Source organism: Temnothorax longispinosus, chromosome 8, assembly GCF_030848805.1.
Source record: "Temnothorax longispinosus isolate EJ_2023e chromosome 8, Tlon_JGU_v1, whole genome shotgun sequence".
NCBI classification, from domain to species: Eukaryota; Metazoa; Arthropoda; class Insecta; order Hymenoptera; family Formicidae; genus Temnothorax; species Temnothorax longispinosus.
Window position 1 is genome coordinate 16,218,182 of NC_092365.1, and position 72,089 is coordinate 16,290,270.

General features: G+C 44.4%; 1 protein-coding gene across 4 annotated transcripts; it reads left to right on the forward strand.

The window, feature by feature from the left end:
• The first annotated feature begins 5,288 nt into the window (after positions 1-5,288).
• Positions 5,289-53,391, forward strand: Optix (optix). Of its 4 annotated transcripts, none has more exons than XM_071785974.1 (3): positions 5,289-6,698; positions 49,894-50,289; positions 50,493-53,391. In XM_071785974.1, the coding sequence occupies exons 1-3, from the start codon at positions 6,070-6,072 to the stop codon at positions 50,905-50,907; spliced, it is 1,440 nt and encodes a 479-aa protein (XP_071642075.1). In that variant the 5' UTR covers positions 5,289-6,069; the 3' UTR covers positions 50,908-53,391. The 4 variants fall into 4 exon arrangements, with proteins under 4 accessions (XP_071642075.1, XP_071642076.1, XP_071642077.1 ...); XM_071785975.1 differs by having other exon boundaries at positions 49,897-50,289; XM_071785976.1 differs by having other exon boundaries at positions 5,290-6,698; positions 50,526-53,391.
• Positions 53,392-72,089: the final 18,698 nt, after the last annotated feature.

Below are 72,089 nucleotides of genomic sequence, written 5' to 3' on the forward strand. Positions count from 1 at the left end.
ATAGCAGAGGTAGTGGAACACTTATTTTTCGAGCGTAAATTATACATAAGGATCTTAGATTTCAGATACTAGTGCTAACATAAGAGAAGTCAATAGAGTCAAAAGAAAATTTCAAACATTTAATAGAATTTTAGTCTTTTCGAAACAAGAAGAAATATATGTACAACTTGCAGGATAGTTGAAGGTCCACCTCTTCGGAGAGCAACGCCAACATCCGGCTAAGCGATCCAGAAATTAACAAATCGAATAAAAAAATGGATAACAATTTAAAATAAAACGGTAGTAGTGCATAACTAAATAAAAATATTATATTAAAACATTTTATTAATGCGACAAATAAGTTAACATGAATATGTAAAAGCACAAAGCGGTAATAAACGACGGCTCGAGCTTCAATAGCATGAGAAATCGAATAATAAAGAAAAAACGAAAATGTTGAAATGTTGAAATAAGTTGTGAAGTGCGGCAAGCTAGAGCAATACACGAGTATTAGTTTCTTTCGCGATAAGATCGACGCTTGGCGTATATGAATCCATTATATTTACACTATTATTATTTTGAAAGATTTCGATGAATGACCCCGCGCTTTCCACGTCAAACTTGATCACAATTTACAAGGTATTTACACAAATTCCTTCATCCTGCTTAGCCGTTAAGTGCGCGTGTGACGAGCAATTATATGCTTCTTTCTAACTTTTGAATAACTCGACGCGCAATTACCGCACGGTTCGCTACGTAAAGTCGCAGTCGCGGTGTGGATTGGTTGCGTTATTTAGAGACATTCATCGCTTTCATGCGGCGAATCGCGCTTCTAATCCGCCGGGAGAGTCAAGAATGCGCAGTTGCATTCCGCCGTGCAGTCGATCCGACGTAATCGGCTGGATGACAGCGGCGATAACGTTCAGCGACGATAGCGCGAAGCCATGTAAAACGCGCGTTCACGAACCCAAGCGCGCCATGGAACGAGCAGGAACAAGGGTTCGCGACCGCCTCTCCTCGGTTTCCCGGCGGCGATTAATCTACCGGCGTGTAACGATTCCCTCTTGACAGTTCTCATCGCGGAAAGTAATAGCCGCCGCCAGATGAGGAATTCAATGGAAGGCACAACCTCGCCCGGTCTCGCCACAATACCCACCCACGGTACCCCGTCTCTCTCTTCCTCTCTCGCATCCCGTAAGGCCGACAAATGTTTCCGCTTAGAACCACTGGCGAACCCCATGCGCCATGTGAAAATCGGTGGTGCTACGATGCTACCGGCGAAGAGGAAAAACGGTCGCGGGTACGATGGAGGAAGGGAAGGCAAGGTAGAATGAACGAAAGAACGCGGCGAGAAAGTAAAATGGCTGCCATGCGACGGAATCATTTGTTTTGGGGAGAAGACCTCCGCGGGGTCGGCAAACAAACGACCCCTGCACGCGATAGATCGATCCGCGTAATCGAGGGTGGGATGGATGATGGAGCGGTGTAATACCCGCGGCCTACCTGTCGTTATCGCGACATTTATCTGTGAGCTATTCCGCGCCCGATATTCTATTATATCCCGCGCGAGACCGTAATCCATTATCGACGAGAGTCCGTATCCCGTAGGCATGTGCACGCCACGACCTTCGGTATCTGTCCATTGCGCGTTTATTAATCGCACCGGGCGCGAGCGCCGAGAGATCATTAAAGACTCGACGGTGTGACACCATTAAAGCGCCGGAGTTGTCCGTCGCTGCTGCTGCCGTTGCTGCTTACTGCTGCTGCTGTTGCAGCTCGGCCACTTTCACGATCGCATTTATGCATTATGCATCGTTTCACGGGCCTTGACATCTGGCAATTGCACACGGATTTTTATATAGATCCTATCTCTCTGGCGCTATTCACAACTAATACTAATACAAAATTAACTATATATCGTTAGAAACAATATTGTAAAACGTCACACTTTTGTCTGCGCTGCACTTTCGTCTGAGAACTCTGAGATAAAAATGCAAAAGGTTGCGAGAGATAAATGGAAGAAATTTCAGGTGTCAATTGTCTGTGCAATAATATGCAGATATAGAACGAAACCATCAGTTGACGGATAATAGCTACCCACAATGTTCCATTTTATCGGTACGATTACTCGTCACGATAATCTGCTATATAACTTGCCATTTCCTATGCTTTTTTATTGTGCCTATTTATAATATTCTTCGAAAATATTTTGACTGGATTATCTTCGCACTATTTGACTGGAAAATTTTTGACTGGATTATCTTCGTTCTCTTTTTCTTTTCACTCACGTAGCAGATATTCCAGCAGATATTCTTTCCCAATATTTTTGGGTTAATAGGGACGACATAATAACTAAGCAAATAAAGCATATGGCACCTAACACCAAAAAACCTGTATCTGCACCGTTATTCAGATAAAAAGTATTACTTGCCGTAAAACCACTATCATATATAACTGCAGATACGGCAGTTCTATGATGAGTACACACAAGTATATATCTAAGCAAAAACGCAGTATTTGCTTTTCCTATATTTTACAATATCAATATTGTAATTTTAGTTTCACAAAATGCTTAGTTTTACAAAATGATTTCTAGAGGTAATTTACTTCAGAAAAAGTTAAACAATTGATAAAATAGACATAGAGATTGCGACGACTGCATTAAAGCTGTTTCTCTTAGTTTGAGGTTTTTACAGATACTATACTCTTCCTTAGCAATATGAACATCGATAAGAGCCTTTTTTAAAGATAAATTTCGAGATGGACAAAAGTAACGAAAGTAACACAGATTCGTGAGCAGTGAATCGTAACTTTTGTGCAACTTTTAAGCAATTTCAAATTTTCAAAATTTTTATTTATATTTAATTTTTATCCATTAAACGTGTCACTTTTTACAGCAATTATATTAGAAAGAAAATATATACATATAAAAAAAATACTGATTTAAATTGTGGACATCAAACAATATAGCAACATTTCCGGATTAAGTTCTACATCCGCTTTGGTTCAGGCTTGCTCGAAATGTCATATCTGATCCTTCGCAGCGTTGCAATTTTCGACACTTCGAATATTGTTGATAAATCTCCACTGAAACGCGACACCGTACTGATGACTCGCGATATAGATCCACCAATATGTAGTTATGACCGTGCAAATAAACTGCACTCTCTAAATATAGAATAAGTGTAACACGTGGGTTAAAAAAAAGCCGCGTGGTTGACACACGTAATAAAATGATTTCTATCACATCCGTGTTTGCAATAGAGGTATGTTAAAGTAGGAAAAATAATATTTTGTCTATTCAGAATATTTAATTTAAAAGGTAATAAACCTTTTAATTTAAAAGGTAATAAACCTTTTCGTCAAGCGTTTAAAGGTAATAAACCTTTTCGTCAAGCGTGCAAAAATAGAACAAAAAATATATATAACAAAAAATAAAACAAATCTATCGACTACATAGACACAGGTACGGTATTATCTGTGAACTCAATGAATATTCATGGCAGGTAGAATAGATCATAGCGGAATGTTTTACTGTAACTATCAAAATATTAATTTTGGGGGTACAACACTACCAGGTATAGAAACAACATATGTCGGATGTCACGTAGACGGATGAATGACGGATCGCATCAGGAGAAAAAATAGGAGCGCATCCCATGAACTACCATAGTCGCTGGTATAGGATGGTGTCTTTCGAAAAACTCGAGGTAATCCCGCTCGCCCCGTAATCCGATTTAACCCTGACCAATCGCAGCCGCTGTCGGTTGCCGGTCGTGTAACGGAACGACCGTCGAGGTAACGTAAACGAGAGCAATCGGAAGGAGTCATCCACCACGGTGAAACCACGTTTACTTTTTCATTACTGCGAATCGATCAAAAGATTTAACGGTCGCGCTCGTTGCTTACCTGGAGTGATTATTCGCACGTACAACAGAATCATGAAAATACAGGTTTATATCTGTATAGATTTACAACTAGTTTTTAACATGGATGAAGTCATTACGCTTCTAACAGTTGCGCTTCTAAAATTCAAACTTTTTGCAAAAGAGTTTTCGAGCGAATCTTTAAACTACTTTCGGATGATCTTCTCATTTGTGACAGTTGGATCCTCCACGCGAGTTCGTATATGTAACAAATTATTAGGATTCGCGTGTATAGGTTGCAAGTTTAAAATGAAATTTGCTGGGCTACATTGAGACGACCAAAGTAGAGTAAAATCAGAATATCTACCGCGAGACTAAAGCTTCTACGGTGGCTGCGCGTTCGATAAAACGGAGACGTCTTCGGCGCCGTCGCGCGCCCTCGATTCTTCAATACGCTAACTTCTGTCGCCGCTCTGTCTGAGGTATGAGAGCTACTCGATTATAAATATATAAGGCTTCTTCCATACGGAAGTTGAATGTTATACTTTAGCAATGACAATCTTGACGCTTTTTAATAGGGTTGAATATTCTCGCTGATCAATACTAGCGAAAACGCTAAACTCTAATTTCTGAAATAATAAAAATATACCTAACAAGTGATTGTTTCTTATAATTGAATTTGTTAGTTTAATGAAATATCCTCCGTGAAATAAATCGTCGTACAAAGAATAACGATATTAGATAAAATATCTGCCAACCGAATAAATGTAATAAAGAAGCAAAATCAGCGAACAAAATCAGTGAACGAAACATTGAGAAATTTGCCCGCGACAGAAGAATGAACTAAAAGTAAGTGAAATACGTAAACGTCCTAGTCTGAGAGTGGATGGCTGGCAGCCTATCAATCTTATCCAGCTATCACTCGGGTACCGAGTCCAACGTCGAAAACAGTTCGTCGCAAGATCACAGCAACAGAAGCAACAGCAGCAGTGGCGTCACGGCGGCAGGAACAGCAGCAACTCATGGGATCATGTCGTTCTACCCCTCTACGCGAACAGCTAGCAACCTCTCCGTCCCACATTCTGCAGGATACATCGATCGCTCTCTCTCTCCTCGTCTCGCTTCCTTTCCGCCTGTCAGTGAGGGGAGGCGTGAGAGGTGCCGCGGGCGCCGATGGTGGTGGAAGAACGTTCGCAGTGGGGATCGCATAACCGGCCCGGCTATACGTGGAAGGGATAATTAACCGACACAACTGTAGCTCCCTATGCTGCCTAACGGAAGGACGAAGAAAGGTTACCATGGCTACATGGATAGGATCCGGCCAATCCCGGTGTACCTCGTAGGCGTGGTCTGTGCATTGGACCCCCCGATGCCGTCTATCGCCGTCTCTTTTCCTCGCCCATTCCCCTACACGAAGATTGGACGGTGGTAGAAGTAGCGAGACAGAGAGGTAGAGGTAGGTCTAGAGCGCCAGCGAGACAGCCCGGTTGCAACGGGCGCGTACAAACGTATCATGCTGGGTAGGGCCGGTGCCGAGATGCCGGCTTGTAAACGAAACCAGTTTGCTATCCGATACGATCCAGGCAACAGCGGCCTCGCGTGATATCCCCACGACGTGGAAGAGCGTCAGCGCGCCTGGCCTAGTGGGTGTTACCTGAGCGACCTGGAGAACGGTTGCGCGAACCCACCTGACAGCGATCTTCAATGGGTATCGGAGCTCTTCACAACGCGATCCTGCTCCAATTCAGACGTTGCCACGTGCCGCCTTTCGGGGATTGTTTCAAAATTAATTAGTGACGTGTCGCGACGCGCGCGAGAGAGAAACAAAAAGGAAGGGAGGGAGAGAATCGCTAATGTAGGCTTTCAGAATTTAGCTGCGGAAACAGAGGCGATTTTTTTCGGGCAATTCTCTCATCTCGTAAGAGATTACAACTTGTCGCGTCTCTCTTCAAATGTCATAACACCTGATCCGTTTGTACTTTTGAACTTTAGAATTCTGTGGTGTCGATAGTGAAGTGGATAATCATCCAGTGACCGTCACGTACGTTTGTAATGAGCGAGCGTACCGCGCGTGACTCCAACGAATCATGAGAAGGTCTAAGAGCAAGCATAAATCGGAGCGGCGTGCTTCCTGAACCGCGACAAGACCGGGTGACATCGATACTCCAAGAAGACAGGCAGAGCCAAAATTGGTGTATCGCGAGAGGATCACCGTTTCGGGAAGATGTCCGCCGCTGGGACCACACCGCCAAACGCGAACGGTCCGCTTGTACCTTGTCCGTACCTTGCCCTGCCAACCTTATCTTTCTCCGTCAGTCAGGTGGCAACGGTTTGCGAGACCCTAGAAGAAAGCGGCGACATCGAGAGGCTGGCCAGGTTCCTATGGAGCCTTCCGGTCGCTCATCCCAACATTCAGGAATTGAATCAAAGCGAGGCTGTTCTTAGAGCGCGTGCCATCGTGGCGTTCCACTCGGGACATTATCGGGAGCTCTACGCTATACTGGAGAGGCATAAGTTCACCAAGGACTCTCACGGTAAACTGCAGGCGATGTGGCTGGAGGCACATTATCAGGAGGCCGAGAAACTCCGCGGCCGACCGCTGGGTCCGGTGGATAAATATCGCGTAAGGAAGAAATTTCCATTACCACGGACAATCTGGGATGGCGAGCAGAAGACGCATTGCTTCAAAGAGAGAACGAGATCGCTGCTCCGAGAATGGTACCTCCAGGACCCTTATCCAAATCCAGGAAAGAAGAGAGAGCTGGCCGCAGCGACGGGACTCACGCCGACGCAAGTTGGAAATTGGTTCAAGAATAGAAGGCAAAGGGATCGCGCTGCTGCAGCGAAAAACAGGTGTGTCGTAAATCTAAGCCCATTTCCCCCCGTCCTCTTCCTTAGCCGGAAAGGTCAAACTTCTGAGAAAATTGATAAACGCCCGAACGACAAAAATCACGCTTCCGTTGCAATTCTATCAAGCAACTTGTCAAATTCCGATTGGTTAAACTCGTTCAAATCGCGATATCCTCTTTTCGCGAAAATAAATAGATCGACACATATACACGATTCTAACGAAGTACATACTTTATATAAATGGTGGAATGTTATACGTATTTATCCAGTCTTTAATGGGCCAGTAGAATATATTTACTTTTCGGGACAATGAAATATTTCGTATACGCTGCTCAATGTCTGGTATTCGCCCACGTTGAAATCTCCTTCAATGTCGTTAAATATCCACTAAATCAACAAACAGTTCTCGCGAATGGTTGTACATACACGCGTACTCTTACGAGAGCGCCGATTCATTAATAACAGCGTAAATTATTGAGTTCACGATACCGAAAGTGCTAGATAATCATTACGGTGATATATGATAACCATTTAATGTTAAAGATATGCACGTGTGAATTCTTGAATGATACGAACAAAGACCATCGGTTGCAGTTAATCTTTAAAAAATATGGACTTAAAAAATCTTCTGAAAGAAAGGACATATCCTCCATTTCATTAACACGTGGCTAAACAATGAATCCATATGGGAGACATGTTTCGAATATAATTTGCCGGAAAATCGTTGTGTACTCTACACCATTCGTTTCGCAACACAATACTTCTAGAATTATATAATACTAATAATTGATTACGTTAGACTGTAAAAACAATTTGTCAATTATCGTAATTCTTCTTATCGAAGCGATCAGCAATGTTTTGCAAAATGTCACTCGAACAGAATACTAAGATGAACAGAATACCGTAAGATGAAAACGAAGAATTTGATTCACACATAAGAACATCTTGAAGAGCGTCTGCGGTTGGTCACGACATAGAAGGAAAGTTTTGTTCATTAAGTAGCGTTTAATGGAAGTTAATCGCGAAACGATTAGTGGTTTAGGTCCCTTTAGACAGATTGTTGTACTGTGTCCTCGGCAAACGAGCCTTTGTGCCTGCCCCAAGGTCCCCGTTGTGGAGGGTCGCATAATTTCATTTTGACGTCCGACGGAGGGTCGCTGCCGTCGGGCGAACGACGATTTTCGAATTACGTCTTTCAAATTGTGTTTTGACATAGCGCTCTCGCTCTCGCTCTCTCGCTCTCGTTTTCTCTCTTCCCCTCCCCCTCTCTCTTTCTATCCCTCTATACAGTGATATACTCGAAGTCCAGGATAGCTTTAAAATAACATTTGAATCTGTCTCAGATTCTTGCTCTCTCCGTCTTTATGCAAGAAAATGAAGGGGATATCATGGATATATGTATATATATTTTTGTCTCTCGTTATCGCGAATACCGTATTCTTTGATTAATTATATTTCTAAAATAAGTCTCGAGATGAAACAAACTTGTTATATATTGTCATTTATGGCAAAAATGAATAGAACTTGTAAAAAAAGTAACCATCTCGAAACAATTTATGTGATCGTTACTATGCTAATATATTGTGTACATAGTAATATCTATTCTAATCTAAATACCCGAGTAGAAATAAACCAAAATGTAGCGAGTAACTCTGGCCAACAACTGGTCAGGAATTTGGTTACTGACCTGTTAAAAATCTGGCTATATATTCTGATTTATTTTCTATATTCGGGTATTTTTTCTTTGATTCTGCGATCGATTTCAATTCTATGGTGAAAGATGATGTTTAATGAGGACATTTAACGTTCGACGGATCGTGTTACAAAATGTCGTTAATGTCACAAAAAAGAAAAAATGATGCGTCCGAATAATATAAGGGTTATGAAAGGAATGAATTCCTTCACCGTCGAATCACGGCTGGGTCGTTATTAGGGGATCATCGACAAAATGCAGACGGAAAGAAAAACGGAAGTAGAGTTTTCGTTGGGAATTACCACCTGTCATTTCAATTCGATTCGACACGAGCGGCTCCGTCGCGGGCAGGTAACGGTCTGCCGGCCGTATTGTTCGGCTATTTATCGCCCAACGCCGCCATTATTTGCCTATAAAAGGGAAACTCGAGGTGGGTTTTCTATGCCATGAGCTTGCTCCTCTTCCTTCCCTCTCGTTAGGAAACCTCGAGTGGTCTCGACGCGCGAACCGGATGTTACTCCCAGTGTGATTTATGAGTTCTGGGTAGACCTACCCGAACATTTTCGCTATTGCTTCCCCGGGAATCCCGGGCAACTTTCCACATCTCGAACACGCGACCTTGCATGCGCGACGTTACCGAACGCACATCGCACCTTTGATTCTACCTCGGGAAAAAGGTATTTATCTAATGTACCGCATCTAAATGACGCTGAAAGTTGATTAGATGGCTTTTAGGTCAAAGAAGCAAAACACCTGTGCTTTTCTATATGGAATTAAGAACCGATGTAATATGCAAAAAGCATTTAGATATATGTAACGAACGAAATGATTTAAAAATTCTCGATATATCCATAACTAAAAATAATTAAAGCCGCTACTTTTGATACTTTTTTGTTACACAAGAATCAATTTGTATCCTTCGACTGCTCAGCAGTGAAGAATCGTGTTTGACGCGTTAAGTATACGCATCGAGTCCCTCATATCGATAACGGAGCACGGTCCTGCAAGTGACACGCAACATTCTGGCGGATTAAAGTGCTAATTCATTTCGCGCTGGTGCGTTATTTCAATCGTAAATCAGGATGAATGTTTCGATATACATATATAACCCAAGCATGATAAAACTGCCATTCTCCCGTGGAAAATAGCGTCGACCTAGATCTGTCCCCATGCGTACGGACATATATCGTATAATTATTGCGCTCTGAATGAAGTCATTAATAGTCATTATCTACGTCTAACGCTGTAATTGATATATCGTTAACGGTCGACGATGGCTCGACCATACTGCTCTAATTGATCTTGATGAGCTCGCGCAGCGGGTAAGATTATACGTTTGGAACGTGTATTGTCTCTAAATCGTCGTACGGCGATCACGCGTTCATAAAAAATACAAGAAAAATGTTTATATAACTCTGCCACATAATCGCCGTATACAGCCGCATGTTGCGTCACTGACGGTAAAACAGATCGTGTTCTCGTGTTCGGTTGTTGCTTTGCCGTCGCGAGAAAATATGCGTAACACAAGATTTATTAAGCGGAACATAATATTGCATAATTCTTTCAAATTATGCAATGCGATAAGATCGAATGAAAACTGTGCCAGAATTTCTTTGTGCGTGATGATGAATCGCGTCGCTAGAAATGCTGCTATACGCATATTTCACACATATATACATAGCGTGATCGAAAGGCAACGTTATTTTACGCAAATTTGTGAAATAATTCCCCAGAACATTTACGTGTACAATCAAGCGATTACGAAATGTAAACAGCAATTTTCTTAAAAACGTCATAGGGATGTTAATTTGATTCGATCAACCAAAGGAACGATGTTCGAATACTCAGAAAATTATTACTTAAGTATCGTTAGAACAACGAAGCAAAAGGCGTTTTGCTCAAGGAAGCTGAACTTTACGTGACGGCAATATTCAGCGTGCTATTCTACCGTCGTTACTTAAACAATACAAAGCGGTTCAAAAAAAAGAAAAAAAGGAAAAAATCGCTTATGTCAGTCTCACGATCTCGCGGCTCTATATTCCACTGAAGCTATCCAACAATGGCTGCGACGTACCTATCGTTACCCGACGTAATGACATTCCGCGTCTGGCCCCGAGCCACATTTTCCTGCACGTAATCCATCGAATCTCGGGACGGAGAGTCCTCGGTTGTGTACATCTAGATAGACATAGGGAGATAGAAAGCCTTTCGAGGATCCCGCATCTCCTTTCAGAAACATCGACCTGCGTGCGGAATTCGACGCGGAATCCGCCTATATGCGCGGAATATGCCATTGTTTCACAATATTTGAGAAATGGAGATTATCGTTGTTATAACACTGGTGTCACTTTGCTCGAAACGTCGCATTATTCTTGGTTCGCATTTATACCATTATTTGTTACTGCAGACAATACCGTATTTACAATTACTAATTACTAACCATATCATGGAGAAATATCGTAAATAGGTAATTACGCAAATATAGCATAATTACTTATTTATAATATTTCTATTATGCAGAATTAATATCGTGTCCGCGCGCAGACGCGCGAAAACCGAACTGTGATAATTTTTATTTTGGATAATTTTTCGACAAATTTATACGCTTTATTCAATTATATCCGGCATTATATGGAGGACTTTTCCCCGTAATTTTTCTCCGCGTCCAATTCATATTTATATCGAAAATGGCTTTTTGCCCTTTTTGTTACGTGCTTCCAATATTTAATAACTCGGTCACCGAGTACAGGTAGCGTTCATTAGCCGCGACGCGGAAAAAAAGCATACCATTAAAAAATTCATAAGAGATATTTTGCATCACTGGATAACGCAGTTTGTTACAATCGTTGTTAGTTCCGAAACGCTGAATAATGTAATCCACAAAAAAATAGTGGCTTTTTTTATCATTTTTCCATCTATCAGCCGTACTTTCCACTCTTTTAGGCAATTCCCTTTTTATTCGCGAATTATGAATTCTGAACAACATCGACGAGAGGAAGGCATCCTGCGCGCATTGTAAAGAGCTTAATTCCCGATTGATAAAATCCGCCAACGATCAGACTGTAAAATCCCAGTAAATAAGTACATTCCATACTAAAAATTTCACGCAATTTCCATGCCGTTTTTATATTTCAATTGGCATATATGGTAAAACAAAAATTGGTATGTAAAATATTTCCGATCGTTTCAGCGTTTTACCTTACGTCAATTTACGTCAAAGTAATCGGCAATTTAGACGCGCTTCCGGGATTATTACCATCCAAGTCATTTGTGCCGCGTGTCGGGGCGAGAGAGCGCGATGCAAGGGCGTCCTCAAGATGCGCGTCCCAAATGTTTCATTTTCGTCACGTGTCGGCGCCCGCGAAGAACGTAGCAGCTCCCGTCATAACGAAATTCCCTCCGTGGTGCATTTTCAGTTCTGACACATGAGGGTAAAGCCGGGGCGAATCTACTATGCCGCGTATTTGTCGTCATCGTCGTCGCCGTCGTCGTTGTCGTCCTGACCTGGGGTGGGTTAGGTAGACACGTAGACAGGATACGGTGCCCGCCCCGAGGATCCTGGAAGGTCCTTTCAGAAACGTCGATCCGCATACTGCCAGCCTCGCGGTATATTTTCGCGGTCCAGCGAGCGAGTTATTCAATATGCTCAACCCCGAAAGCCCCGGAGCAATCTCCGCGCTCGCACGTAGCTACTCGGGCGTCTGTGTGGATGCCAGGCCGGCACGATTACGTGTGTGAAAGTATTCGTGTGTGGGTGTATGTAAGAGCTATATATTACGGGGACGAGAGAGAGAGAGAGAGAGAGAGAGAGAGAGAGAGAGAGAGAGAGAATGGAACGGGTACGTTCCCGCTGGTGCCGCTCCACCCGGCGCGGCAGGGTGAGCACGTTCGTCGCGTTTTGCGGTAAAACACGGATAGTGAAGGTAGAGGTCGGAGGAGACAGCGGCACATCCGGTACAATCAATTACCCAACTGACGCTGATTGAGGAATAATCGCCGTTTGAAGGATGCGTTTTCGCGTCAACGTCTTGGAAGTGTGACTCTTTCAATTGTTCAGCTATCCTTTATCAGGCTCACGTTGCAAATCTCATTATCCATTTCGGTACATTCGCGGTAGAACCGCGTTGCTATTAATTATGTAAACGCGGGGATTTACGCAGGAACTTGTAAACACGTTCGAAATCGGGAATTCGTATTATACGCGCAGAAATCCTCGCGCGAATACAGACGTACCGGTTCGCGTTACGTCCAAGGGAACTCGGAGCGCAGCCTGAGCGCGAAACTCGAGGCTTCCTAAGGGGCGTCTACGGCCAGGCGGGGTACGAGAGGGGAGAGCGAAGGAATATAACCACCTCGGCAACCCTCCGCGTTGCCGGCTTTTCGGGGGTGGCTTAGCTCGAGCGTGTTCCCGGCTCTTCTCTTTCGCCGTTGCCTTCGCCTCTGAAGTTATCAGATTTTGATAAAGTCCCCGGTGTATTAGAGACCCGCGCTGTTTGCGTTTCCACGCAGAATCCCGTCTGCGTTGCCACCTCCCGTCGCTACACCACTATCACTCCCTCCCTCCCTTCACCCCAACCCCTCTGGACCTGTTCTCTTCCATCAGGATTCGCGATGCCGGTTACTTCCATCCTTTGTGAACGGCGAGACCCCGACTGCGCTCTTTTTTTTTTTTTGTTCTTTTTTATTCGAATGACTACGAACGGTGGAAGGGATACGCTTCCATACACGCGCGTTCTTTTGTTTAACGAGATTTCTACTCTGTAGCGATGCGATGCCATGAATCACATCATTATTCGCTTTCTCTTGCTGCTTGCACGATTCGCTTTTAAAATAAAATATTATTTACATCTACGCATATCCTTCTTTCAGAGAGCTCGGAAAATTAAGTATGCATCTCTCTCTTTCTCTCGAGAAAGAAAATATTACCGTAAAGATTTATCCATTCGTTCTATCATGGGGATTTATGTTTGGTTAAACAACGTGTCGCCTCGGGAAATAATTTCTTGTAGACACCTGATGGAGGAAGAGCGAGGATTTTTGCATAAAACTTAAATCAGCGTCCAGAAAAGATGGCGGCAGGATTTATGGTCGCGTGAAGTCTCCCCAGTATGCGAGATGCACGTCCTTTCGAATCATTACTACATGCCTTCCGGTACCTTCTTCTTCGAGTCACGGTCAAGTGTCACTCAGTGACGGTACCGCCGTTATCTTGATGACCTTAAACGAGAAAGGAATATGGAGGAAGACGCGGATGTCATCGCGTTGCGCAATCTTCCACCGCGAAAAATGTCCCGCGGCCGCGCGGGTCTTCGGGAATGTCCGCCCGCAGATGGACGACAGATGTACGACGACGAATCAGGCGGAACTCCCGTTTCGGGAAGCGCCGGCGCGGCGTGAGAAAATTGCAGCGCGGAATATTTTCGCGGGAGAGAAAAATTGTAATCCCCCCACACAACTCACAAGCGCGCGCGGTCGCCTCTCGCGGACCGTTCGACTTCCCGTGGTCGCTGCGGCAAAAGGCGAACCTATAAATAATGCTGCCTCCGCCATTCGAGACTCTTATTAAATCAACTTAACCTTTGGATCTCAGACGGGGAACATTAAGGCCACCAACACTGTCTATTAGGTCGCTGTCAGTTTCGAAGTTACGTTACGCATAAATTTAATATTACCACGATTCGACGCGGAGTGGATACGGAACGTATTAAAGAATTAACACGCGTCAGAGTGCGAGCCGCGTTACGGGGGCGGACGAACATTAAAAAATGATTTCGTGTAATCAATTAATTATCCTGACGGCGCGGTCGCTCTGTGGGTGTCGTTAGCGATCGAATCGATGACGATCCTCCCGAAAAGCAACGTTCGTCATTGAGAAGCGTCGGAGCCGAGGAGCATTGGTTGGCGAATTAACGACGATAATGACCGAAGAGCGGCGAGCACGCGATTCGTCGAGAGAGAACCGCCAAAAAGCCGCGGCAAGCGGGCCGCGTAGCGGGCAAAAAGCAGTAGAGACAAAGGCAATGATTAATTCCACGTTGGATGTCCAGGATCATTAGCGGCCAGACTGCCATGACACCTGCTCGCACGAGCCCTTCGTGATAGATTGCTGGGGCAGAGAGCGGGGCCGGCTCGAGGAGGAATGGTGGCGAGGAGCGAGACGGCGCGCCGAGCGGAATCGCGGCACAGGATCGGCGGTTACTAATGATTCCGTATTTCGACATTCTGAGCGATATTCAGGAAGCGATGAAAAAGAACTCGGGTATTACTACCACGTATCGCCCCTCGGGGTGGCCGCGCAATTCGCGTGGCAGCTTTTTGTCAAGGGGTTGTTACGAGGTAACGTGATTGATGGCGGCTGGCGGCCGGGCGCGACGGCACCGGGGCATTCCGCGTTCGCGATCTCGCGAATACGATCGCAGAAAAGTGCGAGGTGAAGGAGGAGGAAGAGGGGACGTGGGGGAGAGGAAACGCGGATTTAATAAGGACACGGAGAGTGTCGGGGCGTAATTAAGTGCTCGGTAAAATTGCTCGGCGTACACTCCGAGTTCTCGCGCGCGCACGGAGCGAAGACCGCAGGTCTAAAACTCGACGCTGATTAAATTCGAAGGACGGGGATATGCATAATAGACGTCACGCTTATACTCGTAACGTGTTTACTGGCACGCGCCGCGTTCCAAATTCAAAATGCCGCGCGTTTAATTCGGCGTTAGTTAATTTAAGTTGTTATCAATCCGCTTTAATGCGCGGCACGACTAATCTATATTTCGCTAATAAAGGCTCGCCTGCGACGAACGTTTCCGTCCCGAAGTCTGACGAGTTCTCAAAGGAACCAGCCTCGCCCGGGCTGTCCATCGGCAAATAATTAGACGCGTTTGCAAGACGCGGCTCCTAGGAAAACGAAATGGCAAGGGGCGAGAGGTTACAAATAGGTAATTGACGTGCGCGGGCCAGCTGTCACTTGTTTCCGCCGGGATCGCTTTTTGTTTCACGAGCCCGTGAGTGGGCCCGGCAGCGTGCGGATGCCTGTTTTCACGCCGTCACCGTGGGGGTTCCCCCGGAACGTGCGAGTGCGGAGAAAGGGGGGCACCTACTCGCCACGGAAATGTGTGTGTACGTGGCCCGACGGGGGAGTTAGGGGCGAAATATTAGGGCGAGATATTGGACCGCAAGCTACTAATTCGTACGATGATATCGATTTGTACGTGGAATCGTCCGGTGACGTGCGTCCGGCACGTCTCTCCGCAGTTCGCACAGACACACCTACGTTTTGGTGTGCCCGATCCCCGTATCCTCGCCACGACTCGGCAGTCAAGGCTCCCGGTTGCCGACCGATCTTTTGTTCGCTTCCAGCGAGAGCGAGATTGGCAACGGCGTGACACGCGGCGTTCTCATCACGCCCGCTCACGTGACGCAGATCTATATTTGAGGAATACGATCATTCGACGGAAACACGAAAATAACATTATACGCGAATAGAATCGTCGGATTCGCCCGACGATTTCCGATGAAATTTTGTTTTCGTCGCGAGATTTTTGTCGTTTCACCACGGCTGTTAATCTGAACGTTCGGGAGGCGAGGGGGGGACACGATCGATCGACGCTCTCGTAAACGCGAGCGCTGTAATTCTGGACCAGCGATCGAGATTTATCACGCTCGCGTGGCTGATCGGACAGTATACGAACGAAAGCGAATTTCGAATTCGAACAAAACATTATTATTTGCATTCGGATGAATCGAAAACCAGCCATTGTCTCGTTGGTACAATTCGATCAGCCTTGAACGTGTAAATGCGAGATCATTCATCGAGAATGCTCATTCATGCTTCGGCTGGCAAAATGAGTTTGCCATAATTACGGTCGAGTGTAGCAATATGTTCTCGGCGTCGCAATTCCTCGGCCTAACGATCGTGAATTACAACACGAAGAAGCGTACACGTTGTCTTTTAATGAGAGGATTGGATAGAACAATAAGATCGAGTAGAAATATTCTATGTCACGCGGACAGATGTGCGATACAAAGAGCCGTTTTTCTCATGGATCATGCCATATTTATAAAACTTGATAGTACACTCGTACGACGTGTTCGGTCGAAGCCAGCCCACTGTCCGTATACCACGAGTACCAATAAGTACAGCCGTTAAGTGTCAGACGTCTTAAGACTTACCTACTAATAATCATCCTCCTATTTAACGAGTAATTGCAGACACATAGAGGTTAGCTGGCATCAATCGTCATTTCATTAATATTCTGCTGGCTTGGAGCGCCTCTTCAACGAACGCACAGGAACGACTTTCCACGCATGGAACACGCGTGCGAGCAGAGAGAAAGAGGGACGGGGCGGGAGGGAGGGAGGGAGGAGGGAGAGAGAGAGGTGCTGCGCTGCAACTTCATCGATCCCTCCACCGACGAAGTGTTATCTCGCGTTACCGGCCCGGCTTTGTTTCGTTCCCGAACAAATGGTCGCCGGTTCACGGAGGGCGTGCACGCGGGGGCCCTCCGCGCGAGAGAGGGATCATCGATCGTCACTGATCGTTAGTCGTAGAGACACAGTAATTGCCGCTCATTAGGGGGCTAAAGGAGCGTATTATGCGCGCTGAAAAGAAGGATCGCGCCAAGGCGGACTGCCGGGGCGAGGAACTCAGGAGGAAAGAGGGAGGAACGAGGAGGTGGTGCGGCCGAAGATGCGAGAGAAAGAGAGAGAAAGGGAGAGAGAAAAGAAAGAAAAGGGGGTTTCCGTCAGGAAGGAGGGATTGTTGAAGGCGTTGAAAAGAGTACTCGTGGAGTACTCTTTTCATAGGGGCTCATGAGGTAACCGATACCCCTCTCGCCACGCTTTGTTCCCGGACCCGGCAATGAAATATAGCGATGAGATGCCATCGTGAGCGCCCTTTCCTTCTCGCGGTGCCGAGTTAATGCGCGGTTGCGTGTCTTCCCGATTCACAGGCGCTAAACATCGCGCCGCATCTGCAGCTTCTCTCACAACGATGTTGGCTATTATTACGCGTGCTACCGTTAGATTTGATCTGAATCGAGATCAGACTCGCATTAAACGTTTCCGATCTAATTAAACTCCGAATTAAAATCCCGCAAGAGTAACGTCCGTTCGATCGAGTTTCAATCGCGCAACGACAATAAAGATTCATTGTGTCGCTGTGCGAAAAAGAAACTCGATAACGCGAATGAGAATGCGTTTTGCGTGCGAGACGAAATGGAGTCTGTCGTGAAAATTTCATCTCGGCCGTCGCGCATATTTCACTGTCGGCTGTCGATCTAGAGTACCCTCGGTACATGCTCGCGGCATGGACCACGAGAAAAAGAACCACGATACCGTCGGCGGACGTCTAATGTAGCGTGATACATCACACGCGGTGATTACAATGCCCGCGATGCGCGTTCTCAGGAAGGTGTCGACGCGCGAAGATGGCTCACGCTGGCGTGACCTCGGCGCCAACCGATACGCTCTCAAACGAAGCCTCGATCACCTGACACCGCTCATTACACGCGTCCCGTAACAACGCGGCCCTGACGGATAATTAACGATATCGAGATACACACGCGTGCGCGCGCGCGCGCGCGCACGTATCGACCTCCACGAGATTTATCACCCGCAGACTTCAACATCCGAGATTGATCTACGCGAGCCTGATTCGCGCCACGATTCGTCTCCTTTACGCGCCACCTGCTCGATCCTTAATAATCTAATAAACGCACATGAGGATCGGCGCCGCTACGACGAGCGCGCGTAACGCAAAATGCACAAATCGAATGCGCGAATTGTCGATATGCATCAAATGGAATTACGGTTCAATTAATAGTCGTTGATATAACCGCTATTCTCGCACAATGCGGATTTTTAGTGACCGTTCGTGAATTACCACTCGTAACTTTCAAGGGATATCTCGCGACGTCGAAGAGATAATTGCACTGGTTAAACGTGACCGATACCAGTTAATTACTTCGTTCAGTTTTATACCGAACATATAACATTTTAACTGGATAAAGCATCGATACGTATTAGTAATACGCGAGATAGAGATCTTAAATTAACGCACATATAAATCGAGTGTTTCCTTTGCCGGGAGGGATGGATCTGGTTCTAGAAATAATTAATCGAACAATGTTCCGGTATATACGCGCGCAGAAGTATGTCGTTCCCGCGTGATTCGTTCCAGCGGTAAGATAGGAGAACATTCGTTTTGTCACTGGAGGCACTTTCGTGCGTAGCCACTACCACCTGTGCGATATAGAATTCCATCGGCCTGCGATCGGGGTGTCCGGTTACCTAGTTAAAACCAGGTACGTATCTACCTACCATGTTTTCCAAGGACTACTTCATAGAGAACCAACGACCCTGCTTCACTCTCACTCATTCCCTTTTATTCCGCCTCTCTTTCTCTCTCGCCCAACGTTCTTCCAGCAAGGTTGCTCTTGCGCGAGAGTTCGGAGGGTGTATCGAATGTCCTACCATCCTGCGGTCCCGTCTATGGTGTCCGGCTACCCCACGCTCGTTTCACGGTTAATTAAGCGACTGACAATCTGACCACGAGACGGTTAGCGGCCAGGGAGGCCCGCGATCTTCGGGAACTCGTAAACAGAAGGAATTCCTCGAGCATGAATGAAGCCACGACGAAGCGGGCGCGACGAACGGGGGAGGGAGGAGGTTTTTGGGGTAAAAGAAATGAAAGAAGGAGATTGACAGGAGATATCGATCGTCCTGATCATCGGGCCACCTTTGGGAAGAACGCATCACCGGATCGGCCGATCGGCCGATATTTTTCGATGCTCCCCGACAAACTGCGTCCCGCCTTTCGTTCACTTTCGTGCAGGATCGCCACTTTTTAAGCCGATTGAAAGAGTCATTGTACGAGAACATAAAATAAATCGCTTTCACGAGAACATCAGGAGCAGCAATAAAGCCTGAAATAATTCTGCATCTATGACACACGTTCTAATCTCAATATCTTATAACGGACTTTAGATATCTAAAATAATTTTAGCAACAAATAATATTATAATATTAATCTTATCGTAGATAGAACTATCGCTGCCATGAAATTCTTTATGACATGTATTTTATGTATTTAAGATAAAAAATCCTATAACAATCAAAAATCGATAAAATTCTCGCGATTTATTCACTTAGAAAACACGTCTGGTGACTTTATAGGATCGTTGAAATGGATCGGAAGAAAGACGAGGGCAGATTACCGGTGTATCGTCGAAGGTATCGTCTCTCATTTTGTGCACTCACGGCGGGTAGTTATACCAGGAAAAAGGGCCCGATACCTGCTAACAAATGACCTGCAGATGATTTAGCACATATTCCACGGAGGGCGCTCGATCGCCTTTTACGCGTACCGGTACCCCGACCGAGTATGATTGTTTTATAATTAAGCCGTTACCGGATAAGGCACGGGCGCGCGGGAGGCGGTGGTGATTAATTGTTTTCGAATTGAAAACCTATAAGACGCGGTGGCGTCTTAATTTCATCGTGTCCGTGATTGCGACCAAAGAAAGAGAGAGAGAGGCGCGTACTCGATGGCGCAAAAATAAAAGTAAACTCGCCGGAACGAGATCCGGTCGTAATCGAATCCCGCGCGACAACCTAATCGTCTTGGCGACGGCCGAGGCCGAAAGGATAGGCAGTTTTTTAATATTAGAGAGACGAATCATCTTGCTGATTGAGAATATTACGTCTACCCGTATTGCAAACGGTCCACGTTGCTCTCCTACAAATGGTAATATTACATGAAATATAGACTGTCGTTATTCAGTCACGCGGATGCTGCGCCGGAAACTAAGTGTTTCTACTATCCGATACCTAATCGCGATATCAATAATCGGATCGTTACATCGTGCCCGAGCCGAGTGGGGCTCCTTCGCCACCCTTTCCACCCCCTCCTCCGCCACGTCTCCTCCGACGGCACGACGTCTCGACATCTCGCGTCGAAAATTCGGTGCGTCTCGAAAGCGCGCCGCATTTAACGGGGCAAATAGACGGTGCTGCGCGGCAAAAGGGTGCCGACTGAAAGGCAAACAGTTTAGCTGGAAACAATTGACTGCAGATTGAAGAGAGAGCGTATGCAGGGGAGGTGGGCGAGAGACATCTGACGATCGATGTACGCGTCGCTGCCACGAGAGAGCGAAGTTACATCTGTCCGCCGATGAAAATAGATTTTGAGAGCCGTGCCCGGGCACCGAGGGGGGTGAGCGACACGGACGGTGGGGTGCAGGGAGACAGAGGGGGAGTTGGCGTTGTTAAAACACTCGTTTCCAGACCAGGAATTCGTGTTTCTCGTCACAATGCCGGCGCTTTGATCGACCGCGCGCGCGACCAACCGGCACCGAAGGCAACGCGTTTGTTTTTTAACGTTCGCGAATTGAAAAAACTTATCAACGATGTAATGCGTCCGCTCGGTTGCCCGGGGAGGAAACGCGGAGCGGCGCGGAGTGACACGCCGTATACGAGTCTCCGCGGTGAGCGCTTCGCAAAACCGCGCATATTTATTAACAGAGAGACCGCTGTTGGTACTTTGTGTTTTCCAAATGACGGCCGCTCGTTTGGAAAATATTGTACGACGTTCAAGCGTGGTTGCGACTCGTTTTTTTTCTTTCCTTCGTGAAAATTGTAACCGTTACATAAATGCTGTTGATTTTAATTGGTCTTTTATATCGCCTGTTACGGGCTCGTTCTCGTATGTTTGCAAAATCCCACGTAAATTTCATTAATTTCATTAATTTCATTAATCTAATACAAATTCCCGAACGATAATCGCAGTCATAATTGTCTCTTTCGGGAAACACGCGTTTACGTTTAGTGTTGCGTTTCCGCTGACGCAAGAAACGAGGGTTCAATGCAATTTGTCTAAGCGCAAACACCCCGCGGAGATAGCGGGCAAACGGCAAGATGGCGCGCCACGGAAATTTCACCGTCGACGCGACGGGGGTGTCCCCGATGTTTTGTCTCGTCAGACCCTTTTAGCGTCACTTAAAACAAAACACTGTATCGATTTGACCGTTTCGCCCCCCCTCGGCCGGCGCGCTCCAAGTGCGCCCGCGGGGACGCTCGATGCGGCGGCGAAGACAAGTAACACTCGATTCCACGGTGGTCCTCCAAGAGCGCTTTGTTTTTTTCCCGCCTACCACATATCTCATTCGTCCCGCCTTGGGGACCTCTCGCTCTCTCTTTCTCTCTCTCTCCCATCTGCTAAAAACGACGTATCAACTCTGAAATTCTTGACGCTCGCGTGATATAACTCATGACAGTTGTTTCCCGAACTCCGAACACGATTTAAGAATTTTTACGAGAAACCGCGTTATCGCCAACGTGACGAATGACGCGCGAAGAAATTCCCGAGATGGGAATTCCGTCCACGACAATCGCGAGGAAGAAAAAAATATTACTCGGTAATACTCGATGATTCGATAATTCAGCGTGCGACTTTGCGTAACGCGATGATTCTTTCGCGTATAATATTGTACGTTTAACATTGACACTGGTCGTAACCGACTTTTGCAAGTGCAAAAACAATTCATTCGCGATCACGCGCGCACATTATTGGAATAAAAAATGCTCGGAGTGTAGCATACGGCAAAACGGGTTACAAAATAGCGAATTAACAGCTTGTGCATTAAATGATACGTCCTCGACAACAACATAATACGTCTTCATTAAGAGCCGATCGTTCAGCTCGCGTGGCATAAAAGAGTTCCGAGGGGAGGTGGTTACAACCCACCAGGACGACTTTTTCCGCCGGTCGACGCCGCGGCGTCTCTCCCTCACCTCCCTCCGCGGTGCCTTCGTCTCTCACCTCCTCCTCGTCGAGCGCGCCATCAATCCAGCAAGAAAATTGAATGTCGGCGTCGATTCCTCATTCGAGTTTTTTTTTTTCGCCCGACCACCGGCACCATTATAAAGTATAATGCGGGGACTGTGAGTGTTTCCCAGATTATCGTCGCCTGCACGACGCGATACCCTACGCCTCGCGTGTCAATTAGCCACGGTATATGAGGTTACAAAGTATGCCGGGTCTTTGCACCGCGCACACCAACCAGCCGTCGAGTCGAGTCATAAGAGCCGCGAGATCGTTTCCGATCGTTAGGTAAAGTCACCAGCTGATCCCCGTTCAGGGACGGATATATGCATATGAAGTCTTTCGCATTGTCTACACCTCACGTCCCCAACTCGCCATTAACATCAATTCAGAGTTCACCAAGTCCTTTCCGTAATTTAATTTTTTTTTAAATTGACTATGGATCACCCAGAGAACTTGTCGATACATTTTATTTTAATTTTAACGCGATTGGAATGTGGACACGTTCTTCTGTTCTACATATAACGAGAAAATAGTTTTCGAGGCTAGCAGAGTGCCCACTCGCTTCTGTGTTCGTCGAGAGAGAAAGAGAAAGAGAGAGTGAGAGAGAGAGCTTTCATCTCTTCAGCACCAAACCGAGCACGAGAGGCAGTAAATCTCGTAGATCAAGCTCCGCGTTTTTTTTCACCGCCGCCGTACTCAATCCGTAGCAGATCCGTGATTGCATGACGCATAAATTACTTAACTACGTGCGCAACCGATTACCGGTTACATGCTCGCGAGGCAACGCTTACGGTTTTAGAGCCGCGGCGGTTTCTGCCGTCCCCGCCTCGGTCGGGGCGATTAATCCTCTCGTCATTCATCTTGCTTGCCCCCACAAAAACAAAGCCTCCGACGCCGTGCCGTGATGTACACCGCGCGCTGCAGTAATGGTCTTAGAAAATCTCGCATCGATCTCACGGTGAGGCAATCAGCGCTCTTTAAGGCACCTAATTCGCTCATCGCGGTCGCGGCGTCGCGTCGCGCTCGCTCGCCGCAGGCTGTCGAGAGTACGTGTGAAAGTTAGGTAGCTATAATCGTTCCGACGATCAATGTCTTAATAACACCCGTCGAGTTTCCATTTGCTCCAAAGTACACACATCTCGCGCGGATAACAACGGTTAATCATACCAACGCGCCGCTGTGCGGTGTCGTCGCTTATTAACTTTATCAGTTCGCGACTAGAACGGCAATTATCACGTGGTCGACTCGGAAATTGAGGAATATAGGGTCTCGCACTTGCTCCGCGTGCGATTATAAAGTTTAGACTCTATCGACGTATACCGCCATGATAATCGTACTTCGTGCTGTTATAAATAACAAATTAATATGAGTCATCAAAAACGCATCGCTGGACTAAATACAAAACCGGTTTCGTAAGCCTCTCCACCGCGCCTCTGATGTCTGTTTTAAGAATGCATCCCGAGGTATCGCTTTCAATGCGCTGCGTCGAAAATGCGTAACCTCCACCGCTGTGGTCCAGTATCGCCTCTATGGTAGCGTTCTTAAAGGGCAGTAAATCATTGCCGCTTCGCCTTCCTTTTTATCCGCCACCGAGCCCGCTGATTGTGCCATACATAAAATTACGATAAATTCAGCGGGTTTCTCGCACTGTCGTGACCCGCGGCGGTCAATTGTCTTGAGATGCTAATAGTACCCGCGGCAATCTCGGTGGGTGGTGCCACTGCGATTGTCAACCGAAAATCATCGATTATACTTGAATATCCCGACGCGATATATTCAGGGATTCTCAATTCAGTTGGATCTTACAATTCAGCATCATTGTAAAAAAAGTGTACATTTTATATATTTCATACTTATTGTTAGATGTAAAAATGTGTTAACGCAAGAAAAAAAATTTATTTTTATCTTTTTCGATAAGAAAAATTACCTAATTTATTTCTTAATTTCTCACATTTATCAGCTCACGACCATTTTTCTTATAATTCCGTACGTTATTTATGTACTATTAATTAAAGGTGTTATATAACTAATTAGAACGATTTTAAATATAAAACACTGTTCGATTAAATTGCCACGCGATGAAATGAAGTATTCAGTATACGATCGCTAGACTTTGTAATTGACAGTTTATCTATTTCAGTCCTTATAAATACTGAGAAATATGTGTATTCAAGGCTGCCGGGACGGATGATCGTCGCTAATGGCAAACTGGTTTAAAATCTAGTTACGCAGATAATAATCAGCCATAGTCCGTATCCCGTTCAAAACATCGGGAAGTGTAACAGCGAGCTGAGCCCCGATATGTATCCTGCTCTCTCTTTTAATAGAAAAATAGTTTGATTAATATATCGACTGTCATGGATACCTGTAAACGGTGATCAGAAGTCGCGATACATAATCTGAATTCTTAACGACTCTCACAGATTATTAGCTGTAGAAGCGTGCGTGTATTTTTTATTGCGCGGAGAACTACGGTCGATAATTATCATGCATTAGATACTACACAAATCACTACGCGGAATGAGTTACGACGATATAATTTCGCGTAATTCCATATTAATAAGTAAGCGCGATTAATATATTCCTATTTGCGCGGACTGTTAATTCTAGATAACCGAAGGCAGACACGTGTACGTAACACACATGCGCACACGCATGTTGACTGTGTAAATTTTTAATAACACGTAACAATGTTATCGATAACATGCCGCTAATATGTGCAATCAATACGCACGTAACACTTAATAGATTACACAAAGCCACATATGTTAACCTATCTCGATGGCCTTTAAGCGCTAACATTTCCCGAATATCTCGCGATTTCGCTCGGAGTAACGCACCTCGATCATTTTCGATCGACGTGTCAAAACATGAGTCGGCTATGATGACTACAGAGATTACGTATTGTTCATTTTCGTAACGTTTTTTTCAGGATAAGGTCGATAGATAATCAGCTGAATAAACGATAAGCCCACCGATGTTCCTGTTACGATAATCCTTCACTGATACATCGACGCGTCGTTCCCAAGACAATTTCGATAAGCGAACGACTATTATTGCGGGAATCACGCAACGTGGCTGTCTATCAGCTCCAAATTTGTCAAAGAACATATCATTAGAGGTCAACGCGGTGATGTCGAGCCACCACCCTGTCGGGCCCTGTCCATATAGAGGGTGGCGCGCGAGGGACGAGAGTCGTTAATGCTGGGCGATGCTGTTTTGACGATGTGCAACAAAAGCTGAGCCCAGGGCCCGCGTTCAGATAAATGACCGTGGATCCAAGAACAAATGACAGTGGCCGTCCGACGTGAACGCGGCCCTTTTGTGAACGCGCCTCATTACCGGCCGTCCGAAATTTTTCACATCCACGCGTCCTGACGGCGGCGAGTTACGGAAGAATTAATCGTCACTCACGCGCGCGCGCACACATGCGCGTGAACGTACAACAAATGTACACATATACATAGACTTGAGATGACTATGGCACCAGTTTCCTTCGCGACCAGGTGTCTCGCCAAAAATTGAATGGCGCACTTCGAACATTACGTGGCGCAAGGCTGGAAACACGGTAATCTCTCGATAGCTGGATCGACGAGAATGGCAGCGGTGCGCAGTGCCGAACATCTTAGCATTTCATCAAATTAAAGGGAGCTTATTCAACGAGGCCATATGGTGGTGCGAGAAATATCGGGACGCATATGAAATGTCGCACACTGCAATATACGCCTCGATTTCTACAGTTCGTAATTCATTCTACAGACTTTCGCAAATTCTTTCGTAGAATTAAACTTTTGTTTAATATCTTCAAGTGCGCATTAGAAGGACAAAATGTTGAAACACGTCAAATTCGAACACGCTCGACTTGCGGAGCGCAGGGAACAGGTCGTAGTCGTTAATAATCGAAGTCGGTCCCTCCGACTTTTCCTCTTTCGCTGCTCCCTTTCCCTCGCAAACGAGACGAGCTGAGAAATCTCAGAGGCCAGCGTGTTGCGACTCGCGGACGTAGACGCGCGAGATGGGGCACACGCGCCGCTCTCGCAAGGCAAATAAGCGTCAAATGAAGCGCGCTTAAAGATCAAACGAGCGAGCAAACACGAAACAAGTGACGCGGGGCGTTAACGTGTCCCCGTTGTAAAAACACACCGTCGCTACCGCGTGTAATGCCGCGCTTTGCCTACGGGATTACCATTTGCGCTAATCCAACCCCGCGCCGTGTGGCTGAAGCATCAAGAAATACAAATATAACCTGGGATCTACGTGGGGCACGGCGTGGGTGGGGTGTGTGATCGAGTAAGAGGATAGTTTTAAGCTTTAAGCGCCGGAGCGACCTCGTCACCCGCTCGCGACTCCGACTAATAAAAAGCGGTCTTATGGGTAACGCTAATTGATAAACACACAGCAGACAAGTATAAAAACAGAGATGTTGCTGAATGAAATGTAAACGCGTGGGGAATATAGATTCGATCCAGGCGATTGTTTTCTAATCACACGTTTCTTTTTTCATTGTATAAGTTATAAGAATTATCGAATTCTATATAGTTGACACATTTTACACATCTAACAATTTATATACATTATGTATTTTTATAACAACAAATATACTTAGTTTTGAGAAAACTCGTTCTGATTCGGATGTCTTCGATCGTAAATACTCTCATCATCCCCTCGTCTGTCAACGAGATGCAGATTGCTCACGTGTGCGCTAATTGCCGGAGATATTGTAATCCCGTGCACTTTAAATATATTAACGGTAACACCGGCTGAAAGTTATTCCGTATCGAATCGGGGCACGGCCCACATGATTAATGTTAATCGTATGCCAATCAGGGGCCGATGATCGACGCGGTTGCCGGCGCAGCTAGTCGCCGAGTCATCACAAACAAAGATGGCCGCGGTGGACGACGTACGGCGTCGGGTGAGTGCCGTATTTGTAAAACAAAGAGCGTTAGAAGAGGTGTACAGACACACCGAACAGACGGTTCGCGCGCATTTACATAAATATGTGCGGTTTCTGTGGATTCATCCATCGCGCCCCCGCGGTCACTCTCGTTCCCTCTCTCTCTCTCTCCCTCTCGCGTGGATCGGTTCTTCGCCACGTGATTAACTTGTCACGAAACATTGTAGTCACGTCCCGGGCTATTTATTAGCCGGATAAGAATCGGCCGCGCGCAGCGAGTTGTGCTCTTCGGCTTCGATTCGCGGTGACGACGTGGTTCTTCCCGCCGTCAAGGTGAGACGACCGAGCCGCCACCCCGACGGTGTATCCCCAATATCTTGATCGATATATTAACGCCGTGGTATAAATTGACGAGGGCGAAATAAACTTACGCTCGTTCCGTCTCGACTATATAGTCGGAAATTTGTAACTGCATAATCGACGTCGTTCGTCTTCATACTAATATTTTATGCATATGTTGTCACCGCTCTCGAAAATTTCTATGCAAAGTACGACGGCACAACATCAGTGTGACGCTGATGAAACCGTAATTCCATCGTGCTGTTTAATCAGAATTTCCGGCCAGGGTATCGCGGGGACTCCGGTCTTCCGCAAAGCGCGCCTACCCTCGTAGAAAAAAACAAAAGGGAAAAAAAACAATTGGAACACATCGCGGTGGACAGTTGACAAACGAGACAGGGAAGCAAGAGGGGGAAGCAGGGGATGATCTCCGAGGCCCTTCCTTTCCTCATTCCAACGTCCCCACTATGGCGATAAACAATAAGCCCGCCGGTGGCTCGCCAGGAATGATAATTTAAACGATGACTCTCGGCTTCTTCGCATTCAATTACTAAATAATTGACGAAGAGGGTGGCGAACACCGAGGAGACAAGAAGGGGGGGCAGGGGGATAGAAGGAGAGTGAACCGCTGCGATTCTCGAGAAGACTGGCGGTTTCTTTCTACGGGTCTCCCCCCCCCTCCCCCCTACACGACACCCTCGGCCATTTCGCAGTCGAGGTGACGAGCGTGACTTATCTCCCGCAAATTATAATCCAATTTGCGATTATCGTCGTGCCATCGTGCCCGTGGTTGCCTTTGGGGCCTCTGCCCCAGGACCCAGATGGGGGTCTCACCTCCGGCTGGTTAGTAAGGCATAATTAACTGCATGGCCGCAAAAGTCGACCCACGTTGCCAACCTTTCCTGCCATCACGCGCGGTAAAACGCGTAAGAGAACAGTCAATTGCTCGTTCCTCTCTTTCTCTCTTTCTTCTCGCGAATCCTAATTATTATATACGTCGCGCTGGGCGTAAATAAATCTTCGTGCTATGCCGAGTGGCATATTAGGCGACAAGCCCCGACCGCTAATGGCCCGGCTATAAGACGGCGATGATGACCGTAATCAAATTTAATAAAGTACTGTATCGAATACTGAGGAAGTGGCTGGCTCGATGGCAGCGTGAGATTGCGATTGGCCGTAATGGTATATCCGGGAACAATGCGTTCTCTGTCGGAAGAACTTTCTAAAGCAAGAACGAATTGACTGATTGTGAGAGCATAATACTACGCAGCTCGGTGTATCTGTTACCGGATGTCAGCGAACAATGTCATAACGGGAATTCGGGAGCAATGATGAAAACCGAGATCAATCGATAATATTACATGTATCACGTAATTACTCTTATATCATTTTTCTACTTCATCGTTGCACCAGCCCTACAACTCTTTCACTTCTCTAAATACATATTATAACGATCGCGCCATATGTCTAGACTCTAGCTGAATAGAGTTGTCACCATCGACAACCGGGCAACTTGATGAATTACACGGCCGCGGACATTTCCTCGTCATTCCGCGTATTATGCGTGTCCCGATACTTCTTTCGGATTACGCGAACCCAGGTATATACGCGGAATTCCGCGCGGAATCGCGAATGATACGCGACATCAAAGCGGAAAGCTATGCGACGTAACCACCGGCAAACGACAGTTGGCTTCGGCTTGGAGTTTCCTGCTTCTCATCGCGGGAGATCGCCGGAGAACGACGTGTTTTCTTCGCGGTGAAATTCGCCGGGCGATGAAAGCCCTCGAAGAATCAAGCTAAAATCGATTTCAAGGAAGCATTCGAAAGAAGTAACGGTACTTGTTCGTATACGCACGGAATATCTCATGAAGAGCGTGTATTCTCTTATAAGAGACGATCGAGAATGACTCAAATATTAAACTCGCGTTTAAATAAAGAAGACCGAGAAAAAAGCTGAGTGGCGCTTCACGCGTTAAATTCTTAATTTATAATCCCCATCGTCATAAATTTATACAATATCCCACAATTTGCGATTTTGTATGCAGATTCAAGCTGTCCAATTCCGCGTCGCGATTTCTTACATATATTTGGCATTTAACGAGAACCCAACAATCCCCGTTAGCGTCGCCGCGCCGTCGTTTTCACGAATGGGGCTGCACGCCTGTTAAAACTCGAGACCGCGAAGAAACCGCCGTCTCATTCGTTCTCTTTCAAGGTGCACATGAAGAACGAACGGTGGAAGGGAGAACGGGCGAAACACGCTTCTCGGGATCCGCGTTTCGTTACACCATCATTATAACCTTTCCAACGGGTCGCTTCTTCTTACATATGTTCCGAATTATCGGGGGGATCATTATCGTGCAAAGAGAAGGTTATTACTCGGATGGCTTTTTGTCATCGATCCTTCCAGTAGATGTAGAGTAATTGTGTCACGTGCAACGCTCCATTCAACTCTAATATCACTTCCTTCTTTTATAAATTTAGATGAGAAAATTGATGATGTGTATTTTGTCAATGAAATAATGTACTATCGAGAGTCATGTATCCTTGTCCCCTTGTAAAGTAAACTTTCTGCGAAGCAATAGCGTGAAACAATACTCGAAGCAATGACCAATGTTCGAATTTTAATACTTTCTAAGAAAGCAATATTATTTGGAATGATACATTTCACACGTTCTTGAACTCATCCCTCTGAATACACGAACGAGGAGCACTGGTCATTAAGTGGCCGACCGCGGGTCCGAACTGTGGCTTCGACAAAAAGGGCCACTTCCGAAGGTTGCAACGTCACATCCGTCACCGAAAATAGCCGCAGGCCTTTAATTTACGAAGAAAAGCGGGCTTTTTACCGGTGAAGATCCGAGGCCGCGATACAAGCCCTCTCCCGCTTGGTCGCAGCACAAAAATACGGTAGCTCATAGTGCTACGCAACTGAAAAATGCACCGCGCATGTTTGTACTTTGTCTTTGTCCATTCGCGAGTTACCATACGGTGTAATTGGAGGGTCCGACAGAATAACATGCTAAACTAAATTTTACGGTCAACTGGAAAATGTTGTTATAATGAGATTTGATATTTCCCCGGTATTCGAAACCGTCCCTTTTAACGGTCATTTTGCCCCGTTGAGCATTTTTTAATCGACCATGAAGCCCGTTAAGCTATTAGCGTTAATATTTGTCGTGAAACTTGTGAAAAAAAACCCAAGTCTTGCATTAAATAGAAAAAAATTTTTATTATACGATTTGCAAGTTTGCAATTCCTTGACGGTCCGAATTACCGTATTGTAATTAGTAATTACACTAATTACGCGTTAATGAGTGGTTCATGTGCTTATCAAAGAGCGGCATTAAGCTAATGTGAAATTAAATATTGTGTTCTAGCGCGCGTGAGATAAAAATATGGTCTTATTTTTATCATTTAATTCTCGAGGCTTTCTTATGTACTTATAGCAAATTAGAAGATAGCGCGAACACGTATATTATATTACCGTCGGATACCTTATTATACGCGGTATACTTTTTACGGTTTTACCTCGTCGTATCACGGTAAGCCTCTCGCTTGCCCGAGCCGCGCTCGGACCGTGGAAGTTTCCGTCTTTCCGCGTCGTTTAGCGTGTTCGCGTCTCGCGATGTATAATAGCATCAATACGGACGTTCTCGCGCATAATGTTATATCGAGCCATACGCGAGATAATGCAAATTCGAGATAAAAGTTGCTATAAAAATTAAAATCATGAAAATGTATAGCGGTTCTGGCAATTGTCGTTTGTCACTTGGCCTGAGCTCGTCGCTGCAAAAATTCTCGATTATCGGATTTCGCGTTGCGCGTGGCGCAGCTCCCGCACGCCTAATCGCGATTCGTCGCGCTCAACCATCCGTGTAGAAGAATAGCGGAGGTGTCCGGTAACGTGACGGCTTTAAGACTACCAGCAACACGAGCGCGCCGTATAAATCGCCCGATGCCGACCCCGCTGCCCGACGAAGAAAAAGTCCCTATTAATCGATCAACAGGATCGTTCGAAACCGGTTCCCGTAGTTTTGTCGAATGGACGTTTTCCTATCGCCGAGCGTCTAAATAGAAATGCCCCGGCCACCTGGCCGTCATCGTCGCCTGTCTTCGTAATTCGATGGATTCGGCACGACGAGACGCGTTAGAATCGAAGACGAGACTTAAATGACGTTAAACAGCATGGGGCGAATAAATCATCGAACCCCTTTATCTCGCCAGTAGTCTTTTCCGAAGCGAAGAAATTTCTACTCGATTTCTAAAATGAAAACCAATGCAAACTCAATATGAAGATTTATGAAATCTCGACAGGTGTGATTAGAATCCGCGGTTGCAACTATCTTTCTAGCATTACAGCAATTTCGAAATAAAAAGTAGTTCTATGCGCGAATAAGCAATTCTGTTAAATCTTGATTCTGATAATTGCGCACGATCGCGATTCTCTGAGCCGGTTTCCATGCTTGGGTTCGACCGGAAAAAAAATTATTTTATCGTGTCGACGGAAGGTAGAGGAGTGAAAAAAGAAGCGCGCAATAGCGTTTCGCGATTTCAAAATCGCAAAAATCGCGCGGCTAATTCCTCGCGCATAGACGAAGAAAATATTATTAACTAAAATCTATTTTTTTGCAACATTTTATTGTAAAACTGGAACATAACACACTATTTATTACGTGTTATTACGAAACTTGGCAATCAATTAGATGTGCATTTTATTAGAATATTTATGGTTACATTTCTTTTGCAAAATATAAATTATATATAATATTTTCTAATAAAATTCTAAATAACAAGCTCGTGTGTATATATAACAAGAATCAAGGGTAACAACGGCCACTGACGAGCAACAACGAATATTATAATTCAAACATAATATTTTAACAATGTTTTCTAATAAAAATTTATTAATAAAAATTTTTCTAATAAAAATAATGTCAGTATATATATCTCAAGATAGATAAATGTCATTTTTACTACAATATATTTTCTTCGTATATAGCACAACGTGATGGGGACGCGTAGGCGGGCTCGGGTTGCCGTGTTCGCGCATACACGGCCACCGCTCTAATTACAAGCGGAAATGGAAAAGTAACAAATATCCCGACGATATCGAAACACTGCCTGGCCGCCGTACAAAGAACCGCGGGCGCGCGCGTTCGATCGAGCGAGCGGTTACGCAATGATCGACGCAAATGGCGACGGGTGAGCAGCATTCGTTGCGTACAGAAATGCACAGAAATTCTGATGTCATCATCCCGCGATTGCGCGGCTACCCTTGAAATTAATCGCCGTCGTGAATCCTTTCTCACGTGGCTGCACAAAAATTCGTACAACCGTCCCGCTGTTGTAACCGTCCCGCTAATTAGCGCTGGGATCATTACGCTGGATACATTGAGACGTTACGCGAGTTTAATTAATGATCAGGATGCAATGCATTGCCATAATATTGCCGTAAGCGTCATTAAGATTAGCGAACAAAAGAATGGTATAGAAAATTTTGATGGAGAATTTGTCCAACCGTTTTGCACGCGACGACGAAGATCAGCCGTGAAATCGGAGCGCGTCACCTTGAAACAGAATCTTATTTTTAAATCGCATATCCGGAGCATCGATCCCGCACGTGCACTTGCACGATTTCCGTGGTCAAGATGTCATCGATTCGCGAAAGCCGATGGCTCTCTGATAAAGTCCTCTTTTTTTTTTTAACGTCGAGGCAAATATTAAACGCATTAGCGGTCGCCACTTCTCGACAATTATTTCGCCGTTTACAACACCGCTGGTACTTATCATCCAACAAATCGATATGCGATAGTACATAGTGATATCGAAAAAAGAGATCGCTTTCTAAGCAAGAAAACCGGTTGTGCTACCGGCTATATTACAAAGTTATAAAACACTAACCGGTCTTTAAGAGTCGAGATAATACTCACTTAGAGGAAACGTTCAATCGATTCATCTATGGAGCAATAATAATTCAAGTTCTTGGAGCAAAAATAATCCAAGTCGAACTATAACGGTAAGAAAATCCAGCACCTCGTTAAGTCGCCGATCCGCCTTCATTATTGTGACAAAAAAAACGCGCATGCAGTCGAGTTCGAAAAATCGATGCCTGGCACACTAATTTGCACGGCTGAAAAGCCGCCGGTCGATTAATGTCACTCGATGTCGTTGCGGACGCGTGACACGCGTGAAGAATATCGCGCCGCACGGTGAGACGTGAAATTAATCGCGACCGGATGCCGGAGATAACGGGTTAATTACCTACCGACGTACCATACAACATGCGTATCCCGTCGGTTCTTCTTGCGCGGCCGTGTCTTTCTTGCGGTTTACGCTCTCCTTTCACGCGCATGCACACACATATACATAGGGAGGATATCATCTGCGTGAGCACGAGCGTGCCCGTTCTCCAACGTCCGTGTATTCGCGCGTCCACCTATCGAAAACGCGTACAAAAAGCTGCAACGACTGGCTGCGTCGTCGCGGCACGTGAAATCTGCATGTAATCCCGCTACCGCGTTTCGCAGGTACCCCGAGGATCGCGATGGGATGCGAAGATTAATTTCGAAACTTCCACCTATTCGCCGTCCGCGGATATCACTTAACCCTCTCGGGCACAAACTTTTTACTCACCGTCATTAAAACGGTTTCCAGGATATGAGTCTCGATAAGCTGTTTTTTTTTTATGTTTCAGAGAATGTTTCAGAGAATTCGGAAACAAAGAAACAAACAAAATACTATCATCTGCTTAGCAAGATAGCAAACGTATAAAAATATATATGTATAAATGTATGAATGTATTAATACCTGTAGAATAATAATCTGCGCTTAATAATATTTTAAATTATTAAATTATATCATTTATTATTTAGATTGGGTGGATAATTATTCTTAATTATATACCGTTTAACTTGCTGCTTTATAATGAGCATTGTGCATGCTTCATCCTGCGAGCAGTATGAAACTTCACGACAGTGCTAACATCGTTGCTACTCTGTGCGGATCTCGTTGAAGCTAACGATATCGCGTGCGCCCGCGCGCGCGTGTAACAGTGTCGGCTCGTTGCCTTAACAAGGGCTTGGTCATTATCAAAGCTGTAATTAGTTGCCCGTCGTTTGCGCCATGTTCGCCTTAAACGCAATATCGCAGCTTCTTGCCGCCTCCTTTCACCCTGCTCTTTCCTAGACACCGCTGCACGTCGGGAATCGATAGACGAGCTGCGCGCTGTTTCGTACGCAGCTCTAGACGATCCGTTATGACACCGTTGTGCCGTTACAACGCGATACGAGAGGACTTCAGGAATTATAAACATACAATAAAAATGAAGAAGGCAGAATATCCAATGGAATTTGTGAGCAAGTTAAGTTATGCGACCCTTAACAGACTTTTCTTGGAACGCAAGTCCGACACCTTCCTGGGGTGCGTAATAAGTTTCCCAGACGGCGCCTAAGCGAATTTTATGCTGTGCGTTGATCGAATTATCGTGCCGGATATTGATTCAAAAAATTCAACGAGAATATGGATCTGTCTCTTTACGAATTTATTTATACAAAATAACTCCGCATCTCTTTCCTTCGCGTGTAAATATTTCGACTAATTTGGAAGTATTTTTCATTTCTTTAATAAAAATTTGCATTTGAGATAATTGTTGTATTGTAGCGTATCAAAATTATTTGAAAAAAAATGACAAGTTATCCATCGTTCACCTGGATTTAAAGACAACAAAGAAAATTCCTCTTCTCGAAACATATCTTCGTCAGTAGGGAGCAATGCAGCTTATTAAATTTGACACTTCAAGAACTCAGAACATTGAAAAGGGGCCGAGCAATATCAGGCAGAATATATATCCAGCATTACGCCGGAGTCGAAGCAACCGCTCCCGCGGACGCGGGATATTCCACTGCCTCCGGGGACCAGGGATTCGTTAATTTCGCTTCGGACACACGCATACGAGTGACGGCGTGAATGTTTGCGCCACAAAATCGCCGAAGCGTCGTTAATTCCCAAGAGATGCAATCGACAAATCTCTTCTAATTTCCTCGGAGAACGATACGCGAGCATAATAGTAATCTACGCACAACATCAGAAACTAGAAATTGTACAGAAGATTTTTCATTCTTTTATGCCATAGAAATCAATAGTATTAAAATGTTTTAATAATTTTTATAGACCTCATAAATTTTAGATTTCCGAGTGCACGCTCTTGACACACACAGTTATTCGAAATATAGAAAGTACCATTGCATATGGCAGAATCTAAGGATAGATTCGCGGAAAAATAGTCGCAGACGAAGTCTCTCTCTCTATCTTTCGGTCAGGGAAATTCAGGCGAATCTAATTCAAGACGTGGTTCCATGATCGTTTAACGGAGGGATATAAGGAGTTTCCGGGCCGAAGGCGGCGCGGCGGACGGAGCGCTCTCGAAGAAGCGTTCTCGAGATCGGTTAAAATTGGAAAGGTCCTCGCGTGGGTCAATTCATTGTTGAAGAGGCTATTCTTGACGCGAAATTGCCTGAAATTGGTTTACACGCGCACGGGCGGCACGTCAGAAATTGATTCGCCTTCCCCTCCCCTCCGTCCACCCTACGAGATTCCGAATGCGTTTAATTTTTCTTCCCGGGTGCGTTTATTCCCAACGGACCGGTCAACGACTCGTCCTGTCGTTATCACGAAAAAAGCGTTCTTTGCCGTCGTATTTTTTCAGAACTTTTTAAGGTTTGGGATCTTGTGTCACGTATCTTGTAATTTATTTTGTGTAAATATAAAGTATCTTGATTTCTTTTTATTCACTAGAGTCTTGATATCAATTGGAATTAATCTTTTCTCACATTTCCTTACATTACAGAATTTATAGATAAATCTCTTTAGTGTATTATTGTTTTATTCATTAAAAAAATATAACTGAACACAAAAGGAACATGAACATACATACCCTTCAATTTTATTATAATAAAGAAATGGAATATTTGAACAGAAACCGTACATATTCTTTCTCGCGGATCAAAGGAAAACGAAGAAACTCATTCAGGAACGGTAGGATTTTTGGGGTGGCTGCTGGTAATGTCCTTAACTCGTCGACCGTCGAAAACGCGTCTTCCTGCTTGCTCCGATCAAATTATCGCAAAGAATAAAAAAAATTAATAAAATGAATCAACAACCGGCAGCGTGGGGCGCGCGTCGCGTCGCCGGGCAAAAATTAGCTAAACGGATTTTTACCCGACGAAGCCGCTCGATTTCCACGGCTCGATTCTGCGCTTCTCGTCCTGATGAATCTAATTTCGCGTTGAGACAGTACTTAAGCCTTCATCATAATTCAAGATTTTCATGCGCAGAAGCACCGACAGATTATTCAATTTTTATGTAGGTACATATAAAAATGTGTTATATATATTAATAATTATGTATATATAAGAGAGTGTTATACATACATAATAATATAATATAAAATACATTATTATCTGCTTCATTTCGAACAAAATAAAAAAAATGTTTTGTATATATTTTAGGGTTAATATAACTTTCTGTTTTTTGTTTCTCATTGTCAGAACTACAAATTTTCTCACCTGTGTCTACATAGATATAACTCATAAAATATCTCGCATTATATTTCAAAGGTATAGATGTCGCGATTGAGAGAGATGAATAGCTAAGGCGAGAGAGAGAGAGACGATAAGTCGGGAAGTCGGGGATCGACTCGCAGCTATACGGCGCGTAGTCGCGTTATTAGCCGCGATAATTAACGTCCCACCTCTCGTCCTCCCGGTTTCTCCTCTTGCCTCTCTCCCTCTCTCGTCGCCGGCAATCGTTAGCCTCTAACAACCTGGAATTTCGGTCTCGCCACGTAGATTATAGCGACAATTAGCGCGGGGTACACCGTGACGAGATTTCTGACATTCTTCCCCCATTCCCTCCTCTCGCGTCCGATCGGGGGATACCGGGGTGAAGAAGAGGCGACGGGAGAACCGGATGAATGTAGGGGGACCTGACGGGCCTCCGTATCGAAAACTGGTAGAGGATATAACGAGGAAGCGGGATGATCCTGAGTGCACGGCAAAAACATCGCGAAATGCTGCGGCGTGCCGTTTAATTGCTTAATCAGACGTAGTAAATCTTACGACACAGGCATTTACGCGCGATACGATACAATATTAGAGGCTCTTCTTCCTCTTTGTACCGTATTCTCGTGCCGCATCTACATGCCCATTTTTCCTTCGATCGACCACATTATTAAGAATTATCAAATTATCGTCTCGGACTGCATGCTAACGCACAGATGTCTAATGCTTCTTATTTCTTATCGCAAAGATAATCAATACGTTATCGATAATTATCGCATATCAAATCAATTAAATTATACACATATGTATGTAATATGTATGTTCGTGCCCACATCTCATTTCCGGATATTTACGATTAATGCATCAAGTAGCATTGATATTTTAATAGCATGATGATTATGTCTTATTCGTTTCAGAATTACATATTTTATATACGTTATGACATATAGAGATATTCCGTCACGATCGTTGGAAAACGAGTCGACTAGATACGAGATTGCTCGGTGACGCGATATGGCCAGACTCGCTTCTTACTACGGAACTTTGGATTTCTTTTGTTCCAAGCCGAGCGCTAAAGACCGATCCTCCAACCTCGGTAACACGACGCTCGTTTGTGGTCTCGTTAAGAGAACACCCGGTATATCAAGGGATAACCGTAACCGGTGATGTAATGCAACACCGCGGGTCCTCCTGATCCTGATCCTTGAATGAGATGGTATCTTCGTAGTCCTGCACATGATGCGTATATGTGTACTATCCATAGCGTACCGCACACATGTGCCTACAAGGCGCGTATTATAGTTAGGCCAAGTGATCGGGTGATCCTGACATCCCTTACTTCTGAGATAATGCGCGAAGAATTATATATTCGATCCCTTTTTTCGCCAAATGATCGCACACGTAACTTACAAATCTGCAAAAGTGGATTACTTCTGAGAAAGGTCTAACAGGAGAAATGCAAAATTTGAATTATATTTCTTGAACAAAGTGATTTCAATATTGAGAAGTTGGCGGACATTCGCCGGCAATCGGTTTCACCGACGCGCAAAAATTTATACGCATAATTCAAACATTTATACTTTTTCTGGATTTTGTATTTAAAAATGCACGCGTTATCGGTCTCTCATTTCGGAGTTATTACGCAATACGGGTAATACCACGGTAAAAATTGATATAATGAATTTTTAAATTAAACGGGCTTTACAAACTTTTTGTCGGATCATCCATCCGGCAAAAACGTTCGTTCGCGCGAATGAAATTTGAAAAACGATTTCGCTCACAGCTCGTCCACGAAATACGCGACGGCGTGTCGCGTTATCGACGTCCGCGTTACAATTTTTACATTTGAATTTCGACAATGACGATACCCACGCCTCGGGCCATGAAAGCGTTACCCCTATCGCGCGCAATGATATCCCCCTAGTCGGTCACTGGTGCATGAAACAGTTAAGCATCGACAATGTAAGCCAATTAAGGGGTGGGTATATAAGGGGGTGTATCAGAGAACGGGCCGTGGTAATCATCCAGAATTGCGTTAAATTTAAATTTTTATTCCCGCGCCCCTGGGGCCTGGCATCTTGGTCTTTTGAACCTTGGCGGCTTGCTAAAGAAGATGTATCCAAAAGATGTGCCAAGAGACATTTTTAAATCAATCTCTCAATCTCTCATAACAAATCGTGTCTTGCTGAGTCAAATATGAGCACGTTTGACAATTAAAAATATATTACAATATCCTAGTAAGAAGAAGAATTCTACTAGTAATATCATTGAATTCTAATAATTATTTAATTTATCATTTATTTAAAGAATAGGGCAGGTCAGATAAACTGTTGGTAAAAATGTAACGTTTCCAATTATTTTTGTATAATACAATTACTTTTTCGGATCGCGAAGAATATGCTAGAAGAACATGGTATATTTAAACTTGGAAGACCCTGACTTGAACTATAACAATTCTCCATTTAGAATCACTTTTGCAACGTACCCCAAGGCACAAGCTCCGGTTAGATTCCCTTTAGAGTGGCTTGGCAAACCCCACGGGGGTCTCGAGAATATTACGGAGCAACAAAATAATAACGTGTGCGGGAGGGAGAGGGGGAGGGCGGACAACAGAAGGGACGGATGCAGGGCCGAAGGCAAAGGAGGAGGGAGGACGGAGTCTAGGGCGCAGCCAGCCAAACACACACGACGACTAAAAGGCTTACGGGGTAATTTGCGACGGCTTAAGGCCAGGCCAATCTGATCCGTCCTGCGTATACACGTGAAATCTTATACCCCGACCGCGGCATATACGATGTTCTTCGTGCCGAAGGAGACAAAAAGGCAGCGGAAGAAATAGACGATGGAGGAGAGGGAAGGAAGAAGTCACGGATAGAAAGAAGAGGAACGAAGGAGACGGAAAAGGAGGACGGAGTTGAAACTCTTTGAAAAACGATACACAACGATAACACCCAATAAGGCCTCCCGCGCTTTCTGCCTCTTCCTCTTTTCCCTCGACCGCTCTCCTTCGCGACAATGTCCCTTCACGCCCCACCCTCTCCTCTTCCCGATTCTCAATCGAGAGCTTGCGATGAACACGAGCCGCGGGCTTCACGGGCTGTCGCACAGAATTTGGATGGCAAATTTTTTCCCCGAATATGGTTAATTGAGCGTGCGCGGCGTGGTGCAAGCGAGAGGTTGCTTCCTCTTTTTGCACCCGCGGATCTCCTTCGCCGCTGTATCTCTCTATTCTCCCTTTCTCTCTCTTTCTCTCTCTCTTTCCGTTCAACGTTGTACATTCATGAAAGAGTTGCAACGTGCACTTTGTGAACTGGGCCAACAACTTTCGGCCAGACGAGGAGCTCGAATCTTTTCATCAATCTTTTATATTCGTATTATTGTCGAGATGACGATCATGATGACTGCTATTTGTACACTTCTTTCTTTCAAGGTTGTCTCTCGAATTACTTCGTAATTCCTTATGACTCAAAGAGATTTATAGTGTGTACCAGAGTCAGTAATTATAAATTATCACAGTCAGTACTTATTTTGCAAAATGAATACGGGGGAAGAGAAGAGAAAGGAGAGGAATCACATACGCTAATGATGTTAAAAAAGAAAGTTACATTTATTTATATTATTAATTTATATTAAGAATTTAAAAATGAGAAAATGCCAATATATTTCCTTTCTTTTTTAAATAGCTATAGTTCTAATCGAGAAATGCAATCCTAAATCGCCACCTTTAGCAACTTGTAAGCTGCTTTTTACGCTACGGCTTCCTATCCGCTTTTTATCGCGCAGGAGAACGGGCTATTCATCCGGGCCGCAGAATTTTCGTTCGCCGCGTCTTCGTTCCGCCGGACGAAATAAACGTCTCGCGGTAATTCGCAACGCCGCCGTTGAACGAGATCGCTGACGGAGACGAAATGCACGGTGAGCACGGAAGAAAGCTGCAGAAAGAAAGAGAAGAAGGAGAGAGAGAGAGGGCATATTTCAGGAGCGAAACTTAATTTGCCCCGAAGTGTGCCACGGGACTCGAATCGATTCGAGGGCCCTCGAACCTCGGAGAGTCTCTAAGCGATGGCGCGTGCCTCAATCGGATGCCATTGAGGTTCCTCTCCTCTCCTCTCGTCATGCGATAATTGAGAGGCATCGATTGTGTAGCGGCTCTTTCGATCTCGTCCTGTTTCCCCGAGTCTCGCGAACAGTTAGAATTCGTTCCGCCGACGACCACCTACAAAGTAGCTCCTTCGAGACCTTCCCAGGGTGCAACCACTTTGGAAACTACAGATGAACGTAAATTCCAGAAAATGACTGTATCGAATAGTAGACTGCCACACGTATCCCAAACTCGACAGATTCTTTGCTTAAAAAATTTAAAAGTCGCCACGGGGTAGATGCTCCTTAAGTTAAGTTAAAGTTAAGAGGACAGATAAGAGTACGCGATACAAAGAGAATATTTTAGACGGGAAACGTATTCGTCTTCATTGTTTCTCTCGACACTTCTTCAAGAACCTTCCATTTCCGCGTCAATCTGCCGTGAAAAGCAAGTAGATGAACATCGTAAGTTCCTCTTACATTCTCTTCTTCCCTTTTTATCGCTCTCTCTTTCTCTTTCTGATTCCATCTACCGCGTCACCTCGCCTGACAAAAAGAACCCTACGCACACGTTTAGGATACGTTAAGAGGCCCTTCACGGTGTTTGCCGGCAAACACCCTTCGTTTCTAGCGTTGCCTCGATGGCGCCCCTGCTACCTACCTCATGAGACGAGGCATTCGTGTCCCTACCGCTCTCGCATACAAACGGAGTCTGATTACATATTAATTATTTACCGAGCGATTTCTGATGTACGTACCGACCTCCGTCTCCTCTGGAACGGGTCATTAAATTAAATGAAACGCCGAATTCCCGCGCACCGTGTCCCCGTGAATATTCACGCGCGACGCACTCTAATTCCAATGGCAAACTCAACCAAAATGCAACGTATGCGAAATGTATTACTCCCTGTCACCGAGAAAGTACAATATACCGTGCCTTTAAACCTGTACTGTATACGTTCCCTCACGTATCGCCAAGAATGTATCATTTTTAAATGACGGAGGTCCCTTTCTTTAAAACGTAAAGGTCGAACAAAGCTATATTTTAATTGTTATATTTCTATAACCAGAGATAACATTTTTTTTCTGGCAGCAAAAAGTCTCTTGCCTATAGAGATTTCGTAGCTCTGTTAATGTCTTCCGTTCGTTTTTGCTCGACGCTCCACTAAATGCCTTCGTCTACGTTTTCTTTAATCAACTGTGAAATACTTGAGGGAACGATTACCCGATGCACCGCCGCATTATGTAAGATTCACGGAAGCGGACAAAAACAAGATCCGCAATTACGTAAAGTCTACGAAACATGCCCTCTCAGTTTTAAAAACGCTCTAGGTAATCGATCAGATATTTTCGAATCATTAGCTTGTCGATTTGCGATCGTTCGAACATGATATTCCAGCGTATGTTCCAAGCGAAACACGTCTCCAAATTTTCCTTTCATTTACCTTATCCCGGCGCGGATCCTCTTCCGTTGTGTAGATAATTTTTCCAAAAGGAACCGGGACTAGTGTCTTTCCGTCGACCGCCAAAATTGGATATAATACACGGGATTGAGACAAAGGGATTAGTGCACGGTTCTCGTGGTGAATACCCGGGTAAGGATTTAATTTTCGGAGATTTTTCCCACGAAGAATACCCGGGGAACCGGGTACCTCGTACGAATGCTTGGGCAAACACTCGACATGTCTACGCTCCTGTAGGAAAATGTTTGTCGTCGTCTCTCTAGTCAACGAGCGCGTCCTTCGAGTGGGAAAAAGACGAGCGATGTCTATTTCACTAATGCGACACGGCTACCATCGCGAGACTCCGTATAATGGCGAATTTAAAAATCGATACAACGTAATCGAAATTCAAGCCGCATTTCGTTGAAACTCCCTGCGTTTCGTAAGTGAACCTGCATTTGTACCTTCAAAATAATCGGTTCAGTTTAAATATTTTTTAATTAAAAAATTTTACATTTCTTTTATTTATATTCTGTTACGATTGAAATTAAATCTCAAATGCTCATGTAGGAACTCTGAAATCAATCAGTGCCACTAGGTATAATATGCAGATGGTTAACTATTTATTAAATTAATGTAATAATTATTATGCTAATAATTATTATTATCATCACTATGCACACGAACATGCATATAAAAGATGTAATTGAGTGATATTTAATTCAATGTATAAATATACGAATCAATGACGTAAGTCATGACTGCCAGTAATTATGTCGATATAATTAATTATACGTCAAACGATGGCATATCGTAAATTATATTGCCTGCCTTACGCTAGATAATTAAGTTCAATGTAAGTCAAGGTAATGTCAATCAATACAGTGGGATATATAATTTCGAATGCAAATGTGTCACATAGATACGAGCGTTTTCTAACTAATTACAGTAGCGATCGCAAAAAAGAAAAGCACCAAACAATCGAGTGATATATCAATCTAACGAGATTGGAATCTCATTTTCTAGAAAACGCGTGGTCGGTAAAACGGCGCGGTTTCCCATCCCATTCCAAATGAACGAGAAATTCGCTTGAGAAGGGAATACGACCGTCTGTCCGATCGCGATGGGAGCCGAGAAGAGACACGGCCCGCGGGTATCGGTTTTCGGTCGGTGCATTGCGCGCTTAAAAATCTTCACAAATATATACCGTGGCCCCTGTACCAGGGGCTGGCTGCACGACGGCGGAACAAGTGAGGTCGCCACGTCAGTGGATACTCTTTGTTCGCGGGCAAACATTTGCCCGGTCTCTAAGAGTTCCCGAGACACAGGGCGACACAGAAGGACAGAAAGGATCTGGCCTGTCAACCTGGCCGGGCTAGAAAATGCAAACCGCATGCACCTCCTCTTCCTCTTCCATGACCGGTCGCCATGTTGCGGCGGTGAGACGTCTCCCGATGTTGGCCCGGATAAAAATGTTGCAAATCATGGGCTACCTGTCCGTGATGCCGCCTCGCTCATCACGCTGCCACTCGAACGTCTCCGGCGTAATGCGCGAGCAGGCCCTTTCTTTGTCTCGAGTATGTTATCCGCCTAATGTAACCTCCGAGGTGAGAGGGGCCTCGATAGAGTTGGGAATGTGTGTGAATGCGCGGATACGCTGCCTTTATATCCACCAATCCACCTCTGTTGCGTACAATGATAATAATGTTCCTGTTTGTTGCATAGCGCAGAATGAGGTCCGTGAATTTATTTTTTTCCTGGTCATACGCGTCTTCCGAGCGTAATAAATTTCTCTCAAAAATTTTTCAGACATCATTTTCTCTCGATGAAACCATCCTCTTTTTTTTTTACAAAACGTAAAAGGAAAGATATGATGTAAATAGAAAAAAATCATTCTAAGTTATTTTATAATTTTATTTTCGAGTTAAGCATTATTTTATTTCAATTACTACGGTATTGCTGAACATTGATTTACGTAATTTCCTCAAACCTAGAATTCTTTAATTAATTAAAATTTTCCTTTACGAGCGTATCTCCGCTTATGTTGTTTACGAGTAAATTATGTTGTAAAACGAGCTTCATAATCCTGAGTAAAACGCGCCGGAACGCATCGCGCTTTTCTCCAGAGACACATACGCGAGGGGAGCAGAACGACAGCGAGCGAGAGCGAGAGGGCTTGCGATAGCGAGAAAAGAATTGAGCATCGGGTTCCGAGTCGAGCAAGAGGGCCCGTATCGTTTTAACGTCTCTATTAGCGGCTATTAAAAATGAGCTAGCGTCGAAAAAAAGAAGTTGAGAAACGAGGGTGAAACGGCGACGCGGGGAGGGCAGAGTAAAGCGGGAAAGTGCAGGGGCATAGTGAAGGAGAGAGAAAGAGCGACACAAGGGGAGGGGGGGGGTACGCAGTAACCTCCCTTGAAATCGCGGGGCCTCTGTTCACATGCCGTCTCTTCCTCGTACCGGTATCCAGTTACCTTTTGTAGAAGACTTCGCATGGCTCAGATTCTCGAACGATATGTACTCCATTGTACGCACGGGGTATTTAGCATTGGCACGGGGTTGGTCCGAACGAGGGGTCCGAACGGGGGGGGGGACAGCGGGGAGGGAGGGGGTCTCGTACCACGCATCAAAATCCACGGTGTCGCCTGACATCGGGGTAGATTCTGTTAAAATGATATCCCTCGTCAGTCTCGCGCAACTCTCAAGACAGATCCGCTCGCGATATCGGACTTGAAATCGATCGCCTTTTTTACGCTCTATTAAAAAAAAGAGAGAAAGAAACGAAATCGTAGAAACTCGTTCGTGAAGGATTAGGTTGATTTATTTCGGCGGGATCACGATTCCATCTCGAAGAGTTGAACACGAATAATACATCAGCATAGCTAGTCATCAGTTCAGCTAATTATATCATGCTAGTTTTTCTACTATGTCACGAACGACTCCAAAGTTCAATAATAATTAACGTTACAGCATAATTAATACTAAACAAAAGGAAACATATAATAGGCTTATACAATAATATATTCACAAAGAATCTGTTAGAAGTACTATTTTGCATGCTAATTCTCAATCTTCTGAAAATCACTCACCGACCCAGATGGATGTCAGGGTTAAATTTGCGTTACGTATGCGACGATTGAAATGAGAATCACGAGAACGGCGTCGGCGACGGCTACGGAATGCAATTTCTCAGCGTAATTTTGAATAATTCGAATAAAGCCGGACACTTGTCTCCCCGAGGCCCGGAACAAAAGCCGCGCACCTTTCACCGCGTGTTTCTCGATCGGGAATCAATGGAGGCTACCAACGCCGGCTACGCACGACCATCTTGCGCGTAATTACAGTAGCTTCCGTCACGGTTTGAGCCCTGGTCATCGTCCCCGTGCATAATACTTTATAATATACGGCGGGATTCCAAAAGTGACTCGTCATGCGGCATAAATACTTTAACGGCGGCGGTGCATCGTCCCCCTCTCGTCCGTCGCCGCTGCACCTGATACTTTCCCCCGGCGCGCTGATGAATTTCTTTTTTAATCACCGCCGCGTCTCGCGCCGAAAGTACAACGTCACCTGTTGGCCTTTGCCATCGCGCGGCTCTTTCGGCGCTGCAATTCGCCACGCGAATTCGCGCGCGCGAGCGCACGCGTGCACGAGCAACGCGTAAATGCATAACGAAGTGCGTACGAAATCGTTTTTAGTACACGCGGAAGAAGAAAGAACACGAAGAAGCGAATCGAGTTCGTACTACGCATCTTTATTCTAAAGTGTGTAAGCGAAACTTTGCCTCTTGAGTCTAACCGTTATGAGCATATTTTTTGAGAAGTTAAAAGATGTACAAGAGAAACATCAAGTATTATCTTCTTTCAGTCTTCTTTATGGATCTGTGCGCATAAATAGATATTTTTGTTGTTCTCGTCTATCAGAATTGTCTTAACTTTTACGTTATTTCGTAAACGAGATTATCAACGCTAAGACAGTGTACAAAAAGTCTGTTTACTGGTCGGTAATTATAATGGTGCTTCATTAATCTTTTTCCGAACATCGATGGGCGGAAAATTTAATGCTGGTCGCCGAGAAGAGAGGAGACTGGCATAATTCGATCGTAAATTATTCTATAACTGGCTCCCCGATGGATCCGCGCTTAATCCCTTATTAGCGTTGATAGAAATATTTAAAAGATATTACAAAGATGTGTAAATTCATAAGTAATAGCTCTGTGGGACAAGAATTACGAGCATGCTGATTTAATGGATTAAAGGCACACAGGTGATCGGATTAAGCGATGATTGAATACAATATTTAATCGCTTCAACTATTATAATTGAAGAGTGAGAATCAAATACCAGCTAAATGTCAAGGATGGTATTCCGAGTTATAACGGAAATTTATCGTCTGTAGGAGTATCGTCCTTTCATTTAACGCCTCAAGCTGTTTGAAATTCAGTATTTTAATTTACATAGTTTTCTCTCTTTGTAAGCTCAGAATATCATACTTATTACTTGATTGAAAGGTGTTTTAATTTACGAATTACTTCAGTTTGGCATGAGAGTTCATTGAAATAAAGAAGTCGCATCGACGTGGACAACGTTGCTGTCGCTACAGGTATTGAAAACTCATTCGATTTATCGCCTATCGAAACACAATTAGCACCGACCACGGCGCTGCCTGGTACAACGAAATTTAAACCGCAGAGCTTTAATGCCCCTTTTATGCGCGCCGAAAAATTGACACCCGAGTCCCCGCGTTTTAATCCCGCCACGACATTAAGATGATCTCAATGGGGACGATCGCCGTGGAATACCGTGTGGGACGGGACGGAAGGCCCTGGCACATAATAAGTTGTACCGCCTCGTGCGGGTATCTCGTGAAAGGGCGAAGATAAAGGCCAGCGGTCCAAGAGCATAATTAAAACGCGTCGGATGTCTCACGTATGAGGGCGAGCGACGAGGAGAAAGGCAATGGCGTGGGTGAAAGAATGAAAGACGAAAGAGAAAGAACAAAACTTGCAAAAGTGTAAAAATTGTACTCGTGTCGATGCGTCGACGAAGCAGTATTTAAATGAATTCAAGTGTTTGGAAAAAATATTAAGTTATCTGTTACGCTAAAAATTGCAGATTGGCGAAAATTCAGAAGATACAAGTGCTTATATAATATATATGTATGCGTAGAACAGATATATCAGATAACAAACGAGAGATAAGTGAACTGAGAATTGAAAGCACAAGTAATAAAACGGAACTCGATTCCCGCTTGTGATAGCGGATCTTGAATCATGTGTTAATAGCCGCTCTTGTCTTTTGTACCATGACCGTGCTCGCGCAAAATCAAAATCGAACGGCGCGTGTATTCACGGTCGGTTATTTCATTATTCACGAGTATAATTCAACCACGATCAAGTCCCGATTGCGTTGGCAAGAACATGACGCTATTTCATCTGATTAACACATCGCGTACTTTTTAGCTCTTCAGTCGCGGTACCTGCTACGTATGATCGGAGATTATTTCAACACCATTGGAAGGATTCGCCTCTGCGCCGACGTGTCATATTAATCTATCTGAGTACACCATTAGGCGCGATGAAAAGGGAGCTTACATGAATATTCACGTAAAATGAAAGACGTATTTTCATGATATTAATTAAATAATCTTAGGTGAAAGCGTATTTTGAACGTGATAAGGCTCATAAAAAATATCATTAATTTCTTTTTTTACCACTGCCCAGATCTCTTCTCTGCAGAGCAGTAATTGCAGAATTTATTTTAAAGGGCACACAGCACCAGTTTTAATGAAAATATTATACTAAAACATTTAACTTTCGTACAATAACAGGAATACCGCGATAATCTTATTATCTTTCTCGGTGGAATTAAAAATTGTAGATATTGCGAAGATCGATCTGCATCGCGAACGCGTTTCTCAGAGACAAATGATTCGTCTCTCGAGGTTACCGTTCTTTGCAATCGGGTTTTTTCTCTCATCGCGAACGAGAGAGAGAGAGAGAGAGGACGAACAATCCGACGTTTCCGCCTCTCGAGGAGGCGTTACCGTGGTAACAGTACGGGTCCGACTCGAGACTCGATTAGCAAAGAAAATACGAGAGGATCTCGGAAACCCTGCTATAGGATCGATCTGCGGCCGAGAGGCTTTTAAGACGACCGCGACGCCTCATTGTCTTTAGCAGAATGGCGAACGACTGTCGCGCGCGCTCTTCATCCTTGTATTTCCAAGCGGGGGTGGTTTTCCTCCTCCTTCTACTTCTTCTCTCTCTCTCTCTCTTTCTCTCTTGTCTTGCAATCGCGAGTCAATAGGCGATAAACACGATCGTCCGAAATAACGGGCTTTCTTGATGACATTTATCGAGTCGATCTCCGTTTTCCGCCACTTCCGGCGCGACCTCAACGTTCGCGTTCCCATCGCAAAATTTCATGATCGACCGGACGATCTGCGATTCAATAAAGCCGATTCCCAAGATCGTAATCGCGCGTGATCTTGTGAAGCTCAAGGCTGTTAACGAGTTAATTCTAATCCGATCCAAGATATCGCGACAATCTTTAATTGCCCCTCGGGGAAGTGCCTATGTTTTTTTAGGCGGTGGCGTAAGATCGGATAATGCCTTTTCCGTTCCGACGATACACCGAACACCTCCTCGGCTACCCTAACGCACGGTCATTCGTCATTTCGCGCGCGTGTGAAGTTTACCGTGTTTTCCCGTATCTATACGTGATCTGCCGAGTAATGAGGTGGATCCCCTCCTTTATGCGAGACCCCGTCGTCGGGAGATCGTCGTTACTCTCCCGTGAATCCTCGGCCGCCTCCACCTGGGAAGGATGAGCGCGCTCATTAATTACAGCCGCGCTCTCCGCGCGGCGATGACTGAAAACAAAGTGTTTTCAGTACCGCGCATATGCACCACATCCACAACCTGTGTGCCACCTAAAGCAGGAACGAATTAAAATTCCCATCGCGACCACACGTGCCTTCTTCCTCGCCAGAAAGCTAACCGATCTAGGCAGTTGCAATTCAAATAATATATCGCGATTTTTGGAATTTTTAGAAATATCTATTGTAATTATAATTTCTCACTATGTTTCTTTCTTCTTATCTCTTCCTTGTCTATTACTTTATTTAAGTGATATGTGTATTGGTTAATTTTTTCTATATTTTCTGTGCATGCAGTCTTAGAGAACCTAAATTATATTACTAAAATTTATTATTAAACTTTTACAGTGCTTATTATCTTCTCTTTAATTACTCTTGTTCGTTTATTAAGATATCAGTGACCATCGAATAACATTTTGCGGTCTTTAAACCTTGTTTCAAATGTATCGATAATATCGGTTAATAACCGCGAATTACGCGTTATTTGCAGCAGAATGCAGCAACAGTCGGGCCAAGGAAACGGAAACGCGCGGCGTACTCTGAGCCCGGGGCCCGGCGGCAGTAGCAGCGAGGAATCTGACATTTCTCTCGGAGGAACATCACCGCCATCGCCAAGTTCCTCGCCGCCACCAAACCACCAACCGTCCCCAGTACCCCTTGGATCTCTCGGACCTTTGCCACCACCCTCTTTGAATTTCCGCTTCGATCCTACGCAGCCGCACTTTCGATTCAGTCAGACGGCTTTCAAGTTTCCACCGACGAGCTTCCGATTCGGACCACATAGTCCGCAACCTAACCATTCGAATATGCCGGGTGGTGGGATTTTCAGGTTCGCGGAGTCGAGCCCTTTCCAGGCTGTAGGGCCCAGGGGTGATCCGGCGACGAGGTAAGTTTTAGCAGCTGATTTTTTTCACGAGCTTCTTTTCGAGACATTTCATTGCTTATTCTCCTCGATTTCTATCAATCTATCCCAAGAATTTATAAATCAATGTAAATTACATGCGAATTGATATTATATTATACACATATCATGTAATAACAAGATGTCGCATAATAGACCGCGTTTCCGCTAAACTGTATTTTCTCCAGAGAAAATGCAGTTCTCTCTTTACTCTATTACAGACTGCCGGATTCGCTGGGTTTGCCACCGCCGAGACTCCATCCGCACGAAGGCCTGCTACACCACCCGCACCCCCAACACCAGCTGTCCGAAGGAATATCTAGGATATCTGAAACGTCGCGATTATCCGACGGCGGGTTATCTCGTCTTTCGGACAGCTTATCGGAGGCCCACAGCCCGCCACTAATGGCGGCGAACCTGTCGGTCACTGGTCCGCTGAGGGTGGCAGTACCTAGCCCTCATACCCCCTCGTCACGAGGCAGCCCACCCCCGCGTCAACCGACACCTCAGGGTCAGTCCCAAGGTCAGGGGCTGATAAGGGTCGCCACGCCACCGCCGGCGAATCCAAACCCGCGGATCCACAGGCCCTTTACGCCCGCGTGATACGACAAGGACGACGAATCGCAAGACGCCGTCGACACAAATGATCGTCCGATGTCGAAAAAGAGCTATAGATGCGGTGACATCGCGAACGAGCGCTTCGAGGTGTTGTGAAGGCGGGGGATCCGATAGAGTGGACAACGATTTGGTCTTTATGTATCGGCAAGTTCTACGAGATGCGAGGAAGAATCGGTTGTGTCTAGGAAATTATAAGTATGCGCGACATCGCAGATCCGATACGATATTCTGAGGAAACTTTTCACATTTTCATGAGGACCGTTATAACGAAACAAATGAGGATCGATAAAACTACGGAGATTATTCAAAGATAGATGCAAAATGTGAATCAGTATCTAGCAAGATGGCTTTCTTCCACGACAACAGTTAACATCACCAAAAAAAAAAAGCAGATCTAAGGAGCTTAAAACAATGTATATGAAGATGACTCAATGATATCAGTACGTAGATACATTGTCGAAAATTCTACTCGAAGACATAAGAAGTTACTACGCTATGAATCTTAGGAAGAATTCGTTTGGTGATGTGTGATAGAACGCTCTTATAAAACGCGGGAATAGACGCTTCGAAAAGTGAGTGCAAATCCGCTAAATAAGTGCAATCTCTCGGATTTAAAAAAAAAAACGAACGGTCAGGGCGTGTACATAACTTCCGTTGGACGTTCCCGACTCGTCCGTTCATCAAAATCCAAGAACCAGATGCAGTGAGTCTTATAGTTTGTAAATAGTGCCGCTTTCTAGTTGATACTCTCTATCACGAATAGTCTCCGAGATCGATTAATCATACAGCGGGTTGTACAGGATTTTCATGAAAAAAGTACACGTTTTCAAAATTACATACCTTTTATTTTTAGTTACTTTCGATTATGCAGAAATGTATTTGATAGAGAAATTATGTTTTAAAAAAGTAACTACATGATTGAAAATCATGTAACTCTCAAGATTTCGAAATCATAAAAAAAAACTTTTTTTAAAGAAGCTATTATTTCTTTTCTATGTATATTGGTTGGATTCCTTTTTTTATTTTTTTACGTAAAAATCCTGTATTTTGCCGGCGTCAGACGTTACAGTAACAAAACCAGCCTATACAAGATGACAAAACGAGAATGCGAGAGAACTCAAAGTTGGACTCGCTACGGCAGTGGTTTCATTGTGAGACTTGATGGTCGATGCGCGGATAACACGAATCCTCAATATCTAGCCACGGAGACCACTGCGTTACGATATCAATATTTGAGAAATCGGAAAATGTCGTAGCCGCAACGAAATATTCTTTAGCATTCAAGAGCAGCTCTTTTTCTTCATTTTGTCTTTCTCTCTTTTTTTTTTAAGCGAACATAAACGCACAATTGTGTTGATGATCATATTACTGAGATCACCAATAAAACCTATTTTCATATCTTCTTTCTTAATAGCTCTCTACTTTCTCGTTAATAAAACTACATCGCCAGATATCTTAGCAAACTCCAGATTTTTCAAAGCAAAGTTGAATATGATCACACGCTCCTTTCTTCTGTTAAATTATAATTTCTATGTTAATTTATGAATTTTATTTACATTCGATCATCATTTCTTTTTGCGTGTTATTTCAAAATTACTCTGACTCACTCATAAATCCTAAATTCTTATGAGATTCACATTTTTTTCTTTTTATTTATTTGATCCACAGAAGAGACCAAAATATATGTCTATTAAAATATTGTCTCTTCTTCATGACTTTTATTTTGTGAGTTAGTAATATCATTTTGGGACCTCGGTTACATTCGTAGCATAATTGTTTATATGTCGATTGTCCATGTTATTAGTATGATTGTACATGTGTTCTATTGTACTATTACCAGTGTAATCCTTCGTATGCGGAGAGTAAGAAAGCTTCATACTCTAGATAAAACTACAAAAACAGCTCGGATCTGAACGAGAGAAACACGACTTATTCTGTAGGAAAGAGTGCGATACCCGAACGAGCCAATTTACACTCCCCCCGCCAATTCCCTCCCCGTTAGGTTAAGTAGAAACTAGCGACTTTGTATATTTCATTAATCGCCTGGCTCTTTGGGGAAGGCCTGCGTCATTCTGGGAATGAAAAGAGTGTAGGAGAGAACTTCGAGGCCGGGTATGGCCAATCGATCTTAAGCGCGAGACGATAGGAACCTCACGCTTTCGCCCTCCTCTTTGTAGATAGACTCGATTAGCGAAATTCTTGTATAATCCGTCTTATAAATATGAACATATTACGACAGTACGTACACTATACATACAATATACATATATATATAGTATATATATATACATATATTATAGGTAAAGACTTACGTAAAGACTATCGATACGGAATTATACATATATAAATATATGAAGAAGAAATGAAGCATTATTATTATTAATATTATTAATATTAATATTATTATTATTATTATTTGCGCCTGTACATACGTTCGCGCGAAAATATATTAACAGATTATTATGACATTACAACGGACCATCATGAGTATTTTGTCCGCATCCTCGCATCCATTATACATCCTATCCGGTCCTGACTGTTAAACGGAGTGGCAAATTTCGCGCATAATCCATGGAACGTGTTAAACGCATCGACGCATTAAAATGGCTTAACATTTATGCCGCGCGATTCGACAACGCCGGACACACGATCCCGATGATAACGAAATCGCTATCGCAAGTGGAACTCGTGCGTTTCTCTCGAATCGTTATACGACGTACGACGCTGAAAAATGCATGCACCCCGAAATGGTAATTATTATTTTATTTATAAAACCTCTCATTAGCAATTTCTCATTACACTCGCGTGTCGCTCCACGATTAAAACGATACCGCGCGAGAACGAGCACGTTGTTGCTGAAATCGCTCCGTCCTTCCCACAGATTCGCACGTCACACGGCTTCCACGCCAGGTCGTCGAAAAATTGCGGAGTCATCGACCGTTAACAATCTTAGAGTCGTGTCCAGACGATCTTTTATTTCATTTTTTTTTCCTTTTCGTCGAAGGTCAAAAGCGAATCGGTAGGCTCGAGTCTCGGGCACGAAACGCGTGTTAGAACGCGATGTGGGAAGAACGGATTATCGATGGTGAGAGACAGAGAGACGGAATGGACAGATAAAAGCAGCGAGAGACAGGTAGAGACGAAACGGGGAGAAGCGGAGGAGAGGCGGATAGAACGAGAGACGAGCTACGGAAGAGAGAGGCAGACAGGCAGAGTAGTTGCGCGATAACGCAGCGTGGGCGGGTGTCGCTGACAAAATGAACCAATCGGCTGGCCGGATCGCCTTGTAACCGATCCCGCGGGTTAACCCCAGGAACCAGGGAACATCGACCAAGACTCTCCCGAAAAGCCGATATGCCCAAGGCGCACGCCTAAGTTCTCTCTCAACGTCGACTCCACCCTGCCTGATGCCTCTACATGCGACCACTTCCTCTCTCTTTCTCTCTCTCCCTCTCTCTCTCGCTCTCTCTCTTCCCCTGCTGCCTCCATCTCTCGTATCTTCCTCTCCTCTTCTATCGCACGTCCGCCCTGTCTCTCCCCTTCGCCGGTGCTCGGCAGCTGGGTAGATTTCCAGACACGAAGATGGAGTCGTCGGGATGCGGGGAATGGAGCAATACGCGGACTTTTACGTAGTGCTCTCGGACACACCACGGCGGCTTTCAGCCGGTGACTTTTAAAAGAAATCATGAAACCCGTGTCTGTTTTGGCAACGTTGTTTCCACGATACGTCCATGATAAATCCATTGTGTCTACGCAATATAAATCAACCAAAGTTTTATCATTTAAATAAGTTGCGTGTAATTTAGCAGCAAAAATCAATTTTTAAAAAGATAGATTTATACACGAGCAAAAAGTTTTTTTATACAGAAAATATACTGAATAATTAATAGGATTTACTTTTTCGCTAGCATGTATAAGTAACAAAAGGTAATGTTGGTTGCAAAAAGATAAAAATTTTAAATTGATTAAAGAATCCGTACGCGCAATAAAGTGTTTATTATAATGAACGAACTTACTATTTATATGTATCTAGGAGAAGAGAGACAGAAATAACTTTGAATGAAGTCGTGGGATTTTGGCCTATTCGTGGAAACACGTTTACTTGACCAGAGGATCATATTGACAATAACTCGACAAGAGGCGACGATAGGGGGAGAGAAACTGAAAAACGCTACCCCGGAACAACTGTCTGTTTTTGTCCGCAACGTACACGCGCCTGTGGGAATTTCGTACGACGAGAATAAAGGGATGGGTGTCGCGATTATCGATAGGCTTCGGTGGCATGCACTGTTTTGAAGGTATATCCAATATGGCGTGAAAAGGTCCGCTCTGTCTTCCTCTACTCTCGCCCTGCTATCGTTTATCTTCGTCGTGCACTCGATGGCACGGTCGCCGTCTTGCCGGTCGTGTTTTGACAGTTGCTGCTCTGACACCTCTGGCGCATTCATTAGGAAGTGGTTCTCATGATCAACGTTAAGATAGCATAAAGCTCTCGAAATGAGAACGGTTTGCACAAACATACACAGTTACGAAATATTTTTGGTTGCTTTCTATTTTTTAACGTAAGCTTTAATATAATAATATAATATATGCTGTGCTTAGGAAAATAAAAGGGACTTTTAATCAACACCAAAGATTTGCAGAAAAAACACTGTTAAAACTACGCGTAATAAAAATTATTGTATTAGCACATTTATTCATTATTGATACCATTTATTTATAAAAGTCATACAAATGTTATTCGCGGGTTATCTATACCTTGTGTTAAATACACAGTGATGTGTAAATGATAATCCTCGAACTTATAATCGTTTACGAAAAAGAATATGATTTAATATAGAAATTTAGAAATATTTATATTTGACGTTTACAGATAGCTAAGTTGAGAGTCACTGCATGGGCTCCAGCTGTCCGGATTTAGATGTTTAGGATAATGCGGCGTGGTCGAGGCCTTACAACGAAATAATGTAGTCCACTCTGAATGGTAGAGAGACGCGGAATGAGAACGGTGAGGGGTAAGAGGGCGATGAACGGAGAACGAGCGTGCAAGCGAGAGACAGCAGCATATTCCTGCGGCGAAGGGAGCAGGACGGAGGGAAGAGCCAAGGGAGCGAAAGAGAGTAGCGACTGAGTAACCATTTCTCTAGTGGTTATTTGTAGACAGATTCGACACCTCGACAATACCGCGAATATCATAATGGGGCCCAGCGCAGGGGTCCTACCGTAGCGGGAGGGCCCCGACCAAGATTACGCCCATCAGGTATTTGTTATAGGTCTTAGGTCGACCCGCGGAGAGGTGTGAAAGTGACGGTAAATCTTCGTTCGATCTTTTTAAAATCGGCGTACGCCATTGTTGCGGTAAAGAAGTTTTTCGAGGTTCTCGCTTCGCCCCTGCTCTCGATCTCTTCTTCCGGCCACGACGATCGCGGATCACGGGCTCTTAGCTGCTTAAGGGTCCAGAGGAGGACTTGGAAAAGCGTGAAACGGGCACGAAAAAAAAGATAAGCATTGTGTGAATCATCGCACCGCGGAATAATGGCGCAACGATGACGCGAATGGCGCACGCTCGCGCGCCGATGAATCGCGCTCTGATTTGTGTACTCTCGCCTCGACTAGTGCCGAAAAATCAACAAATATTTGTAACATCGATCGTCACCCGGTAAGGGCTTTATTTGATTAACGGGATCTGTTTTCAGCATTTTTACGAGCGGTTCGGCTCAATAGTAATTAGCGACAAGCTAGTGTTTTCACCTATGATATCGTGTGATTTCATAACCGATCGATCTTCTCGTAAAAATATTTCAATATGGATGTTTTTACAAGTTACAACTTAATTATTACATTTGCAGCTTAAACAAGATATCCCCAAACAATTATTGAATATATTAGCGTATTCTAAAAATTGATTAAAATCAAAGAAAACGATACAAAACTATCGCTTTTGGCAAAATGTAACGTTTTTCCAATGGAATATTTAATCAGACGTTCACAATTTTAATTAAAAAAAAAAAAGATTAAAATAATATGCATGTTACGATTTGAATTTGCTATCCTATTTAATCCGCTTAATAAAGATAGATTAACAGCTGATTATAATGTATTTATATATAATATAAAATACTAAAAAACAAAACGAATTAAGCGGTAAAAGCCAACATTATCTAATTTAGAAAAATCGGAACAAATGACAAATCAAAATTTGATTATTCGTACTACATACCTCGAAAGTTATTGCAATCTCAATATTTTCATACTAAAATTTTCAATCCTAATTAATTTCAAGACAAGCGCTATTGAAATATTGTACGGTGAAAATGGGGTACTCGGTATAAATTTGATTAATTGTTATAGAGAACATAAATTCGAAACGTCACTGACGAAAAATGCGAGCGTTCCCAACGTTCGCGCATATGAGTCCGCTTAAAATGTCACCCGCGTCTCGCCGTAACCCGTAATAAAACACTACAGATTTTCAGTTTGAAAATCGACGTCTCGGTTTTCACGTGGGGTCCCAATCCAGGTTCACACGGGGTTAATGAGAGGTTAGATATAAGTTGCTATTCTGTGCCATAATGCGACACCGGCGTCCGTTTAATTTAAGTATATCCCGTACATGGGACTTCAATGGGGGTGTGTCACGCGCCACCCTTCCTACCTCCGTAACGGGGCGGCAGTAACTTCATGGGAAAAACAAAATATTAGAGAAGCTGAGAGCCGTAGCTTTTTTGCTTGTAAAGCAATGCGATGATTACGTATTGTTTTAATAATAATAATATCAGGAATCATTATCGAATTAATTAAATATATCGGCAATTATAGTAAATAAATGTACGTTTAAATCCAATTCATTTCTGCTTACATCATACAACAAGTAAGATCGGATGTTGTAAATTCCTTCTCTGTCTTTTCTGTCATTGACATTCTACGACTGATTTTAGATAAATTTCACGGAAAAATATAGATAGATAGGAATATTTCAGAATTAGAACAATTGTTCCCAAGGTTTTATCATCTCAAAACATTCTGAACGAGATTTGCAGAGGTTCTCAAAGACTCGAGGACAAAAGTAACCACGGGAGAAACCTTCCCCTGAATCGCGCGAATTCGGAGCAGGGTATACATGGATATGTCAGGCGTCAGTGCCCTTACGAGGTACTAAGCCGCTTAGCACTATGGGGTTTATGTTGTGCCCGGCGGGATATCTACCAACTCCATAGAACTTATATAGGGGCCCACACCTCGCTTACCGCGCATTATCTTATCCCCCCATCCATACCCATGCGTCCATCATGATGTTCGGCAGGATCCGGCGAAATGTCAGAATCTACGACGATCCTGACACCCACGGGCTGCGCCGAAATTGCATTTCGCGCTGCAATTTGATTAATCGTCCTGCGATTTGGTCAACGATCAAAATGGGGGACAACGGTCAATTATTCGCAAAGCAAATTAAATGATTGTCATAATATGTGTCTGATGTGTCACGAAAAGGTAAATATATGAAAACACGTACCAAATTGCTTGAAATTATATAGATTTTAGCGTAAAAATATGTAACTAACATCGAATCGTGCAGTCTAAAGCTTTTAAATATGTTGATAAATTATTATGACAATCTTAATTTTTCGATTTTATATATTTCGATTAATGTAGGATACATAAGTATCATTTATTAATCTTTAATTGAATGATATATAAATTATAATATAATTTATATAATTTTATAAACCTAAAGATCTTGGTGTTATAATAATCGCGAGATAGATATCTCACTATTTTTTCAGTTTATCGACGTGATACCATTTATTTCTTAAGCAGGCTTTTGCCAATGCAAATGGAAATGAATAAAAATCGTTTAAGCTTATTGTCATTGTTAGTGCAATTTGTACACAAAACAGCTCCTCTCACGCTGTTCCCTATCTAGAAGACCGCTCTTAACGATGCGGATAGAAAACACCGCGAGGAAGTTCCTGACGAGGGTATTACGCAAAACTGTATCGGCTTTTCCGTGTTTTGATTTCGTCCGGGGACCGAGGCAGGAGGACGAGGAGAGAGGGATTGCGCCCGATGGAACGGGAACGCCGGGAACGAGAAGGACAGATACTTAGCCAAGGACTAACAGCAGGCCGCGGATTAAAGGGGGCGAAATGTTATTATTGCAAGGGGTACGTCTGCGCCCCCGTGAGTACTAAGTAGCCCGGTTAAGTATGTTGTTTAAGCCAACACTGTAAGTAACCATCCCCGGAGAAATTGCCGTGACGGCATTGCGACAAAGTCCAAACTCCGTTACGCCGATGGAAAATACTTTGCGCGGAGTGCCGCCTCGGTCAGATGGCTCTCGTACTTAATGCTCGCGTTTTCAACGAAGCCGCGATGGAAAATCGAAGCACCCCGCACGTCATGATACGAGCGACGACAAGAAGTCACCGAAGTGTCGCGAAACTTCGAAGGAGCTCGTGTCGCGAAAGCGAGTTACAAGAGTTTCCTTTGCATGCCATCAGGTGATGGTCTCAGATATTAATAATGGATATTCAAAAAATAGGAAACAATAAGAATCGAAATTACGAAAGAATAAATTTTTGAACAAGAATATAAAATGATAATTTTTTTCGTAGCTGTTTATTATTTAAATATAAAAACAGCTAAAAAGAATTTTGTAATATAGTTGTTGCATTAACCCAATTTTATGTTTTAAAATCCGTACTGGACAAAACAGGACGTTTCGTCGTAAATGTAAAAAAATGTTAATTTTTGCGGAAACTGCTGCATGTCGTTACGTTAAACATATGAGAGTAAGAATAATCTTGACGCCAAGTCAAAGCGGGTTTTCAGATATCGTGCCAGAGGGATTATGCTTATTTTTGATTCAACAAATTTCAATCTACGCGAGAGGTGGCCGAGCGCGTAGCTGAATTCAGCGAATAATTTCGCCGGGTGATTGCAGTTTCTGAAACGAGTAGCCTTTGTGCGACGAGGGAATGACAAATGCACTTCCTTGAGCCGAGATTAAAATACGATATTGCCGCTATTAGGCTCCAGGTTTGAGCCTTTGCTCGCGATAGAACGGTAACAGACGTATAATTTCCTGGAAGCTTTGAATTGAACGGCTCTCTCGCTCCGCCGGGGCGAGTGAGACGAGTGTAACCGGCTTTCAAAGCTTTGAGGGTGAGGAAGCTCATTAACGAGAGCTTTCTGTTCCTTCGTTTCGACCTGACGTATACCTTCCATCCACTACCCGATATCCTTTATGGAGTCCTGAGACTCGAGCCACCCCACCCCTCCTACCCGTGCTTCTATACCGACGGCAAACCGAATTCCTTACTTATGTAAATGCGGATTCGTTGATGGTTGTAAATTTGACAATTCCACGTCGCACAAGATACCACGATATATCTCACGATAAAAATTGCTACAGCATTACATCTATAATATCTATTATACCGAAAAGTGATTCGGTGATTGCAGACAGTGTGAATGAAACATTTTTCTACGATATCATAACCAGAAACATTTATTCATCCTAAATCTTATTACGTAAGATCTTCACGCAAGATAAGAATTGGCAGGATAAAAGATGTGCACGTAATAAAATGTTTCTCTCATGGTGGACACAAAGGTATGTTCTATTATACTCTCCCTCGATTAATCGACGATTATTATATTACTTGATATTAATTCTAATAAAAGCCATTTGTTAAGCCGCCAACATTAGAGGGTGGACTGCTACGATTGCGGCTGCTTTTAATGATACTTTCTCAAATAATTTGTAATACTAGTATACGGGCGCGTCAGAGGTAATTATTCCTCCTCGTTACGATCAAATGAATTCAATTAATCGTCAGCGAGCCGCTCTAGTGTTTGTATATTACTGCTGTGGGGCTCATTCTCATCGAATTTCCATGAATAACCAGCTCGCACTATACAATAATCAACACTGCTAATTTCGCGCTGCAGTTACCCAAATTTCGCATAACGGGGAAATTTCGAGACAAGTTTATCAACGACTCCAACAACGTAAAATCATTAACAGAAAGACTCCTGATTTTTTATTTAAATATAATAAATTTAAAAAAAAACAGTACGTTTACTCCGACTTGATTCTATCTTACAATCAGTTACCTTTATCAGTAATGTAAGCACAAGACAACAGTATAATAAAAATAATAATAATAAAATTTATAATCTACTAGAAAAAATGCCATTTGCATAATAAAATTTATGTTTGCTACAGCAACAGGCTCGAATGATGTTGATCACTTCTTTCGTTGTTGGGTCGTAGAAATAATTTGAAAAGCGCGTTAATTCAATGACACCAGCGGCAAATAATATAAAAGCCGTCACTCTCCGCTTTCAACTCCGCGGCGCCCATAACACGAGATGGCATCATTTCACGATTCTTCTCCTCCCAGGCGCGAATAAAAGTGGAAGAAACTAAGTATTCCATCTTGACTTAAATACAGCCCGCGAGATGTGGCTAATGCAACCGCGAAATAAAGGGCGTGGTTTTAATACGCAGCCGGGGATTGGCTGTTGAACTTGGCTACCCGGTCGATACTGGCCGACTATATCTGCCCGACCTGTATACTTGATACTTATCCGGCACAGGAGTATATACACCTCGACTTCCATCTCTCGTACACCCCGACGGGGTGGAGGAGGATGTTTGCACGCTCGCGGGATCGAATGCGCCAAGATTCTTCAAGTAGAATCATCGCTCTGAGATTCGAAAAGAAAACTGCGCGCATAAATCCTCCTCCCGCGACATTAAAATACCACGGAACTAATTAATAAGACAAATTTGTTAGAGTACAAAATACCGCAAAGAGTGATAATTGGTCCGTAGTTAGTTACGATATTGGAGAACCTATAATACACGATCTGCAAGTTATGCTACGTGCGCATTGCTGCATAGATATTTCATGATTATTTATGTTTCCGATCATTCTACGGTCAGTTCGTACCACCGTGTCAAATATTCATAAATTTCAGCCTTACGCTGACACGTCGTTAATTGTGCTTTTTGTTATTCATAGATCTATGGTCAAAGCGTTAAACTTCTGCCGTCAGTATAGTAATTGCATCGCGTGTCATCAGTATATTAATTACAGGCGCATTATGTCAAGCAAATAAAGTCATTTTAGCGAAGTACGTCCGTGTTCCTCGGAAGGCTCAATGAGCTCCGAGAATGATCCATCTTGGCTCCCTTATTCCTCGTCCTTAACGCGATATTAATAGCACACGATTAAAATCTTCCTAATGACACCTCGACATCCGCATCCATCGTAGATTTATCGCGCCGATTATTTGCAATTTGCACCAGAGAAAGCACAGATTACTTTCTAATTTGCGGCGGAAAACGCACGTCCGAATTTCTTCCGACGTCACGTAACATTTATGCGCGCGCTTAAACCTTTCCATATCCTTTTATCACCTGTTATTAAAACTATACTGGGTAACGGCAGCGATTGTAACCATAAAATAATTTAAAGCGAATGCAGCGCAGTGTACCAAGAAGCCTGATATGTTATTAATCCAAGCTCGTATGGTGCTATGAATTGCAAGCCAGCCCGATGCATGACTAACGAGTATTTTAGCGCACAAATTATTTACATAACTAACTCTATTAATCCAAACGATTCTGCGCCAGTAAATTAATACAACCTCTCGCAACCGAGATACCCGCAACCAATAGATTCAAATTCGCAAATCGGCTGAATCAAGTCGGCTCGTCAGTAAACCACCTCTGCGAGTGGCCACATCGACAATTCGCCCAACGTGGGGGTCGGCTACCGGATAACTTATATCGTCGCACAAAAGCGACTAGGTTAGTATAATAACGCGATACCCACAATAAACGCGACCGGTGTCCTCTCATTGAGGGCAACAATGCCCATGGTAGATGAGTTAATCGGTAAGTTCCTCCCCCGATGCGCGCACTACCCGAGTCGGTCGGCGCTGCGCGACCTATTATACGCCGTCATTCGTCGACGACGATGATGGCGGCGTGCCGGGGAGTTTACACGGCGAGCCCTGAAACAGGATATAGGAAAGGCGCGGTATCGGGGAACAAAAGGATGACTGACATCTCCGGTGATCCTGATCGGGAGATCGCAGTGGCTCTCTGAATGGACCGCCGTGTATCCCGACCTATTCCGATCTATCGAAATGTCTGATGACTGCGACAGACGAGCCGGCGGAGTAGTTTGAAAGGGAGGTCGCGATTATTTGAATCGTGCATCTGTTGAGCCACGTTAGGTAATGTTAATTTAAAAAATGTTATGTGAAACTTTGATAATGTTGAAATCGCGTCATAAATTAAAAAATACTTTATATATCTTATGTAAAATTAAAGAACAATAATGCTACCAATTAATTAAGATTTGTTAATATACTGCGAAAGATTAAGATAATATGTCGCTTTTACTTTTTAAATCTAATCCTCTTATTGTGATATCAATTCTTGTATCACGCTGCACTGATTATCGATATGTCTAAGCGACTGTTCATAAAAAGAACAGCATATACGCAATATGTACGGGGTGTAGTAACTACAATCTGGGAGAGAAATCGCTACGAGAAGTACAATATCAGAAAGCTCCGGTAATCCTCATCAACGATGGACAGAGATTCTCAACGGAGACAAAGTACTGCCCGTATCGTGTGTAATAAAAAAGTGCATTGTGTCGAAAGAGCGAGCAGAGAGATGAGAACTACTGATCAGCGAAGAGTAATTCATCAGACAGGATGCTGAGGCTGACGGCCGGCTACGTCCGCCTCTTCTCTCTTCTTCGAGGCTCTCTCTATCCACTTTCTGTCTCGCGTTCCGTCTCTGTCCGGCGCGTTGCGCTCTTCTTGAATTCCGATTCTACGATGGGCAACGGAGTCAAACCGCAGCCTCTACTTGTTAATTCGTCGCTTCTTCAGCTTTTGTCCTGGCGCGCTAAAAGGCGTCCGCCGACTGCGCCTCCGTTAAATGTGCAACCCGATGAAAGGGACTTACGTCATGCATTATTACTAATCGCGAACGCCGGTATCAATTACCGCACGATGAATCAATCGCATTGTCGTCGGATGCGCCAATTGGTTAAATATATTCCGAGGATATTGTTAGATCGATTCTCGGTCGGCCTTGCCTGCCATTGCTATTTATAACCATTCGTTAGACCCGATTAAAAACATCTTAAATTCCACTTGAATCAACAATAAATCAATGATAGATTGATAATTTGCTGCAATTTATAATTAACATTTTTCATAATTAATTCTAAATATATATATGGAATGTATACTGGACAACTAAAATAAACCGTAATAAAATATAATGCATTATTTCATCACGCTATTAAAGTAAATAGATTTATCCTTGAAGGTGAAATATTTCTACCTTTCAATTATACGTTACTCAATAATCATATATGCACTCTATATATAACATCCTTCACGACCACAGCAGCGCAAGACATCAAGTAGGCGCTGCGTCGAACTATTATTAGCGTGGCCGAGAGGTGTCCATATATAAATTTAATAATACCGACAATAAGCGCTCATACACTCATCAATGCATCTTCGCATGGAGCCTCGATGCATAGAGCATAGAAGACGGATAGAAGGGGGAGGGGGATGCGAAGCTATATTAAGGAATGATTGATAAACAGGCTGACCCACATTCGCATACGAACGTGAAGAGCGTTATAGGCGAGTCCTTGACGCTTGCACTTCGTGCGGATAATTACGCGCGCGGAAGGCACGTGCCTTCTGATCCATGGATTTGAAGCTACATGAGGAAGGGGAACCCTCTCTCTACCTCCCTTTCTCTGTTTCTCTCAGGAAGTCCCTCGTGTTTTTTCGGAGTGTTAAATTGCCCGATCGCGTGAACGAGAGCGCGTCTACATATGCGATGAGATTAAAATAGGCTCTTACGCGGTCATTTCCTTAGACACGTACATCTCGAATCCGTCAGCGATCAAAAATTGTGTTTTCTCCCGTGCTTGTACGTTCACGCATTTGCCGCATCAATTCTCTCGTGTATCAAATTATCGTCTAATCCACAGATCCTACTATTTTAGAAAACTATATTATAACTTTCGCTCGATATCATCTTCACGCAATTTCTCTTAAAATCGCGAACTTTCCGCAAATATACGCATCTGACGAAGATTGCCGTTCTTTTCCGTTCACGGGTCATTAGACCCGCGCGTTATCCTCGAGCATTCAGTTTCCCGCATAATCAAACGTAGCGCTCGCGCGACGGCCGGGCGACGACCGTAGGAATTCATCTCCGAATTAAGTAGCTAATCAATTACGCTCGTCCCGAACGATCGGACACGGTCGACCGCGGCAATGGTATGAACGGCGGAATGGAGATCGTTGCGGCGGCTGTGCGCCGCGCGCAAATTGCTTCATCTCGCGCGAAGAAATCGAGCATTTGGTTCTGGCACCGGGCCCCTCGTCGATATTAAAGTCGGGCCGCGATCAGGTGCCGGCGCGGCGTCCTGACGATTTCATCAACAGGCACGTCCGCGCCGGGATCATCATACTTTGTAACCGCGCGGCAAAAAGCAACTGCCCGCGCCAGGACACGCCAGGAAATATATGCCCGTAATACGGCGTGGATTCAGCGCGACCGCGCGCGCAACGGGTGACGTATGATGATAGTGTGGCCCAAGAGAATCAAGATGGCCGTAATAATATCATTATCCCAGTGGTCTCCATCGGCCGTTCGGGGCTCCGAGTGAGACATTTACCGTAACGACCGGCCATCCGTTATCGAGCCCCGGCATGCCTAAGCTTATATACGTAGCGGCCCGGCGATACCGACAAAACGCACGACTCGAGGCAGATATCCCTGACGCTCGAACGCCAGTCCACGGACGCCTTCTGCGATGCGTTCTGATGAGATATTTGGTCTCTGATTACACCACGTTTATCTTCTCGATTTTCAACTTAACGCGTTATGTCCTTGTTATCATAATTTTCAGAATTTATCGTTTTCTCTTATCATAAACTTTTATCACAAATGAGCGCGAATGAGCGTTGGGAGCGTTAGAAAAGACACAAATACCTATTTCCTTCAATCGTTAATGACACTTCGCAATGACAGCTTATGATTGCGCCTGGCCAGATACCGGGCAATCGCTTTAACTTAGCAACAAGCCGAGCATCCAACATCAAGTCCGCTTAACCACGCTCCATACGTTTTCACGTGCACTCCGCCGTCAGTTTTTCTGAAGACCCATAAAGCCTCTATCACCATCATCATTATCGCCATTACTGCACATCCACTGGCTCGCATTCGAGAGCCACGCTCCAGCGAGTTCCTTTACCCTAAAGAGAAACGTGGTTACCGCGGCCGATAGCAGCCCGGCAGAAGCATCAACGAGCGGCATTTGTTTTGCGAATTTCACGGTGCGAGCTGCATTCGTCTCGACGACAACGATCATCCCGTCTTTGCGTCTCGGACTTCGAACGTGGACTTAGCATGGCCGCGGCCAGTGCACAACTTCATTAAGAGTTTCCAAGTTGGTGGTGCTGATGATGTATATCGACGATATCTCAAGGAAGGTCGGGATGAGGAGGTAGAAAAAAAAGAGAGCATGCAGAGCGAAAGAGAGAGAGAGAAAGAGAGAGAGAGAGAGAGAGGGAGGGCAAAAAGATCGGTAATGACGTCAGCGCGTTAGGGCAGCTGCCTCGGTTATTAATTAAGAGTGCGGACGGACGAGGCGGCGAAGGCGATCGCGGGGCCTGAAATTCGCCCAGGGGACCGCGGGAAATTAATCGCGCGCGATGGATTTCGAAGTTGGGAAGACCGGGACCGCGCCGGGACATGGATACCTTTAGGCTAGGAGCGAGCGCGTGCTAAGAGGACCGAACTTAATTATCGCGCTCGAGCCGCGCAAGGTGCAGAACGCGAACCGAGGAGACGGAATAGGGTGAAAGGTGCTGCCCGACTGCTAATTACTACGAAAGCATCTAACGACGAGATTCATCAAAAAATCATCACCATGCCGTGGTGTCGAGATGCGTATGATGCATGTGGTTATCGTGTTTTAAAAGTATTTTTCGGATGAAACGCGAAGCTTTAAATCTCGAGATAATTGAAAATTTCTTCCCATTTCCTTCCGCTGCCGCATGGTAATTGAGGAGTAATTAATATATTGTAGAATAATGAGAGAATCCATCGAAAAGCGATACAATAATAATATAAGTAGCAAACCGTTATTCACATCGTGAGATGCGTATCGTAACGTCTCGTTATTAATTTCGTTTCTACGTCTGTCTTCCATACGAGTAATGAAGGGAACGATTTGAATCGTGAGATCAACGACGAGCGCTCATGTCGCTCTTCCCAGAACTTAATTAAATGAATCGTCGTCGGCGTAGAGATAGCGCGCGCTCTATACAACGTGGGGCTCTACGACGGAAATAAACTACGGTATAAATAAAGAGTCACGAGGTAGAAGTCCAAGCTAATTCGCATACTAAATTAACGGAGTCGAAGGACACCGTAGGTCGACCGCGGGCGACCTTTTGCAAATCGAGATCTTCCCGGAGTTGCGCACCCAGCCGCGATGGCAGGAGAAGTTGAGAGTACAGAGCTCTCTTCTCTCGACGGGGTTAGCTCCGCGCGGCGCTTCCCCAAGAATTATAATAACGAATGCTTAAATCAGCTTAGCCGCGCTAACTTCGCTTTTGCGACTACCTCCCATGTAAATATGGAAGTAGCTCTCTACAAAGTGGAAGAGTGGGAGCCGCCGGCCGATTGGGTAGACCGGGGTAGGCGGGTAGGGAGTTCTCGCCGTCGCTCTCGCGGACGAGGAAGTAGGAGGAAGAGGAGGAGGAAGAGCAAGCAGGAGGAGGAGAAGGAGGATGAGAAGGACGAGGCGGCGGTGGCGGAGGAGCCAGAGGGATTCATGAATCCCAGATGCGGTGGATTAGACCGTCTTTGCCGTATTTCTGTTTTCGAGGAAGATGGCAACGGGCTACAGATTACCGTGAAAGTAGCGCCGGCGGCGCGGCTGGATTAGGAATTAAATAGCCATTAAGTACCCTCCGCCACGCCAGACCTAGAGCCTGGCCGCACGAGAACCGCTCAAGTGAGTGTGCGTGCTCTCGCGACTTTTCCGCAAGAAGAACCGCCGCGGAGGACGCGGAGGACGCGAGCGTAACGAACCAGAGGTACGCCCGGTGCCATGTGCCTGAAGGACGTTCGGATTATAGCATTTAGATTGTTTGCCATTTAATCTTACAAATGCGTGCCGAGAAACGCGATTAAATATGAATTGTGAACATCTGGTCTATGAGTATATTACGTGGAATACATGGGGAGAAATAATTTATTTTATATTTGGTACTCTAGAAGCTCATCTCATTCGTCAAGTTATCTCTGAGGATTCAGTACGGTCTGAAATCGGAGCGCAACACGATTCGATAAAGATGCCGCGTCGCGCGCTGCACCTTCGATTTCAGATCGTACTGAATTTAAAAAATGACTCGAGAATCGAGCCGATATGATCCTCGAATAAGAGAGATATCTTCTTGAAAACGAAGCATAACGGTTTATAACAAACGTGTCCGTATAACGTCGTGCATCTCGATAGCAGTAATGTTTCGCTGATGGCGAGAAATACACAGCGCGGACGAGAGCGATGGAAACGTTTATCTGATGTGTGTCATGATGAATTTTTAAAACAATGAAAGCAGGATCCCCCCGAGCTATCCCCGTGTCGCGGCTATTCGATTCCATTTGAGCACCTCTGATCTGACTGGTTTAGCTATAGAGAGCTCTAAACCGAATCCAATCCTGATTGACGTGAGGGAAGAAAGAGGGGAAACTATCGCGAGGATTATCTCTGGCGCCACTAACACCACCCGCGGCTGATGTACGCTAGATCGTCTCATATTGTATTCCAACGAGGATGCCGCGCTATGAACGGTGACGGTGTAGCCTGCGCGCCTCGAAAAAACCTCGGTCATCATTATCATCATCCCGTCGAGTAAAACAAAAGGTCGGCCTGTCAAAATGCATCCTAGATATCTGCTTGCATCTCCATCGACACACGAATCCAACGTTGATCCGCATTAAAACAGCTGGGTCAGGTCGCTGTTACACCTACGCTTACCAGAACGAAACGCGCATAATCCGCGGAGAGGAGAGCTGGTGGAACGAGAGTCTCCCCTCGCGCGGCTGTGCAGATCGAGAAAAGGCCAGGTATCCTCATCGTTATCTCGTGAGAATATGCTGAGGACTTCGAGGCACCTCATCCAATTGCACCGGGCGTAATCCAGTCGAATCGGCAATCGTCGTCGGGAACAATGACTGCCGGTGAGAGGACGCGCGCTTACGTGGGAAAATGCGTTCCGAGACGTCTATCCCAACGCCGGATTAACACCGGCTCCATCTCGGGAACAAGGACAGATCGCGTCGTGAGAGACGCAGATGGCAGAAGGAAATGCATATGAGAGACCGAGGTTACGTTGAAGAGAATTGTTTGTAGGCAAACACGGCACCACGGTTCTGTCCTCCTCCCTCTCTCTTTTCCGTATAGACAACGGTGATATCCGAGATGTGTTAGTGAAGACGTTCCGTCGTCCTGTCTATGGAAATGACAACGAACACAACGACGACAACGATGATGATAATGATGATGACGCTGATGATAATGATGATGATGATGATGGCGATGATGATGATGATGGCGATGGAGGTAGTGGGCCGTGAAATAAAAAAAGAAATGGACGGAAAGAGAGGCACCACGCCGCGCGCCGGGGATGAAATTACCAAGTCGCAAGTCACTCCAGTAACACGTTAACCCGAGGCACGGCCGGACCCACGATATTATAAGTAAGACGTCTCGGGAGAAGTCGGCCTCCAGATATCCGATCACTGGAATGTAACGGAGGGTGGCGCCTTTTCAGCCCCGCGCCTCGTTGCCAGCTCGCGTGTTGGGTCATCCCCGGCGCTGGCTGTATTAGTGTTCCGCAGTATCGAGTGCAGGACGTGGCTGATCGATGCAAAACGTATTAACCCCCTCGATTCGACTCTTTCGCTCGTTCCGCAGTCAGGTTTATCAGGCCGGATTATGTTCCGAGCTAAATTTGCACGGATCGTCGTATCTGATTCTACTCTTACAGCATGTGTGTGTTTTATATATAGATAATAGATTGATATACATGTAACGATCTGTAAGAGACAGATTATGTATGATCATCGCGCGCAAGCTAGAAACATTTTTCATGGTTCAAACTTAATGCTACGCATTTCATACAGACTAACAATTATAAACATATAAAATTGCGGTTGATAATAATAAACGCGATTGTTTGTTATTATCTCTATTTCTCCTGATGAATAAGTGACTAATTCGCATTAAATGTATTGTACTTGAATAATTTAGAATATTCGCAATACACCTTCAAGATGCTTAATTACCCGAAATCGCTGATTAGAGACGATGACTAGTGATGCTGTTCGCACGAACTTCCGGAATACCTGCATTCATCAGCGTGACAAGCAAGCGGGCGCGAGTCGTTCTTTCATGGTGTGGAAAGACAAACAGAGGACAGAGGCCAGAAGTGAAGAAACGCAGTCACGGACAGAAGGAGAGAAAGAGAGAAAGAGGGAGAGGTAGGAAGAAAGGAAGAGAGAGAGAGAGAGAGAGAGAGAGAGAGAATCCGAGAGAGGGAGAAAGGGAGAAAGCAGCAGCACAGGACCGAGAGATGCACGGTTAGTTAGGGCTCGTGTTTGCCGAGCGAGTTACCCTAACCCAACTCAGGCGGTTGGCGGAATTAAACGTTCGACGGAGGCTCGTTAACGTCATGAATATGTACCCTCCTACTCCCGGTACTCGCTACTCTAACGCGGTCCACTCTCGCCCCCTTGGTCCCAACCCCCGCCCGTCTCCCTGACACAACCGCGCTTCGTTCGGGTGGCGGTCGGCACACCGCTGTTTGCTGGTTAATATTCATCGGTTACCAGCCATACACCCAGCCAGATCCTGGGTGATTTTCGATGGGCTCTGATTACAATCGACTCGATCATGAGTCTGGCTATAAAGTAGAAAAAAGGCGGATACATTGCGAACGCGAGAGAAATCGGTAAGTTTTCTCGAAAGTAAGTATGATCTATCGTCTATCGTATCGTGAACAGAATGAAGATTATTCTTGAACAAAAGTCGATGGCGAAATTTGAAAAGGACATAATTTTTATACTGGATCTCTCTTTATCTTTCAACAAAGATTTTTAGACTTAAAGCTGCTGTCTCTTCTTTGATTTCAATTTGATTCTATATACTTTATATGCCACTATTTCCTGCTCTATTCTATTAATTAAATATTAAAGTTTTATCATTCTCACTAGAAAGAAAGTATATTAGAAATAAGATATAAAGAGAATACAATATAAATATTTTTTTTTCTAAAGCCGAATGAGAAACACTGAATCGTCCCGATGCTATCCCCATCGAACCGCGATATACATTTATGTGCGACGACGGTACGATTGTTTTCGACAAAAGAAACACGGGGTTTTCTTCAGGAATGAAAAGTAAATGGGGTTAACCAAGCTCTATGGTTGAGCGACCTATTATTTCGAGGGTGGATACGTACGATGAAGAAACGAATCTTTCGAGCATCACCACGAAAAGAGAATCCTTTGGAATAAAGACGTCAGACACATCGTAACGAAACGATATTAGAATATGCGATACCGGAGATAAATTTGAGAAAAAAATCCGGGAAAGTAGAGATTTCTTTAAAATTATCTTTACGTGATTTTCGCTGATTATTTATATTTCGCAAAATAGTCCGCACCGGATGTATCGCGTAATATCGTTCTCTCATTGCAAATGGTTCATTTCTTTGTAATTTGGTAACGTAACGCACATTTAAGAGTTGCCGTCTTCAATTAGCCCAAGCAAAAGAGATGGGCGCAGTCCTCAAGCCACGGTAGTCCAAGGGCTCCATGTGACAAGTTATGGTCCTTTCAAGCAGGAAGGCACCCCTTGAAAGCCGTGACGAGTCAACAATGAACACCATAACCGATCCATCCGCCACGTCGTTTAAACTTACGAGCGAGCGGTCGCCGGTGGCGTGTACGGACATTCCAAACAGGCGACAGATTTAAAATCATCGCTCCCAAAATCACAACAGTGTGCCGCACTAGTCGTCAC

Coding starts and splice junctions, on each gene's coding strand:
- Optix (XM_071785974.1), top strand. CDS start 6,070: ATGTCCGCCGCTGGGACCACACCGCCAAACGCGAACGGTCCGCTTGTA. Junction 6,699..49,893: donor GCTGCTGCAGCGAAAAACAG/GTGTGTCGTAAA, acceptor CGTTATTTGCAG/CAGAATGCAGCAACAGTCGG. Junction 50,290..50,492: donor AGGGGTGATCCGGCGACGAG/GTAAGTTTTAGC, acceptor TATTTTCTCCAG/AGAAAATGCAGTTCTCTCTT.